Genomic DNA, 70,797 nt, shown 5'->3' on the forward strand with positions numbered 1-70,797 from the left:
CTCCTAGACATTCTATCCTCAAATATATCTCCAAATATTTATTTCCATAACCCGATAACCCCATAATACATCTAATACCCAAAGTACCCCTCGACTCGCCCTGAGTCAAATTCTCAACCCCGTTGTGACTTTCTGGCTAACCGCTCCCCAGGACTGTCTCGAATCGTGCTGTACAAAAATATCACATACATATCGCATTTACCACATTTATACCCCTAATATCCAAACGGGGCCCACATGCACATTTAACTTAACTAAACATGCGTCATTATCATATATTCACATAAATTCACATATTAACATAATAATTCATTTATTGCCCTCCAGTCACGCTAATCAAGGCCCTAAGCCCTATTAGCAAATTCGAGTCGTTACAACATGGCTTACTTGTGTGTGGCACTGACTATTCAGGGTCGGCACTAGTCGCGTATTATTGACCTTAGAGCCAAAAACGACATAAGCGTCATGAACGCAGAACCAATAAAAGATTAGATCTAATCGATATCAACGTTGAATGACTCTAGGAGCATTAATGCTGGACCGACCTGAAGGTTGATGAAAATTATAACCGCTTAAAAAAAATATATATATATCACTATCATTATTTTTTTTTATTGTTAATTTTTAGTTAGTTTTTCATTTTTTTTGTCATTGTTGTGCCAATTTTTTTTTTTTTTTTTGTTATCCTTTCTTTTTCTTAGTTTATTTTGTTGTTATTTTGTTAGTTTTCTTTTTCTCTTTTTATTTATTATTGTTGTAAGAAAAAAAAATAAAAACAAAAAAACATTAAAAAAAAAACTTGTTGTGTGTTTATTTAGTCTTTTTTCTTGTAGCTTATTTTATTTAGTTATTTTTTCTTGTAACTTATTTTATTTTATTATGTTGTTATTTTTCTTTTTTTCTCTCTTTTTTTTTATTATTATTGTTGAAATTTAAAAAAAAAAAAAACTTGTGTGTGTATTTAGTTTCTTTTTTTTTTAATTTATTTTTGGTATCTTATTTTATTCTATTTTTCTCTTTTTCATTGTAGTAAAAAAAAATAATAAAAAAATATATATAAATTGGTTGCTTATATTTTCTTAGTTTAGTTTTCATTTTTTTTTATTTTAACTATTTGTGTTTAGGATTAGTTACATTTTTTTTTAAATTTTCTATCTTACTTTTGTACTATTTTTTTTTTTTTATGTGTTTGTAAGATTACTTTTTTTTTTTTGGTTACTTAGTTAGTCTTTCTTCATCTTTGAAAAAAAAATGTTACTTTCTTAGAATTTATTAGTGTTTTTCTTTTCCAAAAATTTCCTTTTCGGTTTTGTGAGTATTTTATTTCTTTTGTTTAAATATATTTTTTTTTTGTTATTTTCTATTGTTAGATTTGTATATTTATTTATTTATTTTCTATTTTTTTGTTATTAGTTTTTTTTTAGGTTTTAAATCTTAAACAAAAAAAATCATAAAATACAAAAAAAATATAATAATAAAAACAAAGCTTGTTTTGTCAACATAAGCAATTTTTGCTTAAAGGTTAATTTGAGTAAAAGTTCCATCCATGCTTACTTAGTAACCTCGGAGAGTTATAGTAAATATTGGTTGTAAGAGGACCGCTTTTATGAATTGTGACCCCTCCATAATTTTCTAGCAACCTCGGGGAGTTCTAGATAAAGTGTGGATTTTAAGGGGGACCGTTCTAAAAACCTCAAATCGACCTGGAAACAAGTAAAACAAAAAAAAAAAATTAAAAATCAAAATAAAAAAATCATAAAACAAAATTAAAAAAAATGAATGATGAAGAGAAGAAACGTTTCGAGCTGTATTTTCCGATGTATTATCCTTCAGTTAGAAACAACCATAATTCTAGTGCTATTGAGGGTACTAGTCATTTTAGGAGTGCATGCAAACTTAGTGTAGAAGATTACCAAGAACTTGAGGCCTTAGCAACTAAGTTTGAAAGAGAAAGTTACGAGGTTCCCGAGATAGATTCTGATGAACGTTATTATGACTTTGAAATAATCGACTATAGGAATCATAATTCTAGTTGGACCAACCCCGTAGATTTTAGTTGGAAGCCTGAGTACAACTACCATGCACCGCATCCCATGAATTTTGAGCCACATTTTCCTAACTTCCTACATGAACCTCCATATAATGTTTGCACAAATACAAATTCCTTAGAGGACACTTTACGCACATTTATAGAGGAGCAAAGAGAATTCAATAAACAATTTGTGGAAGATTTTAGGGAAACTAGTAATCAACTTTCAGAATTGACCAACGCTATTATTTCACATAATTTAAGTCAATTCCCGTCCCAACTTGAGGCCATAACACCATCCCCTACTCTCAGTTCTAAATCCGATGAGGATGATGCTATTACCATTTGGAGTGAACCTTTTTCCCATACCGAAATTCTTCCAACCACTCCCAAGAAAAATGGAAGCTATCATACTGATGTGACAGACTTAATCGTTGAGAAAATCATAAACATATTTGCAATGAAACATTCACCCAATTTCCTCCACGATTTTGATACCAAACATTTTCTTTATCCTGAAAATGTTACTAACACTTCTATTTTTGAGACGCAGGATAAAAGAAAATTCATTTTTGATACAAGATAGTACGCAAATATTCATTTTAGTTAGTTTTTCAATTTTTTTTGTCCTAGAGAAATATACACAAAAAGAAAAGGATAGAATTACTTACCTCTTTGCAAAATTTATTGAATTTTTTTTTTCACTATTACCTCCCCGGCAACGGCGCCAAAATTTGTTTAACGCCCAAACGTGACTTCCACTTAGCGGTTGTCGTAGTATAGATCTGGCGATCGATTCCACAAGGAGGTAAAGAAATAAAGTTAATCAATAAATAAATGTTAGAGATAAATAATATGAAGAAAATATAACAAGTGATATTTTTGTTGTTTTTGAAATTTAAAGATTATAAATAAAGATAGATTAAAATGTGATGTAACAATAGGTAACAAGTAGGAAGGATCAAGAATCACCAATATGCATACTTATTTATTTGGATCTTTGATTCACAAAATTTACATAAATAGATAGTTCACATCCCAACTATTCATTTAGAAGATTTAACATTGAAGCACAAATATTTTTAACAAAAATGTATTCAAGTGATTATTATTCTTTACCATGAAAAGATGAGATAAATCTTATGAGAAATCTAAAAATGACATTATACCATTGGCAATAATGCAATAAAATATTGGACATAAAACCTAACACAAATATTACTTTTACTATTTATAAAATACATAGAAAGATCATGACTAATTCTATATAGATTTAGCAAAAGTAAATATATATGAATGATATGGAGAAAATGATAAATATGTTATCTATATTGTTTTCACTAATTTGATAATACATAGAAAGTGCTTGACAAAATCTATATACTATTAGTAAACATACATATAGATAACAAAATGAAGGAATAAAGATGAAAGAAAATAAATCACTCAAATATATAAACTTTAGGCACATAGTGAATCAAAAATACCAAATAAAGTCATAGTGCATATAGGATCATCCTAACCTTCCTAAGAAGATTAGCCTATTATGCTAGACATTCTCATGAAATTCTAGAGAGAAAATATGAGAAATGAGACTACAATTTAATAGAGTTTTACTACCTAAAAATTACATGGTAAATGTGAAAGAAGAGTCCATATTTATAGAGGGAGAAAATGACTAAAAAGAAATTAAACAACAATTTGGGGTTTACAAAATAAATCTGAAATATTTATAATAAAATATGATTTTGAAAAAATCAAATCTTATTATAAATATTAACCTAGTTATTTTGGTGTATGGTCAATATACTCTTTTTCTAAATCACCAAAAAAAGTGAGCTTTAAAGCTCAAAATGGGAAGTTCAAGGCCCAAAGTGCTTAAAATATTGGGCTGGGAGCACTGTAGCAGCTGGGGAGAATTTGGGCCGGAGTTGGTTGGGAGAGGGAGCTGCTGACACACACGTCATGCGCGACAGCGTGGCAGGCGGCGCTGTTAGGTGCATCAGGCAGCTTTGACTCGCAGGCAGCTCGGGGCTCGGCTCGGGCTGGGAAGGAACAGGCCAAGAGGGGAATAGGCCTGGGTGGAAACGGGCCTTTGTATAAAGAGAAATGCCATTTTTTTCTTTTCTTTTTCAGATTTAATTGTTTCTTTTTTCTTCATTTCAAAGTGCCAAAATACAACTTTAATTCCTACAAAATAACAATAAATTAAATCATAATCAAATATTTTCATTTATAAAATAAATCATATTAATTCCATGAAAATATTAATTAAAACTTAATTTATTTTGACAATTAAAATAAAAAAAATATGCATTTTTCACCACTAATCACGCTTGTCTAGTCTATGACTAGTTACTCAGAGCCAGGGCCAAAGGCCTAGGTGACTATTTTGTCACATGGCTAGGGAGCGGAATCCCATGGTTGTGACTCGGTAGATTATGATGGTGGCAATTTCATCAAATACCTATCTTGATAAGCTAGTGAAAGGATCACTTATTTGTAAAGCCTAGGTGGCCATATCGTCACATGGCTAATGGGAACGGAACCCACCTTAGTGACTATTACAACTGTCACTCTTCTATGTGGGGCTAATAGCCCTGGATGATTATTATGATAATCAGTTGATGTTTTATATTTATCATTACGTGAACTCATTTACCTGCTTGAATAGGGCTATATTTGCTAGGCATGCGCCTTATGATTTGATGATGTAATGCCCCGAATTCTCCGATATGGTTTAATGGCGGGATTAGTAGGTCTGGAAGGCCATACTTGTTCAATTAGGCCATTAATTGATAAAATGCATGTATATGTGAATTATATTATAATATGATGTTAAATGCATGCATGTGGGTCCACATTTTAATTACAAGGGTGTGATGGTAATTTGGACCGTTGAGGGTATAATTGTATATTTGTATGCATGTCGGTGGTATATTGTTGAGACCACATTATAATGTGGGTTTGTTCGAGCTATTCGGCATGAAACGATCTTCGATTATTGATTAGCGGGGCTCGGAATGAGTCTCGGGGTGATTTTTAATGATTAGAGCGTTACCGGAAAGTAAAGGGTAACGGGATATAAATTATTGGTGTTTGGGATTATCAAGGATAGCGAGAATTGGAGAGCGTTAATTATGATTAACGATATAGGTTGGAAAGGACAATTCGCCCTTGGGAGACTTTAGAAACCCTTAATTGACCTAGGGGTATAATGGTCTTTTTACGCCTAGGATAGATATAAACTCTTTAGGTTGTGAAACAGGGGGAAAACAGAGCAGGTTAGTGAAGTTTACCCGTACCTTCTCCTTCCTCCTCCTTCATCTTCTTTGTGATTTTTGTGATCTTGTTGAGGATTCTAGCTTGGGAAGTAGACCTTGGGAGTTTGGGAGAGTGTTCCACTATTGAAGAGCATCACAACCTGAGTTTGAGGTAAGTTTCTAGCCACTAGTTTTTTGGTATGCTCTATTTTGGCGTTAGTTTTCAGCTTGTGATTTCCTTGTGGATAGTTGGAATTAATGGAAGTTTTGGTTGGGATTTAACTTGGGTTTTGATGAGGGAGTGTTATAGATCAAGTTTAGGGGTTGTATTGGATGTTTGAGTGGTGTTTGAACTTGGTTTGAAAGGTTGGTTCCAAGGAAAATCGCAAGGGAAGAAAAATCAGAGTGTAGGCTGAACTGTAGGTTGGGTCGCGGCATGGACAGGGAGGGCCGCGGCCCTTGAAGGATGCTGAAGGAGGCCGCCTCTATTTGAGGGGCGGGCCACGACATGGCCAAGGAGGGCCGCGACCCTTAGTGACATTTTGGCCAGAAATGGGTTTTTGGCTTGGGGATGCTAGCCTTAGGCCTCGGGATCGATCCTACTACCCGGTTTAGTACTCGATGTCTCGGAGGCTAGGTTTTGGTTTGGGAACCCTTTAATATTCATTTTATTGATGGAATCCCATAATTGGTTATGACCAGGTAACCGCTAAGGGGCAAAAAGACCGGTCGTTCTCAAGGGTCATTCTTATTATTAATTCTCACTCGAACCTAAGGTAAGAAAATTGCACCCTACGTATATATGACATGCGTGATTGTTATTGAGGCATGTTGATTGGTAAATGTGGATATGGATTGCCTATTAAATGCTAGCGAATGTTGTTTACTTGTATATGTACTGACTAGTCATGGACATTGACCTAAAGAGTTAAAAATGGCATAGCGTCATGAACGCAAGTCCAAATGAAGATTAGATCTAATCGATATTAGCGTTGAATGGCTCAAAGGCATTAACGCTGGACCGACCCTAAGGTCGATGAACTTATAAGCCCTTGTCTAGTCTAAGACTAGTTACTAGAGCCAAGGCCAAAGGCCCGGTGACTGCTTGTCACATGGCTAGGGAACGATGTTCCAGGGTTATGACTCTATGGTCATGAGGAAGGTTATGTTGGTGACTAGTCACCATGTACCTATCCTGTTTGAACTAATAAAAGTTCACTTATTTATTAAGCCCCGGTGACCCTATCGTCACAAGGTTAAAGGGAGCTAGACCCAACTTAGTGACTTTTGCGACTGTCACCTATTTGTTTGGACTGATAGTCCTGAATGATTATTATGATCATTGTTGATATTATATCATGCTTTATTGTGTTTTCTTGCTGGGCCTTGGCTCGTGGGTGCTAGGTGGTGCAGGTAAAGGGAAAGAAAAGCTCACCCAACCTTGAGTGGAGAGCTTAGGTGGTGATGTGTACATGTGCGACCGCTTGACCACCACGGCCAAGGAGTTCTCAGAGGAACTAAGGGGTTTACCCTATTTTTGCCGCTTAGGTCAGCGGGTTTGTAATTTTGAAACTGTAATGACCATTTTGAGTTGTAAATAACTTGTAAATGTTTTATGGGCCCATGAACAATTTTATGTTTTCAATAAAATATATCCTTTCCTTTTTATAGATTTCTCACCTTAACCTGTTAATAACACTTAGAACACGTTTTTAACCAAAGGACTCGGGTAGCGGGTCAAATTTCCGGTTCACCGTAACTGTTCTGGGGTAACTAGGGCGTTACAGATGACATGTTATTACTGTTCATGAGCATATTAAGTTTTCTTGCTGGGCTTCGGCTCACGGGTGCTATGTGATGCATGTAAAAGACAAAAGAAAATTGTACCATCCTTGAGTTGGAGAGCTTAGGTGACGATATGTACATATGCGGCTGCTCGACCGCCACGATCGAGGGTTGAAAGAGGAACTAGGGTTAAACCCTGTTTTACCGCTTAGATTGGCTGGTTGTAAATATTTTCTTGTAATAGACCTTTAAATTATTTTTTGGGATCCCAATGTATACAGTAAATGTTTTAGTGAAACATTATATCTTAACCAAAATTTGTAATCCCTAAACTGCTAATCATACTTAGTTACACGATTATGGCCAAAGGACTTGATTAGCGAGTTTAGCACTATTTAAAATGTGCACCGTAATGGTCCCCGGAGTTTAGGGCGTTACAACTTGTCACTTAGAGCCAGGGCTAGAGAGCCCCAGTGACTATTTAGTTACATGGCTATGGGTGTTGAGCCTGAACTGACTTACCCAACAGTCGCTATTTGAAACCAGTGTTTCATATTTCCAAGTTCAAAAACCAGGGATTTGAGAAAGGCATCGGTGTGTGATTCACCAATAGACATTTTGCTAGTAATAAATAAGTACAAATAAATATTATTATTATATTTAGAAAAATAAATATCAAAGTTTCGGAAATTAAACGTGATGCATGAGCACAATTAAAACACATAAAATAAAGATTAATTTCCACGATAAAATTTTCTAACAATTAAAGTGCCGCCTTAGGGTCGGTCAAATTAATTTTAGAGAATTTATAAGACATTCTTATCTTTATTGTTTAATACTTAAAATAACTCTTTAATTTCTCTTTTAAACATTAAAGTATCGCTTAGTTTGGTCAAGTTATGATTATCCACTCTCAAGCTTAATCATAACTTTGTGAGTGTAACCCATTATTTCGGAGTTCATGACTTAACTTAGGACATGCCGCCTTAGGGTCGGTCAAGCCTAAAATACATCATTAGTTCCTATCTATGTAAGAAATATAACCTTGCTATTGATATGTCCAGACACCTTCCTTAGGGGGACGAAAACAAAGCCGTCGCGAGGCGCTATTCATATCTCACGGTGTCATATTAATAATGGAGACCATGAGTTATGTTTGAGATATCAACCCTCTCCCACTCACTATTTTGAAATAAGTGTTTTTAACCTAATTAATTCCAAATTAATTATAGTTTCTTTAAACTTTATGAACATAATTAAAATTGGAAAGAAAGTGAGTTTCTAAGTCCATATCCAATTTTAAATTACCAATCATGTTCATCTAAACTTTACTAAAAAACATTTTTAAAATAAAATTGGTTTAAAGAAATTAAGTCATAAAGACTTAAAAAATTGGTGTGATATTTTACCAAGTTTTCAAAATAAAACTAAATAATTTACATGCAATTGATTTCACAAAATAATTCATATAAACATATAGGACAATCCTAATAATCATGTTTCTACTAATGAGATGCATGATTATAACTGTGTGGGTTTTTATGTATGGCAAACAATGCATGAACATGTTATCAATCACATTAATCACATGAATATAATTATTTAAATAAATAAATAAACAATAAATGTTGAACCGGGTGTTTTTTGGGTATTTCTAATTTTACAACTACTTTATAAAATTAAAATAAATAAAATAAAACTGCCTTGATCTCCATCGGACTTTTTTACTTTACTGTCGGTAGGATTTGTGGCATTGTTGGTCCAGAACAATAATAAGAAAACAATTTTCAAATTATTTTTGATTAATTAAAACAAACTTTTAAATAATCATTCTTTTTATTTTTCTTTTTAATTAAAACAACTTTAATTAAAACTGAAATGAATTTAAATCTGTTATTTTGAAAAAATAAATTTTAAATAAGATATTCAAAAAAGTTTGTTAAGACAACAAAAATATCTCATTGTTTAAATATCAAATTTCAAAAATAGGATATTTAAACATTTTAAAATTTTAAAAAAAATAACAGATTAATTTCAGAAAAAAAAAAAATCTGGACCGTCAGGCGAGGCCACACGGCGTCAAAACGGGGCCGCCGGGGCCAGACCGTACGGACACGTCCGTACGGCCGTCCGTACGACGTCGGGCAGTGGCTCGGAGGTTGGCCTCGGAAGTGTGGTGGCTGATTTCTGAATTCCGCGCTCCGTTCTGACTTTTGTGTGATCGGAATTACAATTTTATGGTGTCGAAAACTAAATAAAATTACATAAATCCTATGCCCTTTAATGGCTTACACAATGATATAATCATAAACAAATCCTAACCCAAAAACACCATACAATTAACGATTCAACATTCCCACGCATTCAATCACATTAAGCCATCCATTCATAAATAAATGCATAAAATTAAACCCACACAGATTCAATACATATATATGTGAAGATGGCTCTGGTACCATTTGTTGGTCTTTATTGATCAAATCAGAGATTATGCGCAGCGGAACAACAATCAAATTGTCAGATTAATCCCATATGATTTCTAGATCTACTTCTTCACACTCATATATATATTGAATCAAGGACAAGAATAGAAAAATTACCTCAGGTCCTTCCTTGCTGCTATCTTTTCGTATGGCTGAAACCTTGAGATCTCACACCAAGATCTTCCAAAATGTTCTCAGTCACACAAAGAACGAGTGTGGGCTCGCTATACAAATAATAGGCAATAACTATTTATCAGATGTTCTCAACACATGCGATCTGATAAAGTTTTGGACCTAGGTTTTGTGAAGAACAATGACATTTGTTTTTGTCACTGTTCTCTTTCTCTGAGAGAATCCTAGATATTTTTCTATCCCTGAAAACTTACGTTCTGTGAAAACTGATATCCCATATTTAATAATATCCAATATATTAAAATATTTGTTATTTTAAACAAATTCAAAATAACTTATCAGTTTTCAGATTTTTGTTTAAATAATAATATTTTAATCATATTAAAATATCTCATTATTTATTTAATATTTAAATAACTAAAATTGTGGAATCAAGAGACTCAGTCCATCTCTTATGCGTGTAGCACAGTGCCTGTGCACTGTGCCACACGTGTACCACATGCATGTGCAGGCATGTGATTTTTCCCAATTTTTATTATTATTTAAATACCAAAAATCCCAAAAATAAATTAATTCAAAATTAATTATATTTCTGATAAATAATTAATCAATAATTATGTTTAATACATAGAAAAATATTTTACTTATCACATAAGTCATTTTTGCCCATTTTTGTATTTGCCTTCGACAGTGATTGTTTGAGCCATTCCGGGGACCATGGACCTATAACATTAAACTCCAATAAATTGAAACTAAATAATTAAACTCTTTAATTATAATAGTTAATTTATTAATTCTGATATTACTCCACTATAAATTCAGAATTGCACTCTTTATGTTATAGATATACTTTTACATAAATCTTTTTCTTAAGTCATCCATTGATATAACCATCTTACAATAGTTCAACCCTCTAATTAATTAGTTCATAAATTAGAATGGGAGAATTACCATTTAACCTTTCTAATTTACTTCTTATTCCTTAAGTACCATTAATTCACTAGTGAATAATTAATTTATAATCTAATTATAGATTTGAGCTCAAAATCATTCAGTTCCAGAATTAACCCTTAAGGGAACTAATATACGATCCGTTAGGAAAGATTAGATTCCGTATTGTTGATACATGTTCCCAGCCATCCATGATATTAAATCTCCAAAACAAAAGTCATTAGCCTCATTCTTTGAAGAGACCTTAACGAATGAATCAAAAGATTTAATAAACATGAACAGGAGTTCATGAACACTCAGGATTTAAGTTGATCAATAAATGATCATCAGTTATGATATGAATTAAAAGTCTTTATTGTTAAATAGTTTTTGGATAAAGACTTTAATTCATATCGGTCCATGTCATATATAATCATATTATATAAAGCACCTTTACCGATATGTCTTACCACATCAATAATCTGAATCTAGATTATTTGTATCATTATGATACTTAGTAAACCGTACTTACAACTCCAATTAAAGAATTCCATAACTTTAATTTGTTGTTGTTGACTATTTTTATTCATTCATGTGATCTTAATTCTCTCGTACTAATATAAGATCACATCCTCAATAATGAATATGAAATTTTTCTGATATTTACAAAATTATTCAAACAATAATTTAACAATCTAAATATAACAATAATAATAAACTATTGTATTTATTTATTCATAGAAAATCAAATGTCTTTACATGCTTTTAGGACACACTCCTAACAGATTAGTGCTAAAAAGATGTCATTTTATCAAGTTTAAGTTCAAATTAAATTAAGTTTTGAATAATATTTTCTTGAATTTATTATGATATATTCTTTAAATGGAAAATATTAGTTTTAATTTAACTTTAAAATATTTTATATGAATTATAATGCATTTGCGCCTAATTAGAAGAAAAAAAAGATAGAAAATAAAAGAAAAGAATTAAACTTGAAAAATGAGAGCTAAAAAATGATATTATTGTAGTTAACTTTTTTTTTTCATTTTAGGCCCAATGCAGGCCCACGGTTCCGGCAGCCCAAAGCCAGCCACATGCATCTCCCTGCCCGCCACGTGTCCGCCTACCAGCCAACCCGAGGCTGCCACGTTGCCAGCCAGCAACCATCCGAAGCTCCAACACCTCCAACGTAGCTTCACTCTAACGCCACATTTTCCTCCTCTCTTCCCTTCAGCGTCATTCCAGCATGAGCCCAGCTCTTTCAAACAAAGGCCCAAAGAGCCCAGCAGGCCCAGCTCCTCCCTTCAGTCTCACGTCCATCAATCCTCCTTCAGCCTCCTTCCCAAATGCATTAACCCAAATGCATTGTTTCAGCAAGCTCCCAACGTGACCCAAAGGCCCAGCAAGCCCAATCTGAAATCTTCCCAGCAGCATGCCTACGTCGCACTCCCTCATTGGCTGAAAATGGGTCAAAACCCTCTTGTGTCACCAGCCATGTTTTGTGGGTATTGGGCTTTGTAAATTGCTATTTTGAGCTTTAAAGCTCATGTTTTTGTGGTATTTTAGAAAAGCGAAAAATGACCATACACCAAAATAGCTAGGTTAATATTAATAATAAAATTTGATTTTTCAAAATCATATTTTATTATTAGTATTTCAGATTTATTTTGTAAACCCCATTTTGTTGTATAATTTCTTTTTAGTCATTTTCTCCCTCTATAAATAGGGACTAATTCTTCACTCTTATAATGTAATTTTTAGAGTAGAGAAACTATAGCAAAATTTCCACTCACTTTCTTCTCATATTTTCTTCTTAGAATTTTGTGAGAATCATGAGCATAATGGCCTAATCTTCCTAGGAAGGTTAAGGATGATTCCATATGCAAGCGATGTTATTTTGCTACTTTGATTTACTATGTTCTTAATGTAATATATTTGAGTTATTTTGATACATAATTTTATGTCTAATCTTCTATTGCATTATTGCCCTTGGGTATTTTGTCATTTTTAGATTTTTCATAAGATTAGCTTTGTGCTTTTAAAATAAATAACTTTATAACTCAAATGGACTTTTGTTAGAAAAGAATATGAACTTTAATGTTAGATTTTCCAAGTAAATGTTGGGATGTGAACTATTTACTTGTGTATTTTTGTAAATCAAGTAACTAAGCAACTAAGCAAGCATATGAATGATTCTTGAAACCTTTCCATTTCTCAAACTCTTGATTACATCTTACATTTATCTCACTTTATCATTTCATCAAAAAAATACAATACCAAAATCTCAAACCTCTTTCCATTTGAAATTTTATTTATTTCTTGTTACTAACTTTTTGTGTTATTTTCTACTAATCTTTTGATTTTAGGTTACCTCCTTGTGGATCGACCACCCGATTATACTACAACCACCGCTTAGTGGTTGTCACATTTTGGGCGTTAAACACATGGTGACTTGCTTGTCAATCACTCATTATGGTTAACGGAACCACCAGTGTAAAATCACTCATCTAATTAAGATTGACTTGATAGTCATCCAATCAGGAGGGCGAGATTTTTTATCTCAGATTCCCAGCATTGTCTGAACTCATTTGCATGCTTGAATAGGATATAAATTGCTAGGCATGCCAGTTATGATTTTGTGACATGATATTACTGTTCGTGAGCATATTGAGTTTTCTTGCTGTGCTTTGGCTCACGGGTGCTATGTGGTGCAGGTAAAGGCAAAAGAAAGCTAGACCATCCTTGAGTTAGAGAGCTTAGGTGACGATGTGTACATATGCAGCTGCTCGTCCGCCACGACCGAGGGTTGAAAGAGGAACTAGGATTAAACCTTGTTTTGCCACTTAGATCGGCTGATTGTAAATATTTTCTTGTAATGAACCTTTAAATTATATTTGTGGGATCCTAATGTATAAAGTAAACGTTTTAGTGAAACGTTATATCTTATCCAAAAAAATTAATCATAAACCGCTAATCATACTTAGTTACACGATTATGACCAAATGACTCGATTAGCAAGTTTAACATTATTCCAAATGCACACCGTAACGGTCCCTGGAGTTTAGGGCATTACAGGTAAGCTCTAAACCTTGTTTTGATTAAGTTATGGTCTGGTTTTTCTTGAGTGTTTTGAGTTTTGAACTCAAGGAATTAAGTTTAACTTGTGATGAGGTTTTGGTTAAGTTTTCGGGTATATGCTCTGAGTGTAGTGATGATGTTTTTAGGACTGAATTATGGGATTGGTACCACTTTGGGGTGAATTTTGGAGGAATTGACTTGGGAAAATATTTGAAAAATTGGGTTCGCATGGTCGCGCCGCGACCCTCATGAACCCAGAGAACAAGGGAATGCCTCAAACCACCTTGGTGCCGCGACTCTAGGAAAGTTGTCTTGCGGCGCGTGTCTAGTATAATTGAGGGCTGGGCTCTCTGACTTATGGAGAGTCGCGACTCTAATTGAGGGGCGCAGCGTCTCTGACTTATGACCAGTGCTCAGCGCTATGGCCGTCCTTGACTAATAAGTCAATGCTTTACGACCATCGCTCAGTTCTATTGTCGTCCTTGATTGATAAGTCAAGCCTTTCTCAATAAGATAATGCAAACAAGCATATATCATATGTCAAATATCCAAATCAACAAACACAAGCATAATTATAATCGTCCACATTTACAGGCATTCATGCCCTATCCATATTCATGTTCAACATTTCGGGCCAAGCCATAATCACATGTATCAAATACCGGGTGTAGTTTTCTTACCTTTTGTCCAAGCATAGGTTACCAATGAACGAACCTCGAGCACAATCCCAATTTCGAGCCCCTAGCGATAATCTAGTCACAACCATAATATAGAATCCCGTAAAAAACGAGTAAATAAAGGCTTCCAGACCGAGTCCTAGCCTCCCAGACGTTGAACTCTACTAAACCGGGTAGTAGGATCGATCCCGAGCCTTTAGGTTTGAGTTCCCGTCATTAAAAACCTAAGATGGCCAAATCTGCCTAGGCAGGCCGCAACATGCCTCCCAGACAGAACTGCCTCTGCGCCATGGGTTCACATGGGCCACGGCATGCCCCGCGAACCCATAAATCCATGTGTTTTCGCCAAAACATTGCCAAAAATCATCCAAACCAATTCCCAAAACCATAAATCAAACCCCCAAACATTAATAGCACACATCCACCATCAAAACCCAAACTTATCACACTCAAAAACCTCCACCAAAAACTCAATCCAAGACCTTGAGCTTCAAAGCTCAAGAACACCCAAAACTAAAAACAAAAAACAATCAAAACAGAATTCACTTAAAACAATAATTGAAGCTTACCTCAGTTGTGATTATGTCCTCCTATCTGCAACTAATCAAGCCCCAAAGTCAAGCCTTCAATCTAAGCTTAAGTTTTCCATTAATTCATCAAAAATCAAACAAAGTTAGGGAGAGAGAGGGAACCGAGTGTGAGATTGAGAAAGGGAGAGGGCTGATGCTCTAATTTTGAGGTTTCCTCTTGCTGATGGGAAGGGTGACTAAGTCACTAATTTAGCACCAAAATGACCATTTTTCCCCTTAGGCTAAGCTTTGCCCTCTTAAGCCCCCAAGGGTAAATTTGTCATTTGCCACTTTTCCTGTTAATCATAATTAATGTCTCACAAATCTCGTCATTTCTAATATCCTCAAATAATTACCAAATAATTCCCCATTACCCGATCAATCCTAGTAATGTACTAAATACTTAAAATACCCCTTGACTCACTCCGAGTCAAGTATTAGTCCCATTGTGACTTTCCAACTAGCTTGGTCCCTGGGATCGTCTCGTGCCGAGTAACCCAAATATATTCACATAATAATGTGGTCTCACACATATATCACACATATGCCAAATATACCCATATCAGGCCAAATTATGAAAATTGTCATTTTAATCAGAAACGGGCCCACATGCATATTTAATACACTTAACACATGCATATCAAGTCATATTATAATATAACTCACATAATCATACAATGATACACATATATATCACATAAACACATAATTTCTATAATTTGCCATCATGGCCTCCTAATTAAGGGCCTAAGCCTTATTAGGTAATTTGGGACGTTACACAAGCCTTTATCAATCAAATAATGCAAACCAACATATATCATATATCAAATATCTAGATACAAAGCATTCAACATGCTTAATCAACAATCACAAGCATAATCATAATCATGCACATTCTTAGGCAACCATGCCCTATTCATATTCTTGTTTAACAATTTGGCCCAAGCCATAATCACATATATTACATACTAGGTGCAATTTTCTTACCTTTGGTCCAAGCACCAGTTAAATATGAACGACCCTCGAGCATGATCCCGTCCCAAGCCCTAGTGCTAACCTCAATGGTGAGGTTCAGGCTTTAAGTTGTCCCTAACTAAGACCCAGCTTCAAGCCTCCAAATCCCAACCAACTCTCCTCAAAATTCCAAGTACTTCAAGGCACACCAAAAATGTGAGAAGAGTAACGAGAGACAGAAAGGGAAATGGCTGAATGATGCTCTATTTTTTATTTTGGGGTTTCATTTTACTGAGGGAAAGAGTGACTAAGTCACTAAATTGGCCCAAAATGACCATATTGCACTTAGCCTAAGCCTTGCCCTCTTAAGCCCTCAAGGGTAAATTTGTTATTTGTCACTTATCCCGTTAATTATAATTAACACCTTATAATTCCTGTTAATTCCAATATTATCAAATAATTACCAAATAATTTTCCCATTACCCGATCCCAGTAATGTACTAAATTACCCATATGTTCACCCGAGTTGGGTATTTGACCCCGTTGTGACTAAACCACTACATTGCTCGCTAGGATTGTCTCGTGTCGAATAACCCAAATATATCCACATAATAATGTGGCTCTACTCATACATCACATACATGCCAAATATACACATAACATGCCAAATTACGAAAATTATCATTTTAATCAGAGACAGACCTACATGCATATTTAATACACATAAACATGCATATCAAGTCATATTATATTATAACTCATATAATCATATAATGATATACATATATATCACATATATACATCATTTCTATAATTTATCATCCTGACTCCCTAATTAAGACTCTAAACCTTATTAGGTAATTTGAAATGTTACATCACTTATAAAAGAATCTCTTAAATTAATTAAATTTAACATGTCACGTGAGGTTTTACCTTATAACAATGCTCTTTCAATTAGGATATTTAAGATATTTTCTAAATTGGCAAAGTATTTTTCTTTGTGATGGTAGAATTTGATAACTTCAGAGTTGAAAAATGTGTATTTTTTTATGCATGGATGATTACCCATTCCAAATGATATTTTAATAAATTAATTTATTTAGAAAATAAATATTTCAAGGGATACAAAACATAAAGCAACAAATACATTTCTCTCACCCTTTTAAACACATTTTTTTTAAACTTAGTTTCCAATATATTTTACAATGGAAACGAAACAATTGAATGAAAGTATTGTGATCAAATAACTGTCTTTTTTTTTTTTTTTATTATTTTACATTATTTAGAATAAATTATGTATAATTACTAAATCATTAAAAAAATAAAAGATATTTGCAGTAAAAATACATAAATTATTACATTTGTAGTACTTAAGTATCTAAGATATTTTTTTGCAGGCAAAAAATACATTCCGTCCATATTTTGTTGCAGCCGTCAATTCAAAACATTTATTGTGTTTGTGAGATCTTGATAAAAGTACCAAATTAAATGAAGTTTTGTGGTGAAAATATATAATTTAATAGATATGTGCGGGAAAAATACCTAAATAATAAGATATTTACAACAAAAGTACCCAGGTTATAAGCAAATTTGACATTACGTGGTGGACTTAGCGGTAAAATAAACAACTACAACAAAATATGAACGGAAGATACTTTCGTCGGCAAAAAAATAACTTGGGTACTTAAGTACTACAAACATAATAATTTAATACTTTCACTGCAAATATCACTAAGAAAATGCCAATAAATAAATCAGTACATTTTTTCTTTATTTCCTCAACATGACCCAATATAATTCCATCGAATAATATAGATGGTGATCGAATTGAATTGATCTATCACATATTGATATAATACTCATTTGGAATAAGAACCAAAAAAAACAAAAAACAAAAAAAAATAAAGGGACCACATAACATAACATAATCTTACTTTATCATTTATTTTTTCTAAACAAACAAAAGGAATTACTTGGTTGCCAAGGTAGGACCAATTTCAACTTTATTATAATTGTCAAGCCATTGACCATGGCTTCATATAATTATGACTACAACCCTTACAACTTCTTAAACAAGGTTAAATAACACCTAAACCTAAAGTAACTAAATCTATACTTTAACATTACTCAGAAAAAAAAAAAAAAATCTATACTTACATTAAATTTTAGTTTGAACAAGAAAGTAATATACCAAATTTTTTGACCAAGAAAAAACTTATCACATAAAGTGTGTATTTTTTTTTATTGCAAATTTTGTGCAAACAATAACATGTCATTTGTTCTTTGATTATTATTCTTATCAATGTTATTATATAAAGACAAGAATTATGAGGCTTCATTTAAAAATTAATTGGTGATTAGTGGAGTTACACATGTTTTTATTAATGGTTCAATATTCTTATACTTATTTTATGTGGAACACAATAGTCTAATATCCCCTCTTAAGATGGTAGTGATTTTTTGCTCACCAATCTTGAATCACCTGATAACAAGTGGCGTATTTTTTTTTTCAGCTCCTTTATTTTTTTGAATCTCTTTTTGCACTATGTGGCTTGGCTCACTCTTTTGGATCGGTGTAAATTGAATACCCGCTAAGAAATTGACTCTTGATACCATAACAAGAATCGTAAGGATACATCTAAAAACTAATTAGTAATTAATTAAATATTCTTACACTTAATATATATATATATATATAGACAGAATAGTCTAATATATAATTGATCAAAAGAAAAGAAAAGAAAATTGTAAATATTATTCAATGCTTTATTTTCCTTGTTACGAAAGGTGTTGGCGTGGGAATGAATCAGAACCAAAGCCAACCATGTGAATTAAAAAATGAATCTTTTTTGGAACGTATCTAACGCAATACGCACTGTACAGCCACTCTACGATTACAGTCCCATCAGTCTCTTCCAAATTTTCTCTCTGATAAGAGACGAAGATGGCTGTGACTTTCCGAGTCCCCTTCTACAGTACAGAGTTTTTTTCACTATTCTCTAACTTTATACATACTTACTACTTCCACTACAAGTTTTGAATTCTATTAATTAAAATAGCCGCTTCCATTTTCTCTCTTCCTTCAAAGCTCTTGTTTGCTATTATTGACTGCTGAGGATCCTGACCCTTCATTGCCATCTGGGCTTTCATCGGAATCTGCTTTCGTATTCTGGGTTTTTTTTAGTCTCTTCATTCAAGAACCAATGTGGGTTTTTGTTTTGTTTAGAAAGTTGTCTTTTTTGTTTTTGTTTTGAAAACCCATTTTTGATTTGGTTGTGGTGATTGTTAGTGTTGCAGAGCAAAACGTTATGGAGCCAGTTAACATGGCCATTGAACGATCCCAAGAGATATCCGCTGATGCTCTACCATTTGCTAGAAGGTGAGATTTTTATGTTTAGTGTTTGTTTGGTTGATCAGAGAATGAAATCGTAGAATGTTAATAAGGAGATTGAAATGTAACTAATTTTTATTGTGGACAAGTTGGATTTTTCTTTGCCAATAACTATTGAAATCTCTCTTGTGAATGATGGGTAATTGCTTGCAGTTACCAACTTGAAGCGTTGGAGAGTGGGATTAAGCAGAACACAATAGTGTACTTGGAGACTGGCTCTGGCAAGACTTTGATTGCCATCATGCTTCTTCGGAGCTATGCTCATTTACTTCGCAAGCCTTCACCTTACATTGCTGTGTTTTTGGTGCCCAAAGTTGTCCTAGTTAGTCAAGTATGCTCAATAGACTCTCTTCTCCATCCATTATTCTATTTATTAAGATGATTGATTTCAATGAGGCATTGGAATTAAGATTTAACGTTACATAAGTAAGTCGTTTGTGTTCTGTATTCTTTATCAGCAAGCTGAGGCTCTGAAGATGCACACTGACTTGAAAGTCGGAACATATTGGGGAGACATGGGAGTGGATTTTTGGAAGGATGACAAGTGGAATGAAGAAGTTGAAAAGTTTGAGGTGTGGTATTGCATTTGAAAATATGTAGATTCTGATATGAATTCCATATTTATTTTTCGATGTTGATGTATTTGTGAATTCAGTCATTTGTGTGTTACTGTCTTTGTAACACTTAATTGAAGGTTTGTATCCTTGTATAATCTGCACTAACTTACATTGCCATAAAACAGGTGCTTGTCATGACACATCAAATATTGCTGAATAATTTGAGGCACAGCTTTTTCAAACTGAACATGATACAAGTCTTAGTATTTGACGAATGCCATCACGCCAGGGGTCTTCACCCATATGCTTGCATAATGAAGGTGAGTTGTTGATTCGTTATCTTATGGGGCTTATGTTCATAGGAATATTTCTATTTCGATTGTGCAGCTTGCCCATCTGAAGGGCTTTTTTAAATGCTATATATATTAATGAAATTACTTGTTACTATAACGATTTGCAGGAATTTTATCATCCTCTGTTAAGTTCTGGTGAAACCAATCTGCCAAGAATATTTGGAATGACCGCTTCTCCAATCAACTCAAAAGGTGAAATCTTGTGCTGTGTTTTCTGTCACATTTCCAGTGATTGTTAAATCTCTATACATTGCTTTTTGCCTCCAAATTTTTTAATCATTTTGGTCTTGGTTTGCCACTCCAAATCCAGGGGGGAACTCAGAAATTGAATACTGGAATCATATTCATGAGCTGGAGACAGTTATGAATTCAAAGGTTTGGTGTTGTGCTTTGTTATGAGTTCTAAAAAATGTAGTTTCTGTTGGTTTGTTTTCACATTGGATTTGCATTTTATCTTATGCTTTTGAATATTATACGTTTCTCTTTGGTTAGATCTTATTTATCTGATAACACTCACTCACAATTCAGTAGTACTCAGTTGGCTCTCTGATTACTTTGTAGATTCTGTTATTTTTTATTTCTTTTGTTAATTATAATTTCTAACCTTGGTTTCCTCCTATGGGGAGTTTCATTTTAGGTGTACACTTGTGCTAGTGACTCTGTTCTTTCGGAGTTTATCCCTTTCTCGACTCCAAAATTCAAATTCTACCAGCACAAGGAAAATCACTTTCCCAATATCGAAGATATCTTAAAGATCTTAATTGAAAAGGTATGTTTTAATTTAGTGCAGAAGTAGGTTGTTACTTCTTATAATGATTGTTTGCTATGCCTTTTAAGACTTGGAATGGGTTTTATGTTGTTGTTTGGTTCAAATTCTGAATATATGTTGAATCTTAAATTTGGTAAGACATAAAATGGAAACAAGTTTTACAATATCTATTTAGGCATTAGCATAAGAAATGGATGTGATGTTTGAAACCTGTGGAGCTCACAAAGCCTAAGTTGACAATTCCTTTTTCTTAAACATTATTTTGCTTTCTTATGAGCTGATAACTCAAGCTTTGTTCCTCTGTTTTCTATGTGATAGTCAAAGTATTACCATTCTTCTTTTAAAATTCATGTCTTAATTGAAAAGGTAACTGTGTTTTTCTTTACGGGTTCTAATTATTGGTTTATAACTCTGCAGCATGAATTGGTTTTGAAAAATTTAGATCTTGATGAATCTTCAACAGATTCTATAAGCAGAAAGCTATCAAAGGTTTATTCTGCATTGCTATTTTGTCTTAATGAACTCGGTGTTTGGCTCGCTATGAAGGTATGCATCAAATAATGCCCTGGGTTTATTCTTTTTTGTCATAATAGAAGACATGACTGAAGTATGCATGTGTATTACAGGCTGCATGGTCCTTTTCATCAAATGAAATTGAATGTTTCTCATCAGCGAGAGCGAATCTGTTCGGCGAGAAAGTCGTCAAGAATTTTTGTGTGGATGCCTTCAAGGAATTTTCAAGTTTCCTTCCAGCTAGTATGTCTACTAATTCTTGTGTGAGGATTGATATATATTTATATATATATATATATATATATATATTTGGCATTGATTTTTTGATTCTCCTTGTTTCTTCTTTGTGTTATAGGACCAAATTGGTCATTAGCAGATGATATTAAGAGAAATATGGATGAAGGAATGTTAACTTCAAAAGCTGTTGGTCTTGTTGAATTGCTTCTGGAGTACAGGTTTGTAATGTCACCACCTTATTATTACTTGTTTTAATAGAAAGGTTGGTATGTAAAATAATGGGTACAATGTAGAATTAAAGGTCTTGATGTGCTTGTGAAATCCGGACAATAATTATAAACCTAGTGTGGAAAAAATTCTACTTGCATAACAATCAATTGTGTGTGAATGCAGGGACTTGGAGGATATAAGATGTATAGTTTTTGTAGAAAGGGTCATCACAGCTGTTGTCATTCAATGTTTGTTAAATGAATTGCTTCCAAAATTGACTAACTGGAAAACAAAATATATTGCTGGTAGCAGCAATAATGTACAATCACAGACCAGAAACAAGCAAAACAATATTGTTGGAGAATTTCGTGAAGGCATGGTATGTTTATCTTTAAAGTCTCAAACATTTGATTTCATACAAAGTGCCTTTTTTCTATTGGTGAAGATATCTACATGTTTTAGGTAAACATAATTGTTGCAACGTCAATTCTGGAAGAAGGTTTAGACGTTCAAAGCTGCAATTTAGTTGTTCGGTTTGACCCTTGTTCCACTGTTTGTAGTTTTATACAGTCTAGAGGTCGCGCTAGAAAGCAGAATTCTGATTATGTGTTAATGCTACAGAGGTAATCAATTTTTTTTTAAAATTTTTAAAAGATGAATTTTTATTTTCACACATACATGCTGACTTTGTTATTATTTTTTGGAGCATTGTTGGGTTAGACATCAATATAAATATGTTATTTGATTAATTATTTTTGTGTTTATTTTCAGTGGAGATCAAGGCACAAAGTATCGTTTTGAAAAATATCTTGCTAGTGGAGAAATAATGAGAAAGGAGTCTTTACTTCATGCTTCTGATCCTTGTGTACCTCTTGAAAGTGATTTTCCAGAAGGGGGGTTTTATCGTGTTGAAAGCACCGGTGCCATTGTGACTCTTAGTTCTAGCGTCGGTTTGATATACTTTTATTGTTCAAGGCTCCCTTCTGATGGGTTAGTTTCAATTTGCGCTGTCTATATTATCAATGCTTGTATTACCATTATATTTACCTTGTTATTGGATTTGTTTTTAATAGGTATTTTAAACCTAACCCAAGGTGGGATATGAATTCTCGCACCCTCTACCTTCCCAAGAGCTGTCCACTACGATCTGTCACTGTAGAAGGAAATCCTAAACTACTTAAACAGATTGCATGCCTTGAAGCATGCAAACAACTTCATCAGATTGGTGCTTTAACCGATACACTTGTCCCTGATGTTGTTGTGGAAGAAGATGACGCACAAGTGCTTGGTAATCTTTCAATGGAATCACGACTCTCCTTTAATTTGTTTCATTACCTCTTACGTCTTCAATATATTTATTTTTGCTGTTTAGACTTCTTATCAACTATGTTGCATTTGCATATCTATTATTTTATGCTGTTTATATTTTCTATTAATTATGATGCATTTCCTTACAACTATTTAATTTGCAGCGAATCAACCATATGAAGAAATGCAACCACATGCTGTTTATATTTTCTATTAATTATGTTGCATTTCCTGATAACTATTTAATTTGCAGCGAATCAACCATACGAAGAAATGCAACCTAGTTATGTGCCTCCTGAAATGATTGCCTCGAATTGTTCCATTGCCAATTATCATTGCTATATTATTGAGCTTCATCAAAGTTTTGACTATGAAGTGTCTGTTGGTGATGTTGTGCTATGTACAAGAAGCAAGCTTGAAAATGATATTGAAAACATGCATTTTGACTTGCAAGTGGGGAAAAAGGGTATTGTGACAGTTGACTTGAAGTATGCTGGACTAATTGAGCTTAACTCAGAACAGGTAAGGCATTTGTTTTTGCTTATGCATCGTCTTATCTTATTTGATGCATTGATTAGAGGGTTCTGATATTTGGAAACCTTTTATTATAGGTTATGTTATGCAAAAGGTTTCAAGTTACTCTTCTTAGACTTCTTCTGGATCATAAGCTCAATAACTTGAGTGAAATTCTTGATCTACTTCATTTGTCAGACACTCCTATGATTGATTATCTTCTTCTTCCGGCCACCAATCCAAGTCTAAGACCTTCAATCATTGATTGGGACTCTGTCACATCGGTGTTATTTTCCAATGAAAAGTTTCGTAAGAATCACATCAAGTGTAATTCATCGAAGGTTTCCTCTTGCTTCATGCGTACCAAAAATGGTTTGGTCTGCACTTGTATGATCATGAATTCACTTGTATATACGCCTCACAATGGTCATGTGTACTACATTACTGACATTCTAAATGGGATGAATGGAAATTCAATTTTAAAGCTCAGGGATAATAAAAGTACTACGTACAAGAATTACTATGAAGTTAGGTATGTACCTCTATATTTCTTTGTTTATGTGGGAATAATTTCTAGGTTCTAGCTTTAGGATAAAATGGTAATTTTCTTTATTGGTTAATAATATTTTTTCGCATCTACTTGACATTATTGTAGAGATTTTTAGTATGAACTTCGAATTTTTAATCCCATTGTTTAAAATGCAGGCATGAAATTAATTTGCAGTTTGTCAACCAACCATTGCTCAATGGAAGAAAACTTTTTCAAGTGAAAAACTTTCTCCTGTGCAGAGAAGAAAAGGAAAAAGGTTTGATATCTGTTATATTAGATTCTCTTTCTTTATATGTTCAATTATGATAAGCAGAAAATACTTTTTTGATATTTTTTTAGTCATTCATTTTGACTGTGGCTTCAGTTGTTTAGCCTTGTTAGCCTTCCTTTGTGCTGTTCCTGTGTATTATAATTTAGTGGAATTATTAATGAGATTACATATTCAAATTTCAAAGTTAAACATAATCTTAAGTTTATAATCACACTTCATTATATTTACCAGTATAATAGGGCTAAAAGGTTGAAAGAACTAAGGTATTTGTGCTTCCTCTGTGGATTTCTATGTAGATATTCAAGTAATGATTGTTTTATTTATGTATGTGCAGAAACAAGTAATACAACTAGTAATTCGACTGTTGAGCTGCCGCCGGAGCTTTGCATTCTTATCATGTCACCCATATCTCTCTCGATACTATATTCCTTTTCATTTACACCTTCAATTATGCATAGGCTTGAGTCTTTAATAATTGCTGCCAACCTGAAAAGGATGCATTTGGATCATTGCACGCAAAATGTCGCCATTCCGACATTTAAGGTAACACATCATGTTTTTAATACACTTTTTGCTGTTATTTAAATATCTTCAAATTGGTATTCTAAAATTGCTGAATATATATTTAATGTTCAAAAGTAAAATTTCTTTTCCTACATTTTTGTGTAATATTGGAGTTTTGTTGCACTAGTTTTTTTTCAACTTTAATGTGTATAAAAGTTGTGTATATCCAGGAAAGGACTTTCATTTCATTTCAATTTTCTATTTTGTGTTTGTTATCATACTAAAAATGCTAATAATAACTAAATAATCAATTTGAGAATCAAGCTAGAGTTATGCACAATAATGGGAGGATATTAGACCTTTTTTTTTTCCCATACATCTCAGCTCGTGAATTCTTCACTAAACTTTTTTACCTCAACTTCTGATGACTTTTATATGCATTGCAGGTGTTGGAAGCAATTACATCGAAGAAATGCCTAGAGAAGTTTCATTTAGAATCTCTAGAAATTCTTGGAGATTCATTTCTCAAATATGCTGTTGGTCAACAGCTTTTTAGCTCGTATCAAAATAACCACGAGGGCCTTCTAAGTATTAAGAAAGATAAAATAGTTTCTAATGCTGCCCTTTGCAGGCTTGGTTGTGAGCGCAAACTTCCGGTATATTTAAACACATTTTTTCTTCAAGATGTTCTTCATGTTGTTATCCTCTTTTAGTTAGTGCTAATCTCTGAGACATTGTTAATCCATATATGAAATTTCGTGGCTAACAATTGATACTATGCATCTTATTATAGCCAGAGTTTTTTTTTTCATATGCAATTATATGTGCGAGGTGATTATTGACAAGAACAATTTCATCCTGGTCTGCCATATCTGAATATTTAGACTACTATTATCATGTAATATTAATTCATTTAGCGAAATTTGTGAAGTCGTTGAGAGGAGTTTGATGGTACAAAATTACTTAGGCACATCTTAAATGTAATGCACAGTGACTTGGAACTTTTCTTCCTAATTTCTGCATGTGCATAGATCTTGTTTATGCTAATAGGTTTTGCTGATCTTAAAATGTAACTGATTGTATTTTTTACTTGCTATCGATGTTTTTCTTAATGCAGGGCTTTATTCGTGACGAGTGTTTTGTTGTTAAAAGCTGGATTATACCAGGAACTAATAGTGCTAATGAAGCACTACAAGAGGATACACTAATTAATGGCAGAAAAATTTACATTGGTGGAAGAAGAAAGATGAAAAGTAAAAGAGTTGCAGATGTTGTTGAGGCACTTATTGGTGCGTTTCTTAGTACAGGTGGGGAAATCTCTGCGTTGCAATTTATGAATTGGCTCGGTATAAAGGTCGACATAGTCTTCAAGCCATTTGAGAGAGATTTATTCATGCAACCGGAGAAGCTTATTAATGTCAAACATTTAGAGTCGTTATTAAAATACACATTTCGTGATCCTTCCCTATTGGTTGAAGCTCTAACTCATGGTTCTTACATGGTTCCTGAGATTCCACGATGTTATCAGGTAAAACTAATGTTCTTCAATGCAATGCAGTATTACCACTCACAATCTATTAGAACTTTTTTGATGATTTGTTGTATTTTAACGAGTTGAGAATGATTTTCCTTTCATGAAGAGGCTGGAGTTTCTCGGGGACGCTGTTTTAGATTACCTCATTACAGTGCATTTGTACAACAAATATCCTGGGATGTCTCCAGGATTCTTGACTGACATGAGATCTGCCTCTGTGAACAACGATTGCTATGCACGGTGTGCAATTAAGGCCGAATTACACAAGCACATTCTTTATACCTCGCATAAACTGCACAAGGACATAAGTGCAACTATAATTAATTTTGACAAGTTGTCTTCAGAGTCAACATTTGGATGGGATTCAGAGACATCTTTCCCCAAGGTCAGTCTCAGTCAAGTCATTATTTTCGTAACATGTTCTCTCATTTGTTTCAGCTCTCACAAAGCCTTCTGGTTTTGATTTTGTGTCAGGTACTTGGAGATGTTATAGAATCTCTTGCTGGGGCAATATATGTTGATTCTGCATTCAACAAGGAAGTTGTTTTTCAGAGCATAAGGCCTCTATTGGAGCCTTTGATCACGCCTGAAACAGTAAAGATCCATCCGGCGAAAGAACTTAACGAACTTTGCCAAAAATTGCATTTTGAGATGAAAAAGCCATTGAAGCTGCGTGAAAAAGGTGTAACTTCAATCACAATCGAGGTTGTAGCTAATGGAGTCACATACAAGAACACTTCATCTGTTTCAGACAAGAGGATTGGCAAGAAAGTTGCTTGCAAAGAGGTTCTCAAGTCCATTAAAGAAGACCTCAATTTGGCATGACAAGTTTGAAGATAAGCTAGCAAGTTAGCCAGTCTGTTCTTATGATCTTTGTCAAGTGTTTTACAGTGTTGATTCAAGTCCTTTTGTTTGTGTAACAAGTGCCGTTTGGTTGGCTTAAATTAATTTAGAGAAATTCTTAGTTATAAAAAGATTGGCCATTTTGTTTTATGAGTTCCATTAATATAGAGAAATTCTTAGTTATATGTGTTTACATATAATTCTCTATGAAAATAATGTACTATAAACAAGTCAAAATTTCAAGACAATTCTTCGTATACTATGTTGAAAACTTGTGTAGGATTAGTTAACATGTTAATCTCGGATTTTTTAAATTATTTCAAGTATGTTTGACACAATAATTTGATTTGTTTTGGGGGGGTAAAACACATTTATGATGGAGAATTTCAAAGGAAAAAAATCATGCACCACGATGTCGTTTACACAAAACTATCGAAACGACATGTCATTGGCGACCAGAGTATTGTTGTTTAAGCTTAGTCGTTGGATAAATATAACAACGTAGTCAGACTTGAATTGGACGGCACGGATTCCCTTGGGATTTTGCTGACGTGGCGGCATCTGAGTGCTTAAGATAGGGATATGATTCATGTCCCTAGCGTGGCGGGTAATGAACTGAGCAAGAGAGCGAGCTTCGTTAGCCATGGATTGTCTTCTTCAACCTCTCTGCAGCTCAACCTCGGTTATTATCCCAAAACCCATCAATAATTCACTGCCATTAATGCCAAAGCCAATACATTTGCTTTCGCTCAACCCCATATCCTTCTCCTTCTTATCCTCAAAGAACCTCCCACTTCCTTCTCGCTCTCCTCCTTATGGTGCGTCAACTCGAAATTTTTCTTTTGTTTTTTTGAATATTTACAAGAAAAACTGTACGGGGATTAGGTAACTGGGGTGGAATTTTGTTGGGTTTGTTTCTATTATTTCAAAATCGTTTGTTTACCCTTTGTCTGCTACTGCTGGAGTTTAATGGGTTTCATAAAAGATTTACTTTTTCTTTGGGTACTTTGAGCAATTCTATTGAATTTGTGTGTTCTTCGGATGAAGTTTGCTTATATTTACATTTTGGGTGCCTCAGTTTTGTATGCAACACAACAAAGCCAAGTAAGTGAGGGTGTCAACAATGAGACTAGAGAATGGGCTATGCAAGGTATGTTGTTAATTTGCTCTTATAATTAAAGCATTCTGTTTGGTCTATGAATCATTAACATTTGTAAAACTTAGTAAAGTGTTTCTGATTTTATGAGCATTGTTGCGGTTAGAATTTAAAAATAGAAAACAAAAGTTGATGTTTTAATGTTCTTTTGGTTCTTAGTGTTATCCTCCTGTGGCATTTTCAATTGCCTTAGCTTAAAGGACTTAGCTTTTTAGTTACAAGTCAATTGAATATGTCAATTTAGTGTATTAACAACTGTTTTTTTGGTTAGTCATTTATAATCTTATGGTTTTGATTTGGCGGCAGATTTCTATTCCCTTAGAAAAGATGTAGAAGCAGCTTCCGAACGTGTTGAAGAGATTAGAGCCTCTGCTGGTCTGCAACAACTAGAAAAAGAAGTTGCAGCTTTGGAGTCCAAAGCATCCGATAGTGCTTTCTGGGATGATCGAGCCAGCGCTCAGGAAACCCTTTCAGCTCTCAATGATGTCAAAGACAAGATAAAACTGCTTACCGAGTTCAAAACAAAGGTCCATACAGGTCTTTTTCGTTATGTCTTGGCATTTTCAATTTTGTTTGTGATTAAGATTGCAGGGAATGATTTTCGCCTGATATGGTGGATAGTTGCTTGTAAAGCAATGCATAGTGATAATTCTTTTTAAAACATGATACACTTTTAAAGAATTTACAACCTTCCTTGTTAGGTTTGTCTAGTTACGATTCTTACCGATGAAAATGTCCTTTTCCACTTACATTTTAGTCTCTTATTATCAAATGTAGGTTGAGGATGCAGAAACAATAGTCACTCTAACTGAAGAAATGGACTCCACAGACACTGCATTGCTTGAAGAGGCTAACAGTATCATCAAGGAATTGAACAAGGCGTTAGACCGGTTTGAGTTGACTGAACTTCTTTCTGGTCCATATGACAAAGAAGGAGCTGTTATCTCTATAACAGCTGGTGCTGGAGGCACTGATGCTCAGGTAAATAGTAGTAGCATGTCGGCACTCACTACTCAGCAATATTGTCAATTTTTTTTCATAAACTAGGCAGTGGTAAAAGTTTGCCAAACTTTTCACCTTTCGGTGTGGATCAATTACTGTTGACAAATTATTTGTTGCCAAAATTAAACTTCACTCTCTCATTTTCTTGTGTAAATACCTTTTGATAATTTCCAGTGCAGGATTGGGCTGACATGCTTCTCAGGATGTATGTGAGATGGGGAGAAAAGCAGAGATACAAGACAAGAGTGGTTGAGAAATCCCCAGGAGAGGAAGCAGGGATCAAGTCAGCAACACTTGAAGTTGAAGGTCGATATGCTTATGGGTACTTGTCCGGCGAGAAAGGAACTCATCGGATTGTAAGACAGTCCCCTTTTAACGCCAAAGGTCTTCGCCAGGTATCTATTGAAGTAGCATTTTCATAGTTGATAATTCAAAATTCTAATCAATTTTTTAACTTGAAATTACATGGCAGACAAGCTTTTCTGGTGTTGAAGTCATGCCTCTTCTTCCTGAAGAGTCCTTAGCTGTTGAAATCCCTGAGGAGGATTTGGATATAAGTTTTTCAAGGGCAGGAGGGAAAGGTGGCCAGAATGTGAACAAAGTCGAAACTGCAGTCAGAATCACTCACATCCCAACTGGTGTCACTCTTCGGTGTACAGGTTCTCTTCACAATTTCCCATTTCTCCATTGGTTTATAACTCAATAAAATTGTAGTCTTGGTTTCTTTTTTACTTATTCAAAAACACAATGCAGAGGAGAGGTCTCAGCTGGCGAACAAGATCAAGGCGCTTAGCCGGTTGAAAGCTAAGTTGTTGGTCATAGCCGAGGAGCAAAGGGCAACCGAGATCAAGCAAATACGAGGTGATGCGGTGAAGGCCGAGTGGGGGCAGCAAATTAGGAACTATGTTTTCCACCCCTACAAGCTGGTGAAGGATGTAAGGACCAGTTTGGAAACATCAGATGTTAGCTCTGTAATGGATGGTGAATTGGATCCCTTCATCAAGGCTTACCTCAAACTCAAATACACCACTGCCATGTCTTCAAATGAGGTTTAGCCATTAGCATAGATAGTGTTACTTGGTAAAACTTCTTTTTGGTGATTCTTCCTTTTTGTTATGAATGTAAATTGAGTAAAGTCTGACTCTTATCAGTGTTCATCACGGTGAGTAGATATAATATATAGAATAAATATAATTTTTGCCCCGTCACACATCCTCAACTAACCATTGTCACACATCGTGACTCTGAATATTTCGCGTTGTTAAAAAATTGTTAAAAAATTACCCTGAACTTGCACGTTACCAAGTTGTGGTACTTCTATTAGATTTTATCGTATATGGCTAACGGTTTTATCGGTATATGACTAACGAAGAACAAATTTAGCATTTTGGGTATATATAATTCAAATAAATACTAAAAATTTATAATTTTAAAATCAAACAAAATATCAAATATATAAAAAAAATTAATTAATAAATAATTATAGTTATAAAGTTATTAAATTTTCAAAAAAAAAATGTTAGCGAATTAGTTATAGTTAAATAAAAGTTTAATTAAATTATTAAAATAACAACAATTAAAAGAACCCTTTTTTTTTAATCCCTAGCCCACACGATTCTTCTTTGTCGTCTTGATACCCAGATAATTATTATCTCAATCTAAATCAAACCCCTTAGACACTCCATTGCTATATCTTCTTCACTTTCCCAAATCAATTCCAAACATTTTATCTCAAATAAATTTGACATTAAAAACCCCAACGACTTCACCTTCTACCTCTACAAGCCCCGACCCCAACCCCAACCCCGCAGCCCACGACCGCAACCCCGTCGCCCGCCGTCCACAACCCCAACCACGTCAATGTCGACCCCAAACCTCGTAGATCTAGCCCGCAAGTCCCCAACCCCATAATCCACGACCATAACCTCACCCCAAACCTCGCACATCATGAATACGGAGAAATTTTAAGAAAAAAAGAAAAAAATATATTAAAAATAAGAAAATAGATTATATAATTTTTGAGTTAATATTTTATTTTTTTAATTGATAAAATGAATTTTTTATATATTTTTTAAATTAATTTTTAAATTTGAATCATCCGAGACACTAACACGTCAAAATGCCAAATCTGCTCTCCCTAAATGACAGTGTTAATTGTTCGGCACAAAAAACCTACTTATTCTAATATATATGCTTTACATCTAGAACAGTAGCACATCAAGGCTATAAAATTATTCATAATCTGATGCTTCTATATCCAATAGAGAATTTAATAATACTTTTTGGTATGAATCTTACACTAAAACAAACACTTTTCAGCCATTTGGAAATTGTTCATCACCATTGACTTGTCTCTCAAGTTATTCTGTGTAAACTCTCCATGTTCACTCTTGATTCTTGAGAAGCTGAATGGGTAATGTTCGATATTTGTATTGTATTTTATTTATTTGTTGGTAACATTTTTTAGTGGTTTCTAAGTTATTTGTTCTGATCTGAGGTATTATTGTCATTAGGTATCTAACCAATGAAGGTCTGTTATATGAGCTTATACTTAAAACAACTAAACATAAAATTGGGATTGAGTTTTAAAAATACAATTTTTGAAATTAATATGTAACGTTACCAAACAAATACCAACATTTTTACCCAAATTTATCAACAATTGACAGAAAGGTGAACAAAATACCGTAAAAATACCTTTTTTCAAATTCGATTTCTTTTGCAAATTATTGGGAACAAGAAAAAAGTGTAGTTAATGAGAAAAGATGGATCAGACAAATTGGCTTGATCTCTCGAAAGAGATAAATAGTGCGCTCAGTATAATCAGCTTCGATCATCTGGGGAAATAGTCATCACCTCCATCTCAATTTTTTTCAGAAAAAGAATTAAAATCTCAGCTTGAAAAAATGTTTCAGATTAAAATTTAAAAATTCACAATAAAACCAATAAATATGGATCAGAAACTTGGCTTGATTCTCTGAAAGAGAATAATAGTGCGCTCAGTATAATCAGCTTCGATCATCTGGGGAAAAAGTCATCACTTCCAACAAAAAACATATAAAATTAAATGAAGAGAAGCAGAGAAATTTGCCCGAAACGGCGAAAAAGCGAGAGGCCATGAGTTCCTTGCGGCCACGAAAGGCCTCTACGATTCGCAGAAACGGAACAGCTATGGCGTCTGCTCATACTCAACGCTCACTGCTTACGCGAACAGCGCTGGCAATCAGTTTAATAGACGCTAACACTACAAAAACTAAACCTAGATAAGAAGAAGATGATTTCGATTATGGAATTGCAGTGGTGATGATGCTCTCTGTGGCGAGAGAGCTATTTATAGGGCTTCCTTCGTTCTTCGAAACCCTAATTTCTATGGGCCTTCTTGTAGGGAGATGTTTTCTGCGCCGCATTTGCTCACAGGCATCGGCCCAGCTCCATGGGCGGCTTCTAGGCCTTTTAGATGACAATAGTCCAATGAACTTAAATGGGACTCTTAATTATGAAAATAATCTTCAAATTAAAAAATAATTGGTTTTCATTTTTTTTTGTTGGGAATTCATGGGTTTTGTCCTCATCCATTTGAGCAGTTTTTAGAATGTTGATGCCAAAGTTGGGAAAGGATTCGAGTTGTTGTTGGATATAAGGATTGAAGATTGTGTAGTGTAATGTACCCAATTATTCATTTGCTTTAAATTATTAGAAACATTTGTTTAACAAAGGAAAATTAATTAAATTGGTCTACTTGCATTCTCGAATAATCTTTATTGGTGATTTTTCGAGTTTTTAACATTTTGAATTATTAGAGCAACTCTAATGAGAGTTGTTTGGAGAGTGGCTTGTCAGGTGGTGGAGTATGTGGATGAGGTGGAGAAAATTTTATTAGAAGATAGACGATGTTACTTTCACATTTTTTTTATTGGTTAGATTTATTAAAAAAATTATAGTTTGATCACTAAAGCCACTACTAGAGTTGCTCCCATTATGGATGCTCTTAGAGTCTATAGTTAGTGTTATCTTGTAATCACTAAATTGTATTTGTGATTGCTAGGTGGACACGCTTACTTGTAAGTCATGTTATGCTCCTCGTATCATTTTCGTCTTTATTCTTCTAGTTGTGACTTTTTCAACCAGTTTCATTAGTGCTTGAACAACTAGTCTCTTCGAGCAATTCGAGGTCATGAGTTTTGCCTCCATCCTTAAAAGAGTTGGTGACACTTACTTACTTTATTTTGAAAAAGAACATTTTAACATTCATCTAGGCGTGTTTGGAAGTCGGTAGTAATTACACTCTATTTTAAAGTACAATGTATGTTTAGATGTCAAGTGGTAATTATATATGAATTCCTAGTGTTATGTTTGTCAAGATAGTTAGTAATTATACATTAAAATATAATATTATATAATAATTAATATTTAAAACTAAAAGAATCTAGTAATTGCAAGTGTTACACCCAATTCTTTCGGGGGCATGAGAATTAAAGAGTATAATTAAGATATTTCAATTATCTCAAATTACATAGTTAATTACTTAATTAAACAAACATATTAAATCAAGTAATAACCTCAATATAAACTCAATTCCAAGATACCTTTTCTAAATGTATTTGTTGTCTGTGTTTTCATTCAGTGACACGTGACATGCATTAAGAGTAATTAAGTTCTCACGGAAGCTGACTAAACATGTTAGGGCTCGCCTAGAGATCCCCGGAATGAAAATCTTGCCTTTTATCCCTTGATCACCACCTCTAGAGAAGTATGTCCTCGACGAAGGCTACTTCCCGAGAGCCACATGCAGAATGTCCTCTCCAAATCACATCTTCTCTAGTAGGGTTGTGCAAAAAATTTTACAACTCGCCCAACCCGAATAAACCGACCAAAATTTAAACCGCCCAATTGTTATATTGGGCGGGTTGAAATTAATTATCAACCCGCCCAATTAAGAATTTACTATTTTTAATATATTCAAATAAATATATAAATTAATTAAGTTTTGTTTTAATTTTTTTACTATAAATTTAAAATATTGTTTTAAGCTTAAAAATATAAACTTCATACTATTAGTACTAGTATTTAAAATAAAAAAATTACAAAAATGTTAAAAAAAAAATACCACTTTTGTTTGGGCAGGTTGACCCAACCAACCCGCCCAACCCGACCAACCCGCAAAAAAAAAATACCATTTCGGTTTGGGCGGGTTAACCCGACCAACCCGCCCAAATTATTGGACGGGTTAAATTTTTTTTTTTTTTTACTTGGGCAAGTTACGGGTCACTTTTGCTAACCCGATTATGACATTGGACAAGTAAAAATACATTGTAACCCCACCAAGCCGCCCAATGCTCAGCCCTATTCTCTAGTAAAGTCTTTCAGGCCTCTGAGATTCCTCCTCCGGGCCTGGACTAGAGGGCCATGTTTCATGCACAACGACCTTGGACCACAAGCAACCGTCTGACATCTACTGTTGCACAAATCGTGGTGTCAAGTCTGTACAAGCAACAAGCAGGATGTCTCATGACGCCACCATGGGAAAATGTGAAACTACCCTTTGACATTGTCACGGACATGCTACCTCAGAAAGTAGTGGGCTGAAAACCTCGTAATTGGGCCCACTATAACACGCCTTGGCCCACCAACGTATTAACTTATGGAATGTATTACTTATTGTTAATTTAATTCTCCAAGGGAGAATAATTATAATTATTCCTCATTAAATAATTAACTACCCCTAGCCATCTATAAATAGCGCTAGGCACACATTGTAAATAACCCCAGACTGCTGAAACTCTATAGAAGCTCGAAACCTCCAAGCTTCTTTCATCCTAGAACAAATGACTTATGGACTAAGGTTAATTAATAACTTAAACCACATAAATCCCTGTGTTTTTTTCATTATTTCTTTGAACTTTATTTTAATTAGTTGTTAGCGAAAAAACTAGTCAACAATCGTAACAAATTAAAAAAAAAGTTTTGAAAGCATATTTGAAAAGTAAATTTTAGGTTTTAAGAGAGCTTGAAAAAGATTATTTCTTTGAAAATATAATAAAATTGGGTAGATAGTTTGTTAAATCAAAGGGAATTATTTGTTTAGTGAACATTACTCAATTTGAAAACAAGAAAGGCAAACAATTAGCAAAAGAAAAAGATTCTCCATCTTTCTGATTTAATCCCAAAGTTATGAATTATGTTGTCAATTACATCTGTGAGAATATTTATTGATTTTCTAATTTTGACCCCAAAAGAAAAGAAAAAAAACAGTATACTAGTTTATTTTCTCAGTGTGAAATTGGTTTGGACTTAATAGTTCCATTTGATCCAATCAAGATGACTTCTTTTTCCCAAACAGTAAGCCAAGTGAATAAGTGTTGCCCTTCTGTGCAGCAGCCTCAACCCGCCGTCCCCCTACCTGAGAAAGTCATAATAATGGAATTGAACAGTATGATTAAGATCTCTGTTTGAGCTAAATACATTAAGCTTGAGACTAATGAAAATAACATATACCTTGTCCATGAGCCAAAAACCAATGGTTGGCATGTATTGCACCAAATACATAACAGCTAGTACAGGCTGCAAACAAATCCACAATCATAAATATAAACAGAACCAGGCAAAAACTAATGCAGGAGAATATCTATCTGCAAAGGCATCACCTGGTTTGATATCCAAGCTTCCTTCAGTCCATGGCTGGCAGCAATTATTGTAAGCTCAGCACACCTTTCTGATGACACGCGCTTCTGTTTTAAAATAAAAAATGGAATAAGAGAAGGATTAATTGTTCGAAATGTGTGGAATTCACCGAATTATTGTTCTATACCTGAAAAACACTTTTCATGAGTAAATTATGCAGCACAAAAGGCAATGAAACTAATGAATATAGGCATGATGAAGAGGTGCATAAGGGTGGAGGATAATAACCTCTGTAACACCTTTACTTTCTGAAGTTGATGCTGCTAAGCTAGTTGATGTTTCTATTGGCCCGGGGCAAACAACCGTCACCCTTATTTCTTTCTGGAAAAGCTGAACGGTAAAATATGGTATAAGAGGTGCAACATTTTATAACATTTTTGAACGTACAGTTAACTTTAAAGCGATAAGTTGGTCAAGAAGTACACAGGAGGGTAAGAATTTATCTTTCTTTCTATACATGGGAACATATTATTCAACTCTTTAAAGCGATAAGTTGATCAAGAAGTACACAGGAGGGTAAGAATTTATCTTTCTTTCTATACATGGGAACATATTATTCAACTCTTTTATGTAACTAATGGTTTCATCATTAAGCCAATGGTAGTCGAGAAAGTCCGGCACTTGGTTTCAACTATGCAATTTGCATATATATATATATATATATATTTTCTAATGGAATTGATTGACATGTAAGAGCTCCAAGAAAATGAAGGCACTGTTGTCCATCCTTTGTTATTTCTGTTCAATTATTTCAGTGGCACAGTGAGAACAGCCATGCCCCATATTTAAATTAAACCGTCAAATACAAGGAAAATCTGCAATATGTTCTTTTCTCAGGAGAGATATACCTCAGAACGCAAAGTATGGAAGTAGCCATTCAGAGCATGTTTAGAAGCGGAGTACATGGCTTGACCTGGTGCAGGTGTCTTTCCAGCCGCACTGCTCATCTGCATGCAATATTGGAGCTTACAATGGGGGACAATTTAGAAAGAAACTGAAATTTGCCCAATTCAGATAAAATATGTCAACATTAGAATCAGTAAATGATCAAGATGAACATCCACATACAACAACAAAGTGACCCTTTCCCCGCTCCAGCATGTAAGGTGCCAGCATTGTTGTGAGAGATATTGTCCCAAAAACATTGACATCAAATGTTGCCTAACCATCACAAAGATACCTTAATAAAGTCATATAAAACAAACAAATAGAACAATTTAATGAAAAAAAATGTAATATTTAGAACCCTTGAATATAAATTCACCGAGGGCTTAAACTCATTCTTTGAGTTTTGACTATGTAGGCAAGCCATCGGCCAAACACACAAGGACACAGACTCAGACATAAGGTCTAACATAAGTTATTCCAAAAGACTCCTTTTAGGTGATACCTTAAGACCTTCCTCCGACCCTTCCAAAGCTGAAGCTTTCTGCCAAAGAACCAAAAAGTAAATGCATTAACAGAGATCGATAAGTTTTCAATACAAAATTATCACTACCTGACTATAAAATATAATAACTTGTATTATGATACACTTTTTGCCTCAGTACAATTATGTAGCTACAATAACTCAGGTTCTCACTATCACAAACTTATTATTCCTCACTTACAGGACGCTCAGAAGCTGCATTATGGAACATCATATGAACACCAGTATCAGGAAAAAATGATTCTGCTTTCTGCACAGCCTCCTTGAGAGAATCTTCACCAGATGCCAAATCCAATGGCAAAATCTTAACGCCATGAGGAGCATGCTTACCTACAATACAAATCTTAATGAAAATTAGGACATTGACCTTTAAACAACTCAGAGAAGGTCACAAATTTGAATACCAGTTAGCTGTTTTTGGACTCGCTCCAATTCAGCTTCATTTCGTGCAGAAAGAATAAGCTTAGCCCCCAAGTTTGCTAGTTGCTTTGCAAGAACCTCCCCTTTCAATTCACCATGGAAAAGGGAAAAGGTTTTAATTTACTTATGCATACATACATAACATTTGAAGAACAAAAATTCCAAAAGTTTATGCTTTCAGGCTTGTTTTGCTTCACAGTATAAGGCAGTTCTTCATGCTAGTGTACCTTTCCACTCAGTGAATCCAATAAAGGTTAAATTGTGCTTTATTTTTCAGCTTACAAGGATTCTATCAACACGAACCAATTCGATTGAGTATATCATAATCTTGACAAATTTGTGGTGACAACTACCAGCATAAAGGAACACATGAAGATTTTGAAACAACAATACGTTTTTGTTTTTGTTTTTTTTTTTAAAAGTTACAACTTGAAGAGAAACCCAACTGAGAATATTTAAAATATGTGTTTTAATCATTTAAGAAAAGAATAGCCCAAAATTTTATCAACCTTGTCCAATGAAGTTGCATTAACATAAAGTATTCAACTAATTTAAACATCCTAGGAGAAAATAATTAAGAAATAACAAAAATATAGTTCAATTAACCAGTACACATACAGAAAATGAAAGTTTGAAACAAAAATGTAAATATGTATATATGTACCAATTCCACGACTGGCACCAGTAATCCAGATAACCTGAAACAAAAGTAATAAACAAGAATCAGTATAATTCATTCACAGAAAAGAACAAAAAAAAAAAAAAACCAATTTTCCAGAAAAAGAAGAGAACTTTGAATTCAGCTGACCTTATCTTCAATTTCTTCACGCTTCACGTGCCTTTTGGAAATCAAAGTGAAATCCCCTAAACAAGTTTGAAGATTAAATTTTCAGTTTCAGAGCTAATTAGAAAGCCATTTCTATTCTATAAAACAATTTATCTATCAAAATCTTCAAGTTACCTTCAGCTGTGGCGAATTTGAATAATAGTGAGACCAAAAAAAGAACAAATATTGAAATGAAGATGAGAACAACCGCCATTGTTGTTTGCTTTCACTTTTCACTCTCTCAAGTAAATGCTGTATCCGTTAAGTTCAATGTTCAAGTGGTGGAGATGTTGAAGATGAACATTGGTTTGGGCCAAGCTTAAATGGGCTCAAAAGCCCATTCAAAGCCCAGTCCTTTATGCTAGCGACACACGAAACGATGTCGTTTCAACCGATCAGGTGTTACTAAAACTACTGTTCTTCCCAGTGCACTCATTCCTCCGAGGTCCATTTCTCACTCTTCACTTTCACCGTTAGAGAGAGAGAGAGAGGCTGTAGAAGTTTCTTCAGAAGGTCTTCCAATGGCGGCGAGAAGCGCACTGTTAAAGTACCTGAGAGTTCAAGTCCAGGCCGCACCTCAAAACCCTAGCTCCGCTTTGTTCTCTTCCTTCAATTCGATACGCCGCCGTTTCTTCTCGGAGGAGGTCAGGGGCTCCTTCCTGGATAAGTCTGAGGTCACAGATCGTGTTATCAACGTCGTGAAGAACTTCCAGAAAGTTGATCCCTCAAAGGTATTATCACACTGTAATTTTGATCTCGTTTCGAAGGTTTTGAATGCTAATAGCATAAACCCTAATTTGATGCCACTTTGACGAATGAATAAGTAATGGGTTCCAAATTTCTGGTCTTGACGTTCTAGTGACTGAGCTTCTCGTTTATTAGCTAGCAAATGAGTATACATACACATATATATAAATATATTTATAGTTTTTAGGAATGGTTGGGTTTAAGGAGCTTTTCTTTCTCTAGTGATTGTATTTTGATTGAATCTGTGTACTTGATGAAGTTACAAGAAAGTGAATTCAGTGCTCATTTCAAATCTACATTTTGAACTATTAAGAGGAAAAAGGAGAGTTTTTCATTTTTAATTAAATTTTTTGCATTGCTATAAATTTATGAAAGTATTTAGAATGATGAATATGAGAGCAAAGAAGTGAAAAATAAAGTGAATTGCAATTAAATTTTCAAAGCACCCCTCTTTACAACCTTTGTTTGTACTGGTAAGATATAGATATTTCACTTCTTTGATGGTATATATTGATGTTGTTTTGCTTTTTAGAGTTGGCAACCTCATTTATTTGGTTTGTTTTTCTTATTTCTTAGATTAACCTCAATTCATTGTTATGCTTGTGTTGGATATAATAACTATAGACTTGTAGAGTCAAAATTTCGTCTTGGGCATCTTCTGGAATATTTCATGTTGGTTTTGATTTAGCATATGATGAATTAGGAACTGTCTTTGTTTCAGACAGAACTTTCATTAGTTTTATCCTGAATTCTATGGTCCTTTTGGAATATTCATCTGTAGGATCTTCCCAAAATTAGCTTTCTACATTTGTTCTTCATTTTGACTTACCTTGGGATTTGCATGTTTCATCCTCTTAGGTTTCAAGAATTTTGTACTGTGAATTCCGTAATGCACTTACCGAAATTTCTTTAATTGTATTGTATGGCGAAAGTATGAGTAATGTAATTAATGTTGTCGATGGAGTTGGATGCAAGTTGTCACACTACTAGGTTTCTAGCATTGTTAACTCTAGCTTACATTAACCAGCTGTTGCATTCTTCCTCTTATCTTATCTGAGTGCTTGAAAAAAAATGTAACTATGCCGCTTACCAATTGATTACGACTAGAAAACCTTTTACTTGTGTTTGTGGTCTTTTTACTCTTGTTTTTCGCTTTTGGCTCTTCTGACTTGCCTTTTATTTCTCTTGTCCGTGAGTATTTTGAATGAGAATTTTCCTCAGTTTCTATTTCCACCATGTTTAACTATGAACAATCAAGAGCTCTTATTTCTCATTTCTTAAGAGCATACATTTTTAATTTGGCAGGTTACTCCCAATGCGCATTTTCAGAATGATCTTGGGTTGGACAGTTTAGATACTGTTGAAGTTGTGATGGCTCTTGAGGAAGAATTTGGATTTGAGATTCCCGATAGTGAAGCAGACAAGATTAACAACATTAGTCTCGCTGTCGATTTTATCGCTTCTCACCCTCAGGCGAAGTGAAGAGAATCATGAAACCTCATTCTTGAAACTGAAAGATGTTTCTTTTCTTTTCTTTTTTCAGAGTTGGCTGTGAATCAAACCATTCAAATCTTCCTCTTACTGGTTCTCTTCCCTTTCTGATAAATGCCGGTTGGATTTTGGATTATTTTGTGACAACTTCGTAAGAGTGGGATTTTCCACATCGATTTTTCCTTTTCATTTGATGATAGCTTGATGATGAGATGAGTAAAAACTGTCGTAATAAGAATCATATGTTCAAAATGCTGTTTTGTTTTGGCAAAAGTTGGCCCAATACATGGTCTAACCAGAAGTGTACAACATAGTACTTGGGGTTACTTGGTTTTTTTTAACATAGTTGCTCTAGATCATTCTTAAGCTTTTTCATTCATTTCAAAGGTTGTCACTTTGGCCAATTTATGCAACAACTTTAGTTGCTTTTTCAAGTGGAAGATGCTCTCTCTCTCTCTCTCTCTCTCTCTCTCTCTCTCATTGACACATATATGATCCTAAAGAAGATTCTTTAAGCTAGTTGGCAATAAAATTTTCCTAAAGACAGCTCCTATCTTCATATCATAAATGACCTTGGTACATTTTATATGCATAAAAGAGATTATATCCAACTCATATATTCAACATATCCATTCCCATTTCAAGTTAATCAAATAAACAAATGCATAAATCATTACATTATAATTTAAACGAGGACACGTGATAATTTGGAAAACATATACTAGAATTTGTACTTTTTCCTATCACTTTTCAAAAAGCTATTCCTTAAGAATCTTTTATTTTTCTTCACAAATAAAACTTACAAGATGAAGTTAGTAACTCAAATATATTACTTTGAGAACTTATCTTTTCGTTGATATGATAAGAAAAATTGAACATAGTCATTTGGGACATGAATAACTATGTCATAATGAGAAAGGAGCCACACAATTAATGTCAGAGTGATCTTCTTAGTTTTTTCCTCTAATAATTTTCAAGCTCCGAAAGGGGAATGACTGAAAATTTCCAACAAAGAGTTGGAGTCAACAGTCAACCATCGGTAGAAGACCCAAGTCTTCTTTCAAAAATGCCCTTTCTTTTCAACAAATTTACATGTCTACTTCCTTTTTTTTTTGCGTATTGCAAGGGGCAAAGACTATGAAATACACACCATTTTAAAGACTGGTCTTTGAATGAAATGAAAAAAAGGGTCCCTTTTTTGTTGTTGTAAGAAGCAATGTGATTGGACAATGAAACGTTTCAGTGGTTCCTGATTGGATCAAACATTAATGGAGGCAAAAATTTATATCTTTCATTGGCCAAAACACTTTTAACGGCACTAAGAATAGATAAACACTAATCAGTCTTCATTATTAGTGAGTACAAACCCATGTTGACTTGGATAATCCACAGTGAGCTATATTCCATGAAGGGCAATGCTGCAATTAAACCAAAAAAGTATGGCCTTTCTTTTGATTCCATTCCTATAACTAGGAACATTTTCTCTCTTTAGGAACCATTCCATATCTCTCTGCCAATGGCGGACCATTCTTGTAATATATTGTATCTGGTGTTAACGGTCTCACTTCTCTTCTCTCAGTCATCACTTGCCGAAATCTTTTTTGAAGAGCGATTTGATGGTACCCTCTTCTCCTTTCTTTCCTTTATTGAAATGGTTACTCTGCTGTTTTTCTTCTTTTATCTTGTTTGGGTTGTCAGAAAACTACCCAAGAAAGAAAAAACAAAAATTCAGATACTTAAGAAGCTATTTTTAATTTCTAAACTAGCTCTTTGTAAAAGGGTTATTCAGTTAGTTCAGTAATAATGGGGCTTCATTTTTTTTTTCCTACTTTCCTTTCAGATGATAAAGACCTTTTTTTTTTAAGATGTTTCTTTGTTTGATTTGAGTTATTTACTGTTCTTACTCCTTTAAAATAAACTTTCTGTTTTTGGCTCTTTCTCTACAATTTATTTGGTTTGTTTGGCAGTTGCTTGAATTTTTGACTTGAAAGTACTTTAAACTTAACTGGGCAAGTGTTGTTGTGTTCCTTTGTTTATCACTAAAATGTAAGAAAATGTATGAAAGAGCTGAGATTTTATCACTAAGATCTATCATTTTGTTGTTTTGTTTTGGGTAACAAAAGATGACTGGCGTTCTCGCTGGGTTAAATCTGACTGGAAAGCTACAGAAGGAAAAGCTGGTACCTTTGTACACACACCAGGAAAGTGGCATGGAGACCCAGATGACAAAGGTCTTGTTTTCTCTTACTTTCTATATAGAATACAAAATAGGGTTTGGTATTTTACTATGTATATCAGTTCAAGCTCAGTAATCTGTGACCTTAAAAATAGATTGAGGGCAGAACATATGAAGTGGTTATTATAGAAGCTTAGAATGAGGTCTTTCTAGTCTTAGAACACCACAGTAATAAGAATGATGAGCTTAATATAATTTGTTAAAGCCTCAAATATGTCAATGTAGTTAAATTCCTTGTTCTCAAGAAAATAAGGATTTCTGGCAGGTATTAAAACATCCAGTGATGCCAAACATTTTGCCATCTCTGCCAAGATACCAGAGTTCTCCAATAAAAACAGAACGTTGGTCCTACAGTATTCTATAAGGTTTGAGCAAGAGATCGAATGCGGTGGCGGTTACATAAAGCTTCTATCTGGATTTGTCAATCAGAAGAAATTTGGAGGGGACACCCCTTATAGGTTTGTTTGATATTATATGGTCTTTTGAGTTTGTTTAAAAGAATGTTACTTGCATACATTCTCTAATCTGTTATTACTGTGTTAATGATCATTCATGTTGACTGTCAAATTTTGTTTGTGTAGTTTAATGTTCGGACCGGATCTATGTGGCACAGACACAAAGAAGCTTCATGTTATACTATCCTACCAGGGCCAAAATTACCCCGTCAAGAAAGATTTGCAGTGTGAAACTGATAAGTTGACTCATTTTTACACATTCATTCTTAGGCCTGATGCAACTTACAGTGTCCTTGTGGACAATCGAGAAAGAGACTCAGGAAGCATGTACACAGATTGGGATATTCTTCCTCCAAGAAAGATTAAAGATAAGACAGCGAAAAAGGTGAAGTGAAGAGCTATAATACTCAGATTAGTTCAGATTAAACTAGTTTATGATTAGTTATCCTATGACTTTAGTTGAAACTTTAAAGTATTTTTTTTTCTGGTTCTTGCAGCCTGCAGACTGGGAGGATAAAGAGTACATTGATGATCCTAACGACTTCAAACCCGAGGTCTGCAATTTTCACAGTTTCTTTAGTTTTTTTCACTTATGTCAACTCATTTAGGTGTTCATAATAATACATACATTGATTTGCAGGGATATGATTCTATTCCAAGAGAAATTCCTGACCCAACAGCTAAAGAGGTTAGTTTTCTTTTATTAATCACATTAGTTTCAATGTGCCAATTGAACTCTGACAAGGCTGGTTTGATTATTAATACTTTTTTTCTGTGTTTTCTTTTACATTTTCTTTAAATAATTTAGTACAGTCATCATGTGATTTGATATGTAAAAGGATAAAAGAAACTTGTGAGTTTGAACCTAAATTTACCTTTCTCTATTTGATTAGCCTGACCACTGGGATGAAGACGAGGATGGTGTATGGAAACCACCAAAGGTACCAAATCCAGCTTACAAAGGACCGTGGAAGCGCAAGGTAGATATATTGGACACTTAACAGCTTACTTATCATGCTTAAAGCTTTAATCTCTGATCTTTTTTAGCTGCATTTTCTCATTTGTTTGAATGGTTTTGACATGACAGAAAATCAAGAACCCCAACTACAAGGGGAAGTGGAAGACTCCATATATTGATAACCCAGGTACATATCAGTAAAACCAATATGACAGACAGAAAAAAACTTGTGCAGAAATATTCAAAGGTTTTATTTTTTATATGCAGAGTTTGAAGATGACCCTGATCTCTATGTGCTTAAGCCAATCAAATATGTGGGCATTGAAGTTTGGCAGGTATGGCATAATAAACCCTCAGTATATTGTATTATTGTTAGCTTTCTGATCACTATATATTTATGGGGTTTTGACCTTTGGATGCAGGTGAAGGCTGGTTCGGTTTTTGACAACATTTTAATCTGTGATGATCCTGAGTACGCAAAACAAGTTGTTGAGGATGTATTTGCCCATAGGGAGGTAAGTATTTGAGAAAGTAATACATATTCCACACGTCACCCAGTCATATGCAGTTCATCACTTTGGCCTTTTTTCTGAATAAACTTTTAGGCTGAAAAGGACTCCTTTGAGGAAGCAGAGAAAGTGAGAAAAGCGCAAGAAGAAGAGGTAAATTTCTTTACTGCTGACTAAGTTTTTCTCTAATTTTTTAATTGGGTGAACGTGTATCATTGTTGGCTTGGACCTTTCTATGTGCAGGAAGCTCGGCGAGCCAGAGAAGAAGGTGAAAGGAGGAGGCGGGAGAGGGGTCATGACCACCGGCGAGACAGACACAGAGACAGATATAGAAAGGTTTGTAACTCCATGGGATTGAATGTTTCCTTAATAGCCGTAAGTTTAGTTGATTGCCATGATTGGTTTCCTAATTATGGTCCTTATGTTCTGTTGTGCAGCGCTACGATCGCCATTGGGATGATTATCATGTAAGTTTTGATACAAATTCCACTTTTTTTTCCTAATAGGTTCACTGAGCATCAACTTAATGATTTAGCATTCTGATTTGCAGGATGAGCTTTGATCGGTTTGGTGGCGCCTGTAGCTCGGTTTTGCAGCGTTTGTTTTTCACGTTGTTTCAGTGTCAAAAGAATTCCTCGAGTCTTTCATCCATTGTAGTTCTCGTTCAAAACCTGTTTTTCTTATGCATTGCTAGCTAGCTCACCTTGTGGTAGCAGTATATTTTTACATAAATCAATGCAGAAATGATAGCTACTCTTCTGTAGTAAATGTATGGAACAAAATGTTTTTTGCTTGCGGCTTTCGATAAGAATGTATTTTAGTAAAAACTGACAATTAGACTGATAGAACCAAAATGGATATGTTTTAAATATTTAAATTTCACGAATCGTTTCAGAATATAATGTTCATGTAAGTACGAGGTTGAACTCATGGGAGTTGATTAACATCAAAAGAAACTATTTCAAACAAAACAATTTGTTTTAGAAAAATAAAAGACAAGTAATAAAAATATTTAAGATTAAATAGAAAAATAGTTTTCAAATGAGATATGTAAAATAAGATTATTAAGATATTAGAATTCACAAAATGCAAGTTCAATAGTATTTATAAGTATATTGATTCCCAAGTTTAGATATAGTTGAAATAAATCACACTATATTTTTTTTCAAAATACATTTTCTATTCAAGCACAAGTTACTTTAAAAAATGTAGGATTTTTCTTCATTTATATAAGATATAATTTCTAAGCATTAGTTGTGTTACAACTTAATGAAACTACAAAAAATCAAAGAGATTATATTTAGGCAAAATATGATACTTATGCTCTAAGAATTAGATGTGAACAATTTAATGAAAAACATTTAATCAAAGAATATCATATATTTGCATGATGAAGAACTAAGTGTAATATGCTTTAACAATCAACACTAGATGAAAAATGCATATCTTTGATAGAAAAATCCATAAACAATGTTGTACAAATGGGAAATCAACATACAACAAAAGATACTATCTAGTTACATTTTGCTTCATCATCATTTTAATAATCTTTGAAAAAGATTAGAAACTCATAACTAGATAAAAATAAGTATTACAAAATAACATACTCTTCAAAAGATGAAAATGGTAGAGAGAAAATAGTGAAAAGAAGAGAGAAAAATATGTGTAGAAGATGTTGAAAAGATAAAGAAGAGCCCCCCAAATGGTCTTACAAAACACTATTTATAGGCAAAATATAGATATTAAATTAATCAAATTAAAATAAATAAATTGATTAATTTAATTGTGTTAGGAAGTGGTAGGATAAATATAGTAAATGTAAGAGTATTGGAAATATGAAATGTTTGGTTGGGTAAAAGATTAGTGAAAAGCTAAGGTAAAAAAAATGAATTAAGAATGTTTATTTAGGTAAGAAAAATAGGGAAGAGTGAATTGATATTTGAATGAAAAACATTGGGAATAAAAACATGATTTTTTATTTTGGTCTTTTTGTGGCTGTGGCAGAGGGGGTTCGGTTTGGGCCATGGGAAAGGTGGCAGCTGGTGGGCTGTTTGGTATTTCAATAACGCCACTTTCCTTGCTTTTCCTTTACAGAAATGCCATTTTTTTCACCATTCTTCTTGCTTTTCAAGAGCAAATAACATACAAAAAATTCCCTATAAAACAAACATAAATTAAATTAAAACTAAATATTTTCAATAATGAAATATACAACAAAAGTTCAATGAAAATATTAATTAAAATTTAATTTACTTAAACATTTAAGTTCAAAATTGCATCTTTTTACTCCTAACTTAACAATATTAATTTTAAACTAGAAAACATAACAGCGCTCCGCGTAGTCTTTTGTAATTATTAAAACATATATATTTTTAAATATTTTTTTGGAGATTGTGGGGTGGTGATTCATTTTCACCATACTTGTACAACATGATCTTTATATGGACACGTCAAGACATCTTGATTATAATTTTTTATTTCATGATGGTTGTACGCCCTGGTTTTCCCACAGCCTGATTAGCAGGTCGAGCCTCGGACTAATCATGGTTAGTCCGTAAATTTCCCCAGGCGGGAGCTCCTGTTTTCGAGGTCGTATCTTCTTAGCTCGAGGGATCCTCAAGGACTCGCCAAGGTTGCCCAAGACTGGGGCAAGGAGTCTGAAGGCCGAAGGTCGGGTCAGGGGAGGAGCTCGTGGTACGAGCTAGGCATGGAGCTCTGACCCTTTGTAAAGTCAACACAAGCGAGATAAACGTGCATATATCTAACATCACGTGTCCGATATCTCCCTGATTTCTCGGACACGCAGCAGGAACGTGCGTATTCAGACACCCACGGCTGGGTTGGGCCGTGCGGCCCATTATCTCCTTACCTATCGATTTGACCATACTTATGTGTCAGGTTTAGGAATTAATCATGAATGTCACAGAGTTGATATGACAAATAAGAAGGTCACGGGATGACCTCCTTACCAACTTCCAGGTGCCTTCTCCTATAAATATGGAGACCCTGGGAGTTGATAAGGGTTGGAAAAAATAGTCTCTGAATAGAGATATACTTTGTAACCAAATACCCATAATATATCAATAATATTAACTAGTGAAGTAGAAGGATTTTAACCTTTGAACCACTTAAAAACGTGTCTTGAGTCACCTAGTTCATTCTTTAAGATTTTATATATGTGACGGTTCTATATTCAGCACTAATCCCCTTCTCTTTTTCTCTTAATTACCTGTTGGCGAAGAACCGCGTCAACAGTTTGGTGCTTTCATTGAGAGCAAGTTCGGTTAGTGCTACTACAAACATCCAACTATGGTGACCACTCGATCCAGACATGGCAACGAAACAGAACAGCACGATGGGCAGGAGGCTCACCATATTGCCATCCCTGATGAACAAGTTCCTGAAGTCCAGCAGAGGCCAGGAAAGCAGCCGGCGGGCCAAGACGATACTGGTAGTTCGGCGCCCCGGCCACCTAATCCGAACCCGTATTATTATACTGCGGTGGAGATGGAGAATGCTCAACTGAGGAGCCAGTTAGCAGCAGCCGGTCGGTAAATCCAGGATATTCTGGCCCGACTACCCCCTCTCACAACCAACATTAACGTTGGAGAGAGGCAAGGTGAGGCTCCAAAGTCTCGCCGGGGTAATCGATCCAGGCATAGCAGTTCAGATAGACTTCCGGCAGCCAACTCCACCCCTTCATCACACCATCGAGACGCAAACTTCAGGGAAATGCCTGGGACCGGACAACAGCAATACAGCCGTTCGGTCAGGACGTCAACTCCTAGCTCTCATCCTTCCTCGGGAACGCCCAGGAGAGCTCGAGCAAATTCCCAAAGGAGGTCCGGGGAGGGCCCGCGACGTCAGCCCGTCCCCGAAGACCGTCCTGCGCCCCGTCCAGATCGCCCGGCGCGGGACCAGCAAGTTGGCAGGGCCGAAAGGCCCCCACCAAATTTGATCCGTCCAGACGGAACCAGGATCGCTTCTCCAGTCAGGCATCCTCCATCTCCGATCAGATATCCGTCTCCTCCTCGGCCCGTCCGAGATATCCCAGCTTACGGGAGTAGTAGGAGAAACCCACCATCAGTGGGACCTTCTCGGCGTAGCAGGGTGCCTGAAGAAAGCTCAGGTCCTCACCACCAAAGGCGGACTCCAAGCCTGTCCGACAGGAGTCATTGGACCGGCAGTCGCCGGAGTGATCTCTCTGGAAGAGACCTGCGTCAGCGACTGAGTTCGGCACAAAGTCACCAGACCACCCAGGGAGGCGACCTCCGAGATCGCCTCAACTCTCACAGAGAGGATCGAGCTAGAGACGGTAGCCAGGCTCGCTCGGGGGAGGCCCGATCCGAAGTACGTAACGGAGGGAATGTCTCAAATAACCTATCTCAAGATAGGAGGGGCAACAACCCACCTAATATGTACAATGGGTCCGAAGCTGTTGAACAGCCCCGGAATAACCCAGGATCTCAGGACCAAACCCTCGAGCGCCTAACTCAGATGGAGGAACTGATGAGGAAGCTCCTATCAGAAAAAGAAAAAGACGAATATGATTCGGGTGACGAGATGGAACTCTTCGCCCCCAACATAGCAGTGACGGCATACCCATCTGGCTTCCATATGCCTCACTTGTCAAAGTTCAACGGGGACGGAGACCCGTCGGACCATTTAGGGATGTTCAACACCCTAATGATGGCCCATAACATTGGCCCGGAGCTACGTTGCTTGATCTTCCCTTCCACACTGACCGGACCTTCCAGGAAGTGGTTCAAGCAGAGTAAAAGGCAGTCAATCAGCTCCTGGAAGACTTTCTCAGCTGACTTCAAAAGGGCGTTCCGCGCCTCCCAGGCCGCCCGAGTCCAAGCCGATTCCCTAGCTAACGTGAGACAGCAGCCCGGTGAGACGCTGAAAGCCTACTTGAGCAGATTCGCGAATGTCGCTGCTCGAGCGAGGGACGCAGATGATAGCTCCAAGCTCATGGGCATGAGAACTGGAATCTGGTCGGGGGAGACCTGTGGAAAGATATTCAGAGGAAGGGAGTCAACTCGATTAACGAATTCCTTAACAGAGCCCAAGAGTGGATAAACTTGGAAGAAGCTGAAGCTTCAGCCGCGGGGACCAGCCAGGTTCCCGAGAAGCCCGCCGGAACGCGGACGGAGATCGTGATGGCGACCCCCGACGTCGCGCAGAACAACCAGCCCGGTGGTGGCAAAAGAAAGGGGAATGGTGAAAACAGTCAGCACGGTCAAAAGAAGAATAAGTCCGTGGATAAGTTCAAGCCCGTGTTCACAACATATACCGAGCTCACCCAGTTCAGGGAAAGTATCTTCCTGGCCAACTCTACTCGGGTCCCCTGGAAGAGGCTGGAACCATTGAAACACCACAAGGGAAAGAGAGACACTTCTAAATTCTGTCGTTTTCACAACGACGTCGGCCACAATACCGACGATTGCAGGCATCTAAAAGATGAGATAGAGACTCTCATCCGAGCAGGCCCCTTGGCGCAATACTCACGAAACAGGGTCCCAGCGAGTTGACCCGCTCCAGAAGTCCCAGCCAATCAGCCCGGGCCTCGGGTAGATCAGGACGTCCCTCCTCCCGTGGTCGAAGGAGAGATATCCACCATCTCTGGAGGACCGCACATGGCTGGAACGAGCAGAGGCGCCCAGAAGAGATATGTGAATGAATTAAAGGCCCACAACGGAGCGGAGTTTGTCCCGGAGCAACGTCAGTCAAAACAGCAACGATTAGAGAAACAACCGATCACTTTCACGGAGGAAGACGCAGGCCATGTCCAATTCCCCCATAATGATCCCTTGGTCGTAGCAGTCCAGCTCGCCAACCGAAAAGTAAGGAGAGTGTTGGTGGACAACGGAAGCTCGATGAACCTCCTATTCCGATCCACCTTGGAAAAGATGGGATTGACTGTCGCCGAGCTAAAGGCGACCTCCATGATGCTATATGGCTTTTCGAGAGAAGGATCAACAGCGATAGGGACGATCGAGCTGGTGATCACCCTAGGAGAAGAGTCTCGGACAGTCTCCATGTAACGTCCCTAAGGTAGGGTACGTCTGCCACATACTCGTAATTCTAGGGTTTACGAGTATGTAAGGCACTTGACCAAAAGGATTAAATAAAATGATACGAAGAAATGCAGAAAAATTTAAACTTTTATATAAACTTATTAGAAGAAATTATTACACGTATGAATACTTTAAATTTAAGGCAGCCATATGAAAACTCTAAACCATTATTGCATTGCTACTGAGTCCGTGCTCCACAAGTTGCTCAACAGCTAAAGCCACACCTGGAAAAATGTTGGAAAATAACATAATGAGCTAACGCTCAGTAAGCAAATCTCATGCATACACATACACATGAATGTCGTGAGTTTGTAGTGCACATATACTAATATGCTGACTTATATACTTATGCATTTCATTTATTGCTCATGCACTTTCAAACTTTACTTTTATGCTCTTTCTTTTAGTTTCACATTTTTATGGGCCCAATATCACTTGTGCACACTGTTTGATTCAGCCAATGCCTGCAGGGCTTGTTACACATATCATATAGAATCCCATGGGTTCTCCTCCGGCTAGCCATCATCTCAGCTAGGCTCATCATAACACTCATTTCATCGTTGCCATAGCTGCCATACTTATTACACATATGGAGGAGAAAGACGGTAACATGGCAAACATATCTGAATGGTCAACTCTGACCTAGCCCACACTAGTGGGCAGCCACTATAAGTCTTATAGACTTCCGTCTTCTTTACTGAACTTACTTGATTGCTTCATCAAAACAGTGGCACCCTTTTTAAACATCTTATTATCACTTTGCTTAAGCCTTGTGTCATTAAAATGTTTAACTTTACATAAGACTTTTCAAGACATTTCATAACTTTTCTCATATCCATATGCATGGTCTTATATCACATAAATGTACATGCCATGCATACATGCTGATGCTGAAATGCCAATGTTCGTGTTCATGACTGATGTTGATGGTATTCAATCAAGGCATTGTATCACATCTCATATAACTCAAAACATCTTTAGTCATAATACATGAAGCTTTGGGTTGGTGGCGTTGTTATACCTTAACGTAGAGCTATGGCTCAGGTCTAAGGTTTCCAGCCTAAAAACTTAAACGCTTCATATATCATAACATATAACAAATCATGAACATAGAGTAATCCACATATCCATCAACATAAGAACACATACTTGCACATAATTCATATCATTCTTAACCAAGTAAGACATCTTTCACATATCACAGAATTCATCAATTACATATCACACAACACCCTTATGGTGTTCATATAACCATTCTTCACATACTTATCATATGCATCATCATCATACCATACTTAACTCATCAGATGTACACAATCAATGTAGTCATGCATCTTACACTTAAGCACAAAAGGTGAGATTTACTTACCTTAGGTCCTTAGCTTATTTTAAAATTCCTCACCAAGAGTCAATCAATCAAATCCATACAAATCCTATTCAATGCACATCATTTATTAAATTCTATCAAAATCATAAATATACACTATTGATAGTGTATATTAATAATACCAGAAACTATATAAATGATAATAATAAATTATTATCAACGTAATGCAAATAACTCTTCATATAAAACAATGCTTTAAACCTTGCTCATAAGATAATGTACTCTTATGATAATAATAATAATAATCCCAACAAAATAATAATTATCGTCTATAATTAAACTTATTTCGATATTAATAACAAAATACTTTAATAGCAATACGTATATGAATGTATATATTCAAATAATCATTTTATAAAAGAAATCATATTTTTAACATAAAGTTGTAATAATCAATATAATGATAATAATATAAATATAAATATTTCTATTATTATTAAATAGTCATAATATCAATTCCAGTGATATAATAAATATACTTTCTCCAAAATTCACTGGTCTTACAAATATCAATAACTGTAAGAAACTAATATTTGATATTATTTTAATATTCAAATATTAACAAAATATTAACATATAAGAATAATTGTTAAATAATACGTTTACTATAAATCACACTTTTCATAGATATATATATACATAAAACTGTATTCTTGATTTACTTAACAAAACAATAACAATAATAATTAAAATTAATTAATCATAATAATTTCCATATTAATGGAAAAATCAATTAAATATGTATTTTTATACTTTATTTAATATCTAATATTTTCTAGAAAATTGGACAGCACAACGGCTATAAAGTGGACAATTCCAAAATCAAAACCTGTATCAAAAATATATATAATCCCAGACAGCCAGTAATTTACAGAAAATATTCCATATATCAATAATATATAATTATATACTATAAATACACATAATAACAATTACTCTAATCAATCACAATTAAATCACAATATATAGGTTAAAGAAATTATACCAAAATGATCGGGTTCCACAACAAGTCAAACGATGATTTTCTGAGACTCAAAACGTACTTCGGAACCTCGAACACTAAGTTTCGACCGTCGGTCTACGGTGGATCGCGGTGGCTCGTGGTGGGCCCACCACCCAACTATGGTAGATGTAGGAACAAGTTATTGGGTTTTGAAGCCCACAACACGAGGAGCACGATGGTGGTGACGGATCGACAAACGGATGCCCGAGGTGGCCGAATCGCAACTTTGAAGTCGCGGGGTGGCCGAACTTAAATCGAGTGGTTGAGGCGTTTAATCGGCGAGTGAGCTCTAGATTCCCGCGTGGGTCGATAGTTCGGAGGCCTCTGAATCCAACGGTCCGGCGCGTGGCTAAAAATGGTGGCCGGAAAGTACTCCTGCGTCGTCGGCAACAGTAATACGCAGAGGAGAGAGAGAGAGAGAGAGAGAGAGAGAGAGAGAGAGAGAGAGAGAGAGAGAGAGAGGTTTTCTGAGGAGAGAGAGAGAGGGTTCGGGTAAAAAGAAAGGCTGAAGCCTTTTCTTTTCTTTTTTTTTTTTATTTTTTTATTTTTTATTATTTTTAAAAATTACACTTGGACCCAAAATACTAAAATTCTTTTCAAATAAGCCCTTTAGCAAAACTTTCTTAATTTTATAAAAATCCCCAATTAAAATTATATGACATTCGGGTCCAATACTTGACTATTCAAGTTTCTCTCTCTTTAATCTCATTAAAAACATAAAATGATATTTTAAATACTATTTTTCCATTACTATTTCTTAAATTTGTAAACTTGTATATTTTATGTATTAAAACTCTGATTTATAATAAAAAAAATGTATAATGAAAATGTTGGATATTACACTCCAAACTACTTGAGTTCGTGGTCATTGACTGCTCCGCCGCCTACAACGCCATTTTGGGCCGACCTACGCTCATAGCTTTCGAGGCTATCACTTCCATTCGACACCTCGCCATGAAGTTCCCTACTTCAACAGGAATCTGTACTATCAAGGGCGATCAGCTCGCTGCCAGGGAATGCTACAGCATTTCCATGAAGGGAAAGTCTAAACCCGGGCAGCTGGCAATGGCCATTCAGGGCGAGGAGGAATCTCAGAGGTCCTTGGCGGCTCCTGAGATTGAAAAACCTCAGAATGCCGAAGAGGAAAAGCTTGCCTTAAGTGAGGACATTGACCCCCGTGTAGGCGAGGACAAATTCGACTCCAGGCTATTGAGGAGCTCGAGGAGGTGAACATTGATAAACAAAATCCATCACGGACGGTTAAGCTTGGAAAGAACCTCTGTGACAAGAGAAATGCAGAGCTGACTATGTTTCTGCAGAAAAACCTGGACGTATTCGCATGGTCGCACGAGGACATGATAGGGATCAGCCTGAGTGTCATCATGCACACACTCCATCTGGATAAAAGCGTTCCTGCCAAGTCTCAAAAGCAAAGGCGTTTAGGAACAACCCGAGCCGAAGCCCTTGAAGAAGAAGTGGCCCGGCTCAAAAAGTGTGGCTTTATCCGCGAAGCCAAATTTCCAATTTGGGTCGCCAACCCCGTACTAGTTCCAAAGCCCAACGGGAAATGGCGAACCTGCATTGACTTCTCCGACCTGAATAAAGCATGCCCCAAGGATTATTTTCCATTGCCAAGGATCGATCAGCTGGTGGATGCCACGGCGGGGCACGAGCTCATGTCCTTCATGGACGCGTACTCAGGCTACAATCAGATCGCGATGAACCCGGCGGACCAGGAACACACCAGCTTCATGACCCCGACTAATGTCTATTGCTACAAGGTCATGCCGTTTGGTCTGAAGAATGCCGGAGCTACCTACCAGAGGCTAGTAAACAGAATGTTCGCGCACCAGATCGGAAAGAACATGGAAGTGTATGTTGATGACATGCTCGTCAAGTCAAAGACTGCCGACAACCATGTTTCCGACTTGGAAGAATGTTTTAAAATACTACGAGAATACGGCATGAGGCTCAATCCTTAGAAATGCACTTTCGGTGTCGCATCGGGGAAATTCCTGGGGTTCATAGTCAATACCCGAGGAATCGAGGCAAACCCCGACAAAATCAGGTCACTGCTCGAGCTTCCTTCCCCCAGGTCGCGGAAAGATGTTCAATGCCTCACAGGAAGAGTGGCGGCACTCAATCGGTTCATTTCCAAGTCAACCGACAAGTGTTTGCCCTTCTACAACCTGCTCCGAGGAAACAAGAAGTTTGAATGGATAGTAGAGTGCGAAAGCGCATTCCTCGACCTGAAGGCACATCTGGCTGAACCGCCTGTGCTATCCAAGCCCAAGGCAGGAGAACCTCTTTTCCTCCACATGGTCGTCACTGAGGACGCGGCCAGTGATGTGCTAGTACGAGAAGATGACCAGTTTCAGAAGCCAGTCTACTACATCAGCAAGAGACTCCTCGGAGCAGAATCAAGATACCCAATGATGGAAAAACTGGCGTTCTGCCTAATCACAGCCTCGCGAAAGCTCAGGCCGTACTTCCAGTCCCACTCTGTACACGTCATGACCGATCAGCCTTTAAGGTAGGTTTTGCAAAAGCCTGAAGCATCGGGACGTTTGTTAAAGTGGGCGGTTGAACTCGGCCAGTTCGAGATTTTCTACACCCCCGAACTGACATAAAAAGTCAGGCCCTCGCCGATTTCGTGGCAGAATGCACAGGATTCCAAGAAAATCCAGTAGAGAACTCATCTCAACTCACCTTGCCCCAATCTTTGTGGATGGTTCATCCAACGAGAACGGCTCCGGGGGCGGAATCATTCTAATCTCCCCCGAGGGATATAGGTTCCACTCGGCGCTAAGGTTCGGGTTCAAGGCCTCCAACAACGAGGCAGAATACGAAGCTTTGTTAGCCGGGTTGAGGATAGCCAATGAGTTAAGGGCGAGCTCCGTCCAGTGCTTTAGTGACTCTCAGCTCGTGGTAAACCAGGTTCTGGGCGAATATCAGGCGCAGGGACCCAAGATGGCCGCTTATTTGGCGAAGGTAAAAACTGAGCTGTCCGCATTTGAGCGAGGATTAATCGAGCAGATACCTCGAGAACAAAACGCCAATGCGGATGCTCTTGCCAAACTCACCACCTCGGGAGAGACGGAGACCTTGGGGTTGGTGCCGATAGAGTTACTGGAAAAACCAAGTATAGAAGGAGATCGGGCAGAGGTCGAAATGATCAACGTCATGCCGACCTGGATGACCCCCATTCTTAAATATCTCGTCGAGGGCAAGCTGCCTGAAGAGCGTAACGATGCACGGCGAATCTTGTATCAAGCTCCAAGATATACGTTGGTCGACGGTGTGTTGTACCGACGTGGACATTCCCTACCTCTCCTCCGGTGCGTTCATCCAGGTGAGGCACAGGCCATCCTGCAGGAAATTCACGAAGGATTCTGCGGAGACCACGCTGGGGGGCAGAGCCTGGCCTTAAAGGTTCTCAGGCAAGGTTATTACTGGCCGACTCTGTCCAAAGACTCGATTTCATATGTGAAAAAGTGCGACAAGTGCCAGCGATTCGCTGTGGTTGCCCGAGCTCCTCCAATCGAGCTAAAAATGATCTCGGCCCCTTGGCCATTCGCCGTTTGGGGGATAGATTTAGTAGGCGCCCTGCCTACCGGAAAGGGCGGGGTCCGTTACGCCGTGGTAACCATCGACTACTTCACTAAATGGGCTGAGACTGAGTCATTGGCAACAATAACATCGAAAAAGGTACTCGACTTCGTGGTTAAAAGCATCATCTGTCGATTCGGCCTGCCGAAGAAAATCGTCTCTGACAACAGCACTCAGTTCGATAGCGACCTGTTCACTGAGTTTTGCGAAAGACACGGAATTGTGAAAAGCTTCTCCTCCGTGGTGTATCCTCAGGCGAACGGCCAGGCCGAGGCTGTCAACAAGACTCTAAAGGCGAGCCTCAAGAAAAGATTAGATGAAGCAAAGGGGATCTGGCCGGAACAGCTCCCTCAAGTCCTATGGGCATACCGAACCTCACATCGGACTCCTACGGGTCATACTCCTTTCTCCCTAACCTTCGGGAGTGAAGCAGTCCTCCCCGTGGAGATTAAGGTTCTATCACATAGAGTCCAGTCTTACGACCAGGAACGGAACAATGAGTTCCTGTGCCATTCCCTCGATCTAATCGATGAAAGGCGAGAGGATTCGCAACTCCAGCTCGCCCATTATCAGCAGAAGATCACTCGCTACTTCAACTCTAAAGTCAAAAGGCGCACCTTTAGCGTTGGCGACTTGGTCCTAAGGAGAGTTTTCCTGGCTGGGAAAGATCCCAAAGATGGAGTCTTGGGACCGAACTGGGAAGGACCATACCAGGTCATCGAAGTCATCAAGGAAGGAACTTATAAACTAGCTCGACTTGATGGAGGGGCGGTCCCGCGAACTTGGAACGCCGTCCACTTAAAGAGATATTATCAGTAATCCACTTGTAAGGCCTGAAAGGCCACTTTTTATGTATTAATGAAAATTCGCTTTTACGCATTTTTGCAAGTATAATCTTAAAAGTAACCACGAAAGACCCTTTCCCAGTTACTGGGGGGGCATATGGTGTAATATCCAACATTTTCATAATACATTTATTTATTATAAATCAAAGTTTTAATACATAAAATGTACAACTTTACAAATTTAAGAAATAGTAATGGAAAAATAGTGTTTAAAATATGATTTTATGTTTTTAATGAGATTAAAGAAAGAGAAACTTGAGTAGTCAAGTATTGGACCCAAATGTCATATAATTTTAATTGGGGATTTTTATAAAATTAAGAAAGTTTGGCTAAAGGGCTTATTTGAAAAGAATTTTAGTATTTTGGGTCCAAGTATAATTTTTAAAAATAAATAAATAAATAAATAAAATAAAAATAAAATAAAAGGCTTCAGCCTTTCATTTTACCCGAGCCCCTCTCTCTCTCTCCTCAGAAACTCTCTCCCTCTCTCTCTCTCTCTCTCTCTCTCTCTCTCTCTCTCTCTCCTCTGCGTATTACTGTTGCCGACGACGCAGGAGTACTTTCCGGCCACCATTTTTAGCCACGCGCCGGACCGTTGGATTCAGAGGCCTCCGAACTATCGACCCACGCGGGAATCTAGAGCTCACTCGCCGATTAAACGCCTCAACCACTCGATTTAAGTTCGGCCACCCCGCGACTTCAAAGTTGCGATTCGGCCACCTCGGGCATCCGTTTGCCGATCCGTCACCACCATCGTGTTCCTCGTGTTGTGGGCTTCAAAACCCAATAACTTGTTCCTACATCTACCATAGTTGGGTGGTGGGCCCACCACGAGCCACCGCGATCCACCGTAGACCGACGGTCGAAACTTAGTGTTCGAGGTTCCGAAGTACGTTTTGAGTCTCAGAAAATCATCGTTTGACTTATTGTGGAACCCGATCATTTTGGTATAATTTCTTTAACCTATATATTGTGATTTAATTGTGATTGATTAGAGTAATTGTTATTATGTGTATTTATGGTATATAATTATATATTATTGATATATGGAATATTTTCTGTAATTTACTGGCTGTCTGGGATTATATATATTTTTTATACAGGTTTTGATTTTGGAATTGTCCACTTTATAGCCGTTGTGCTGTCTAATTTTCTAGAAAATATTAGATATTAAATCAAGTATAAAAATACATATTTAATTGATTTTATATTAATATGGAAATTATTATGATTAAGTAATTTTAATTATTATTGTTATTATTTTGTTAAGTAAATCAAGAATACAGATTCATATATATATATGAAAATTATGATTTATAGTAAACCTATTATCTAACCATTATTATTGTATATTAATATTTGAATATTAAAATAATATCAAATATTAGTTTCCTACAGTTATTGATATTTGTAAGACCGGTGAAGTTTGGAGAAAGTATATTTATTATATCACTGGAATTGATATTATGACTAACTAATAATAATATAAATATTTATATTTATATTATTATCATTATATTGATTATTACAACTTTATGTTACAAATATGATTTCTTTTATAAAATGACTATTTGAATATATACATCCATATACGTATTGCTATTGAAGTATTTTGTTATTAATATCGAAATAAGTTTAATTATAGACGATAATTATTATTGTTGTTAGGATTATAATTATTATTATCATTTATATAGTTTCTGGTATGATTAATATACACTATCAATAGTGTATATTTACGGATTAGATAGAATTTAATAAATTATGTGCCTTGAATAGGATTTGTATGGATTTGATTGATTGACTCTTGGTGAGCCGTTTTAAAATAAGCTAAGGACCTAAGGTAAGTAAATCTCACCTTTTGTGCTTAAGTGTAAGATGCATGACTACATTGATTGTGTACATCTGATGATTTAAGTATGGTATGATGATGATGCATATGATAAGTATGTGAAGAATGGTTATATGAACACCATAAGGGTGTTGTGTGATATGTAATTGATGAATTCTGTGATATGTGAAAGATGTCTTACTTGGTTAAGAATGATATGAATTATGTGCAAGTATGTGTTCTTATGTTGATGGATATGTGGATTACTCTATGTTCATGATTTGTTATATGTTATGATATATGAAGCGTTTAAGTTTTTAGGCTGGAAACCTTAGACCTGAGCCATAGCTCTACGTTAAGGTATAACAACGCCACCAACCCAAAGCTTCATGTATTATGACTAAAGATGTTTTGAGTTATATGAGATGTGATACAATGCCTTGATTGAATACCATCAACATCAGTCATGAACACGAACATTGGCATTTCAGCATCAGCATGTATGCATGGCATGTACATTTATGTGATACATTATTATGTGATATAAGACCATGCATATGGATATGAGAAAAGTTATGAAATGTCTTGAAAAGTCTTATGTAAAGTTAAACATTTTAATGACACAAGGCTTAAGCAATGTGATAATAAGATGTTTAAAAAGGGTGCCACTGTTTTGATGAAGCAATCAAGTAAGTTCAGTAAAGAAGACGGAAGTCTATAAGACTTATAGTGGCTGCCCACTAGTGTGGGCTAGGTCAGAGTTGACCATTCAGATATGTTTGCCATGTTTCCGTCTTTCTCCTCCATATGTGTAATAAGTATGGCAGCTATGGCAACGATGAAATGAGTGTTATGATGAGCCTAGCTGAGATGATGGCTAGCCGAAGGAGAACCCATGGGATTCTATATGATATGTGTAACAAGCCCTGCAGGCATTGGCTGAATCAAACAGTGTGCACAAGTGATATTGGGCCCATAAAAATGTGAAACTAAAAGAAAGAGCATAAAAGTAAAGTTTGAAAGTGCATGAGCAATAAATGGAATGCATAAGTATATAAGTCAGCATATTAATATATGTGCACTACAAACTCACGACATTCATGTGTATGTGTATGCATGAGATTTGCTTACTGAGCGTTAGCTCATTATGTTATTTTCCAACATTTTTCCAGGTGTGGCTTTAGCTGTTGAGCAACTTGTGGAGCACGGACTCAGTAGCAATGCAATAATGGTTTAGAGTTTTCATATGGCTGCCTTAAATTTAAAGTATTCATACGTGTAATAATTTCTTCTAATAAGTTTATATAAAAGTTTTAAATTTTTCTGTATTTCTTCGTATCATTTTATTTAATTCTTTTGGTCAAGTGCCTTACATACTCGTAAACCCTAGAATTACGAGTATGTGGCAGACGTACCCTACCTTAGGGACGTTACAAATGGTATCAGAGCTTTGAGTTTGTAGATGTCGTATACTCGTTATGTTATTAGATTTTGGGATCTGAAATGCTACTGAGTTCCGCCACAAGACAAGCCACACGTTAATGGTTAGTATAATTTATCCATATTTTAGTTAATGTATGTTAATGATGTTGTATAATTGTATTAGAAACTCATTGTGTGTTTGAGTTTCCATGATATAAGTATGAGTTTGGATTAAATGAATATTCTCATGCACGGTAGAGAAATTGAAGTTTGTTATTTATCTGAATGCATGCCTTTATTATTGATGTGATAAATAATTGATGATTTATCGATGTCGATGTTTGGATTGTTAATTGATATTCTCAAGCTTTGAAAGTGATCTATCAGTTCAGTTAGTGTGTTAAGGGTTAATATGTCAGGTTAGTGTTTTGGAGAGCAGAGTTTTAGGTTGTTGCTGAGAGCACACACAATAAGAGACTTTAGTGAAACAGTAGTAATATATAGAAAAAAAAAAAAAAAAAAAAAATACATAATACATTAAGGATTGGGGTTTTGGACACGTTCTACCTCGTCAATCAACTTTTGTTGTTCAACTCTAAGGGTCTCCCCAGTAGTTTGCAGTGTCTGAAATTTTTCCTTCATATCGACTGAGTAGTTAGCAAGAAGTGTAGTTAAAGTCCCATTCTCCTTAGCCAACTTCTCCTTCTCTCGAGTCAATGCCTTGTTGGCATTTCTAATGGTTATCATCTCTTGTTTTTGTGTTTCTATATACCTTTTCAAGTGGTCAACCTCTTGTTCTCTTGCAAGAACCCGTTGGCCTAGGTTTGAGACCGATGCTGCCGCCTGAGTGGTAAGAACTAAGGAATCTTTTACAGCTTGTAGGTCTGACCTATGGGATAAAATTATTTGGTCTTTAGGGGTGAGTATGCTTTGACCTATACTAATGGCCACCTTTTTATCGAGCATAGCTGAATCCTCCACCGTGACAAGGCCAGTATCAGAATAAAATTTGGGAAGCCAAACTCTGGGAAATTGAGTATTTCGTTCTGGGATGTGTACCGTAGGATACACCATTAGCTGTGGTAGGGGTACAGAAATTTGTGGTGAAGATTCGATAGTGGGAAGATTTGGCTCAGGTAAAGCTAAAGTTAGGTCTAAGTTCAGCTGAGATGATGAGGATGCCATGGATTGCTTAGCTTGAGTAATGGACGGAAGTAATAATGATTTGGTTTTCAAAAGCTTGAGATTGATTGTGTTTTAGTGTGTATGTGATGAATTTTATTTATAGAAAAATGTGTTGAACTGTTGGGTCATTGGATCCTTGAATTTGTTTGTTTTCAAGATAGATATCACAGATTTTATCTTGTTCAATGTGTTACGCTATCCTCTCTGATGATGAAAGTCAAACTTATTAGATGTTGTCGACATGGAAATCACTTCTATTGATTTTGCGATCCTGATTTGAACATGGAAACAATTTGTAAATTGTTGAATGAATCGAGGTGATAAATGTTATTTACTGAATTACTCTGTAGTGTGAATTACTTTCGGCGATTAAATTATAGTATATTAGCTGTTTTATCCCGAAAGTAAGATAATGTATTACTTGTGTGAAGTGATGACTGAGTATTATTGGTATAGGTGTTGAAATGAGACATGTCTAACTTATTAGACATGTGAGAATTATTCGTTTTCGTAGATGAAGTGGTGGATTGGTCAGTCAAGACTTATCCCATGTTTTATTCAATGAAGGGATACTAAGCTAAGTGTGTGAATTTCCGAGTGGCCACGGTTATTTGCATTCTAGCATAGTATCAATATGCCCTTTATTATTTTATACATTTGGAAACAATTTTGATTTTTAAATGTTTTCTTAGAGAAAGAATGAGAGTCAGGCTTTTCTGAACTGGTACCTAATGAATGGCCTATCTCACTATTTCTCATTCAGGGCAAGAAGTCGGTTTTGACAACGAAAGGGTTTCACAGAGACTTGGTTTTAAAGAATAATCTTCATCGGCTATATAATTGTTTTCTAGTTATCCAATTTTTTTTATGCCGAAAAACTTTCTATTGAACAAACTTGTTGCTCAATTTAGCATCTATTATCAAGGTATAACCAGTCATTTGCATCTGCTTAAAAAAAAAAAAAAAAAAAAAAAAAAAAATTGACTGTAAAACATGAAGATCAAGGATGTTTTCATGATGATGGTCATTTTCTCTTCTTACGTTATGTGGTTTGTGTTCAAAAGTATGGATGATGAGGATTCGTTTGTATTTTCGTATACATTCATTGTAATTTATACTATTGTTATAGCTTATTTCCTTTCTATCTATATTGTAGTCCTCATGTGAGGTGTTTACACATCCTCGCCTTTTTATATATGATAAGGATTACAAGAAGTCAGGAATAAGTTTTGTTTTCGGGGTGAAAGTAAGTGTTGTGTATAAAATCTTATGCTGTGAAATGTTGTTCTGTTTATTTGTAATGGTAGTTCTTGTCTCCGATTATCAAATTTTAGTTTGAAATTTCGAGGACGAAATTATTTTAACGGGGGAAGGATTGTAATATCCAACATTTTCATAATACATTTATTTATTATAAATCAAAGTTTTAATACATAAAATGTACAACTTTACAAATTTAAGAAATAGTAATGGAAAAATAGTGTTTAAAATATGATTTTATGTTTTTAATGAGATTAAAGAAAGAGAAACTTGAGTAGTCAAGTATTGGACCCAAATGTCATATAATTTTAATTGGGGATTTTTATAAAATTAAGAAAGTTTGGCTAAAGGGCTTATTTGAAAAGAATTTTAGTATTTTGGGTCCAAGTATAATTTTTAAAAATAAATAAATAAATAAATAAATAAATAAAATAAAAATAAAATAAAAGGCTTCAGCCTTTCATTTTACCCGAGCCCCTCTCTCTCTCTCCTCAGAAACTCTCTCCCTCTCTCTCTCTCTCTCTCTCTCTCTCTCTCTCTCTCCTCTGCGTATTACTGTTGCCGACGACGCAGGAGTACTTTCCGGCCACCATTTTTAGCCACGCGCCGGACCGTTGGATTCAGAGGCCTCCGAACTATCGACCCACGCGGGAATCTAGAGCTCACTCGCCGATTAAACGCCTCAACCACTCGATTTAAGTTCGGCCACCCCGCGACTTCAAAGTTGCGATTCGGCCACCTCGGGCATCCGTTTGCCGATCCGTCACCACCATCGTGTTCCTCGTGTTGTGGGCTTCAAAACCCAATAACTTGTTCCTACATCTACCATAGTTGGGTGGTGGGCCCACCACGAGCCACCGCGATCCACCGTAGACCGACGGTCGAAACTTAGTGTTCGAGGTTCCGAAGTACGTTTTGAGTCTCAGAAAATCATCGTTTGACTTATTGTGGAACCCGATCATTTTGGTATAATTTCTTTAACCTATATATTGTGATTTAATTGTGATTGATTAGAGTAATTGTTATTATGTGTATTTATGGTATATAATTATATATTATTGATATATGGAATATTTTCTGTAATTTACTGGCTGTCTGGGATTATATATATTTTTTATACAGGTTTTGATTTTGGAATTGTCCACTTTATAGCCGTTGTGCTGTCTAATTTTCTAGAAAATATTAGATATTAAATCAAGTATAAAAATACATATTTAATTGATTTTATATTAATATGGAAATTATTATGATTAAGTAATTTTAATTATTATTGTTATTATTTTGTTAAGTAAATCAAGAATACAGATTCATATATATATATGAAAATTATGATTTATAGTAAACCTATTATCTAACCATTATTATTGTATATTAATATTTGAATATTAAAATAATATCAAATATTAGTTTCCTACAGTTATTGATATTTGTAAGACCGGTGAAGTTTGGAGAAAGTATATTTATTATATCACTGGAATTGATATTATGACTAACTAATAATAATATAAATATTTATATTTATATTATTATCATTATATTGATTATTACAACTTTATGTTACAAATATGATTTCTTTTATAAAATGACTATTTGAATATATACATCCATATACGTATTGCTATTGAAGTATTTTGTTATTAATATCGAAATAAGTTTAATTATAGACGATAATTATTATTGTTGTTAGGATTATAATTATTATTATCATTTATATAGTTTCTGGTATGATTAATATACACTATCAATAGTGTATATTTACGGATTAGATAGAATTTAATAAATTATGTGCCTTGAATAGGATTTGTATGGATTTGATTGATTGACTCTTGGTGAGCCGTTTTAAAATAAGCTAAGGACCTAAGGTAAGTAAATCTCACCTTTTGTGCTTAAGTGTAAGATGCATGACTACATTGATTGTGTACATCTGATGAGTTAAGTATGGTATGATGATGATGCATATGATAAGTATGTGAAGAATGGTTATATGAACACCATAAGGGTGTTGTGTGATATGTAATTGATGAATTCTGTGATATGTGAAAGATGTCTTACTTGGTTAAGAATGATATGAATTATGTGCAAGTATGTGTTCTTATGTTGATGGATATGTGGATTACTCTATGTTCATGATTTGTTATATGTTATGATATATGAAGCGTTTAAGTTTTTAGGCTGGAAACCTTAGACCTGAGCCATAGCTCTACGTTAAGGTATAACAACGCCACCAACCCAAAGCTTCATGTATTATGACTAAAGATGTTTTGAGTTATATGAGATGTGATACAATGCCTTGATTGAATACCATCAACATCAGTCATGAACACGAACATTGGCATTTCAGCATCAGCATGTATGCATGGCATGTACATTTATGTGATACATTATTATGTGATATAAGACCATGCATATGGATATGAGAAAAGTTATGAAATGTCTTGAAAAGTCTTATGTAAAGTTAAACATTTTAATGACACAAGGCTTAAGCAATGTGATAATAAGATGTTTAAAAAGGGTGCCACTGTTTTGATGAAGCAATCAAGTAAGTTCAGTAAAGAAGACGGAAGTCTATAAGACTTATAGTGGCTGCCCACTAGTGTGGGCTAGGTCAGAGTTGACCATTCAGATATGTTTGCCATGTTTCCGTCTTTCTCCTCCATATGTGTAATAAGTATGGCAGCTATGGCAACGATGAAATGAGTGTTATGATGAGCCTAGCTGAGATGATGGCTAGCCGGAGGAGAACCCATGGGATTCTATATGATATGTGTAACAAGCCCTGCAGGCATTGGCTGAATCAAACAGTGTGCACAAGTGATATTGGGCCCATAAAAATGTGAAACTAAAAGAAAGAGCATAAAAGTAAAGTTTGAAAGTGCATGAGCAATAAATGGAATGCATAAGTATATAAGTCAGCATATTAATATATGTGCACTACAAACTCACGACATTCATGTGTATGTGTATGCATGAGATTTGCTTACTGAGCGTTAGCTCATTATGTTATTTTCCAACATTTTTCCAGGTGTGGCTTTAGCTGTTGAGCAACTTGTGGAGCACGGACTCAGTAGCAATGCAATAATGGTTTAGAGTTTTCATATGGCTGCCTTAAATTTAAAGTATTCATACGTGTAATAATTTCTTCTAATAAGTTTATATAAAAGTTTTAAATTTTTCTGTATTTCTTCGTATCATTTTATTTAATTCTTTTGGTCAAGTGCCTTACATACTCGTAAACCCTAGAATTACGAGTATGTGGCAGACGTACCCTACCTTAGGGACGTTACATATGGTACCTGGATATAACCAGGTCTGCTTAACGACTTAGATGTTGATTCTGATCTATGGATCGTTGCTCTTCTTAAAGAGCTCGAGATATGGATAAGGGTTAACGCCAACTAAGTCCTATCCTGGTTTTAACTGGGTCATAAAACTTGGAAGTTAACTTAAATTTGTTGATCGTAGTTCTTCTTAATGAACTCGAGATATGAATAAAAGTTAACATGAACTAAGTTTTCAAAACAAGTTCCTGGTTTTAACTGGGTCATAAAACTTGGAAGTTAACTTAAATTTATTGATCGTGGGTCTTCTTAAAGAACTCGAGATATGAATAAGAGTTAACATGAACTAAGTTTTCAAAACAAGTTCCTGGTTTTAACTGGGTCATAAAACTTGGAAGTTAACTTAAATTTATTGATCGTGGGTCTTCTTAAAGAACTCGAGATATGAATAAGAGTTAACATGAACTAAGTTTTCAAAACAAGTTCCTGGTTTTAACTGGGTCATAAAACTTAGAAGTTAATTCAAATCTATTTTTCGTTGTTCTTCTTAAAGAGCTCGAGATATAGATGACGGTTAACACGAACTAAGTTTGTCAAAAAAAGAATATAAATATAATGTAGCCAAAAGCATGAAAAAATATATAAGTTAAAATTGCAAGGCAAATTGTCTCGAGGTAAAAATACCTCGTGCTAAGGTTACATAAAATACTTCAAAACAAAAGAGAGAAGAAAAAGCGCCCTAAGCCCCGTCAGTCGGCCCCTTGGAGGTCGCGGTCTCACCCTGCTCCGCCGCGCCAGAAGCTTCCCCAGTCTCCGAGGGCGGCACCTCTTTGTCAAGGCGGGCTTGGAACTTCATCAACAAGCGCGCCCAGAGACTCGGCGGCATGAAGGAGAAGTCAGCCTCCGGGTTGTGGGCCCAGCAGTGATAGAACAGATCCTGCATGGACTGCTCCGAGGTGGTCCGTTCAGCTTCAAGGGCGGCCTGGGCCTCAGTCTTTGCTGCCTCGAGGTCTGTTCGCGAGGTGGCAAGAGAGGTCTCAAGCTCTTGGACCTTCGAGCGGGTCCTCTCTAACTCGGCCTTCGAGGTCGCCAGCGCATCTTTCGCCGCCTGGGCCTCCTAAAGAGCGACCTGGTGCTCAGCCCTCATCTCCTCAAGCTGAGCTCTGGTCCTGGAGATGCCTCGGTGTATGGCAGCGATGCCCTGCGAGAAATGAAAGATAAATTGGCTAAGTGGAAAAATAAGGTAGTATGTAAGGGTTAAAGCTTTAAAAGAAGGGGGCAGCTTACCATTAGGGTCATGTCCATTGAAGACTCTATTACGTGGACCGGGCTCATTGTCTCAATAGCCCGGAGCTCTTTCTCTTAGAACTTATAGAAATGGCTGACGGCGTAGCTCGCCGATTCATACACCGTTCCCCGGAAGGCTTCTGGGATCTTCTCCAGGTCCTGGGGGTCGACCGGGATGCGTACGCCGGGGGCTGCCACAGCCGGAGTCCCGACCTCCATTCCCACGTCCTGAGTGGCTGACGGAGATCGCTGAGGCGGGGGGGGCATGTGTCCTGCTCCGGCAGCAGGAAGAATTGCCCCCGTGACCTGGGATGACGGGGTTTTTTCCTTCTCCTTTGCCGGAGATTTGGTTGAGACCCCAGCCGTGCTCTTGGACCCTCGGAGCCTTTTCAATCTTGGCCCTGCTGGGGGATTCCCTCGAAGACTATGCCCTGCAGGCTATCCTCGGGCTGAGACATCTCTTCTGCCAAAAACAAAAAACATGGTTATTACAAGTTAGCAATCATGCAGAAATAAAAGCAAAAGGTTAAAGGCAAAAAGTATATGAATACTAAGGGAGCCCTACCCCCCGAGCTGGAAGAACCTAAGACGATTATTTCCCGAACAGGCGCAAGTTCTGGGTCCGGTTCTGACTCAGGGCTAGACTCTTCTACATACTGCCTAAGCCCTGGAGCATAGATACCCCTCTGGAGTGATGGCCATGTGCGTAGGTTGGTCCCATACTCCTCGAATATGATCGACCTAAAAGCTAGGGTGTTATCTACTACTACGGTACCCCTAGGCCGACTCTTTTGGTGATCCAGCACGAGCCGGTCAACACAATGGAGCAGGAGTGTGTTCAGGTCTGTGTCCCTCCGGTGACGATGGACGAGCTGCCTAGAATTGAACCTAACCAGCAGGGGGTCTGCAGTGGCCCTATCTAGATTCTTAAACAAGTAAGGGTTACCTTGGCCGGAAGGACCCGCGGCTGCTCCGGATTGGATCCTCTCCTCGCCCATCCTCTGGGCGACCTCCAAGGTCCTCTTCCTATTCCTCACGAGCGGAACTTCAGCCGCCTCGTCCTCCTCATCTTCCTTTGCCGCAACCTCCTCCACGATGATAGGTCTGTTTTCGCGGGCTGGGGGCGGCCTCCCGGGGCCTCTTCAGGTTCAGGGTCTGATTTGGGAAAATCAGTTTGCAGAACACCATCGTCTCGTCCGTCACGAGCACGCGATAGTCCTTCTCACTGGGGGGCAAGCCCACCAGTGTTTCATATTGGCCCCCGAGGGTCACAGACTTTTCGGTCCTCGCGTAGATGGCTGCAAGATTGGCTGGAATCATAGTGGAATACAGGAGGAGCTAAAGTAAAATAACACTTAAAAGGCAAGCTAAGATCAGGGGTTACTTACGAGGACGATTGAAGTAGTGGTGGTCGCAGTTCCGGAACCCAGTTGACATGAAAAACTGGTCCTTGAAATCATTAGGATGGCTGGGCAGCTCGATGACCGCCGCCGTATTAGGAAAACGGGTTAGATAGTAGAACCCATCGCCTCGCCCCAGATGGTCCGGGCTGGCTTTGAGGCAAAAGAAGTATAAAATATCCGCAGGAGTGGGGACCTCCCACTCATGCTTCTGGAATAAATACCTCAACCCTGCCAGCAGACGGTAAGAGTTGGGGGGGAGCTGAAATGGGGTCAACCCCACGTAGTTCAGGTGCCAGGTGCCTTCTCCTATAAATATGGAGACCCTGGGAGTTGATAAGGGTTGAAAAAAATAGTCTCTGAATAGAGATATACTTTGTAACCAAATACCCATAATATATCAATAATATTAACTAGTGGAGTAGAAGAATTTTAACCTTTGAACCACTTAAAAACGTGTCTTGAGTCACCTAATTCATTCTTTAAGATTTTATATCTGTGACGGTTCTATATTCAGCACTAATCCCCTTCTCTTCTTCTCTTAATTACCTGTTGGCGAAGAACCGCGTCAACAATGGTGTTCACTGTTCATTGTTTAGCGAACTTCCAGTGTGTTTTTGAAAAATTCTAACAAATTAAAGTACCGAAAACAAAGTTCAAAAAGTTTGTTGTACATGTACTTTTATTTATTTATTTATTATTATTATTATACGCTTTGTGTAGGTTTTTTTTATAAAAAGTCCAAATTATGTATAAGAAAATTTATATTTTGTGTAAGACTTATTTTGGCCAATTACCTATTTGAAGCATTTATTTTTAAAAATTAACTTTTAGATCTCGTGTTTTG

The 70,797-nt window shown here is 36.1% G+C and overlaps 5 protein-coding genes, 1 long non-coding RNA gene and 2 other non-coding genes across 9 annotated transcripts; 4 read left to right on the plus strand and 4 right to left on the minus strand.

Annotated features, from left to right (window-relative positions):
- The first annotated feature begins 18,779 nt into the window (after positions 1-18,779).
- On the plus strand, positions 18,780-27,715 carry LOC133790473 (endoribonuclease Dicer homolog 2). Of its 2 annotated transcripts, none has more exons than XM_062228125.1 (23): positions 18,780-19,105; positions 19,190-19,279; positions 19,445-19,622; positions 19,750-19,863; positions 20,034-20,168; positions 20,309-20,393; positions 20,512-20,576; positions 20,839-20,970; positions 21,388-21,516; positions 21,597-21,726; positions 21,839-21,938; positions 22,114-22,309; positions 22,393-22,553; positions 22,702-22,920; positions 23,004-23,218; positions 23,492-23,760; positions 23,850-24,283; positions 24,457-24,557; positions 24,907-25,115; positions 25,523-25,732; positions 26,194-26,604; positions 26,717-26,995; positions 27,085-27,715. In XM_062228125.1, the coding sequence occupies exons 2-23, from the start codon at positions 19,209-19,211 to the stop codon at positions 27,433-27,435; spliced, it is 4,194 nt and encodes a 1,397-aa protein (XP_062084109.1). In that variant the 5' UTR covers positions 18,780-19,105; positions 19,190-19,208; the 3' UTR covers positions 27,436-27,715. The 2 variants fall into 2 exon arrangements, with proteins under 2 accessions (XP_062084109.1, XP_062084110.1); XM_062228126.1 differs by having other exon boundaries at positions 19,198-19,279.
- A 331-nt stretch (positions 27,716-28,046) lies between these two features.
- On the plus strand, positions 28,047-30,816 carry LOC133790474 (peptide chain release factor PrfB1, chloroplastic). The gene is made up of 7 exons (XM_062228127.1): positions 28,047-28,271; positions 28,532-28,603; positions 28,916-29,136; positions 29,387-29,590; positions 29,791-30,006; positions 30,084-30,270; positions 30,365-30,816. Exons 1-7 carry the CDS (start codon positions 28,097-28,099, stop codon positions 30,664-30,666), a joined length of 1,377 nt encoding a protein of 458 aa, XP_062084111.1. The 5' UTR covers positions 28,047-28,096; the 3' UTR covers positions 30,667-30,816.
- Positions 30,817-32,376: 1,560 nt separating this feature from the next.
- LOC133792897 (small nucleolar RNA Z103) lies at positions 32,377-32,473 on the minus strand. Its single transcript, XR_009874367.1, has one exon. It is a non-coding gene; the product is annotated as a small nucleolar RNA Z103 (small nucleolar RNA).
- An 89-nt stretch (positions 32,474-32,562) lies between these two features.
- Positions 32,563-32,658, minus strand: LOC133792898 (small nucleolar RNA Z103). Its single transcript, XR_009874368.1, has one exon. It is a non-coding gene; the product is annotated as a small nucleolar RNA Z103 (small nucleolar RNA).
- Positions 32,659-35,734: 3,076 nt separating this feature from the next.
- On the minus strand, positions 35,735-39,257 carry LOC133790475 (uncharacterized). The gene is made up of 12 exons (XM_062228129.1): positions 39,103-39,257; positions 38,950-39,005; positions 38,806-38,839; positions 38,126-38,224; positions 37,903-38,051; positions 37,683-37,721; positions 37,361-37,453; positions 37,141-37,239; positions 36,521-36,622; positions 36,256-36,339; positions 36,107-36,172; positions 35,735-36,011 (listed from the first exon to the last, which is right to left on the minus strand). The coding sequence occupies exons 1-12, from the start codon at positions 39,179-39,181 to the stop codon at positions 35,925-35,927; spliced, it is 987 nt and encodes a 328-aa protein (XP_062084113.1). The 5' UTR covers positions 39,182-39,257; the 3' UTR covers positions 35,735-35,924.
- A 129-nt stretch (positions 39,258-39,386) lies between these two features.
- On the plus strand, positions 39,387-41,531 carry LOC133790476 (acyl carrier protein 2, mitochondrial). The gene is made up of 2 exons (XM_062228130.1): positions 39,387-39,698; positions 41,020-41,531. Exons 1-2 carry the CDS (start codon positions 39,489-39,491, stop codon positions 41,194-41,196), a joined length of 387 nt encoding a protein of 128 aa, XP_062084114.1. The 5' UTR covers positions 39,387-39,488; the 3' UTR covers positions 41,197-41,531.
- A 1,137-nt stretch (positions 41,532-42,668) lies between these two features.
- On the plus strand, positions 42,669-46,190 carry LOC133790477 (calreticulin-3). Its single transcript, XM_062228131.1, has 14 exons — positions 42,669-42,824; positions 43,329-43,436; positions 43,707-43,899; positions 44,023-44,281; positions 44,394-44,450; positions 44,537-44,584; positions 44,790-44,876; positions 44,984-45,041; positions 45,122-45,189; positions 45,277-45,369; positions 45,460-45,516; positions 45,607-45,699; positions 45,801-45,830; positions 45,914-46,190. The coding sequence occupies exons 1-14, from the start codon at positions 42,722-42,724 to the stop codon at positions 45,923-45,925; spliced, it is 1,266 nt and encodes a 421-aa protein (XP_062084115.1). The 5' UTR covers positions 42,669-42,721; the 3' UTR covers positions 45,926-46,190.
- A 5,322-nt stretch (positions 46,191-51,512) lies between these two features.
- On the minus strand, positions 51,513-54,669 carry LOC133790478 (uncharacterized). The gene is made up of 2 exons (XR_009874015.1): positions 52,813-54,669; positions 51,513-51,667 (listed from the first exon to the last, which is right to left on the minus strand). It is a non-coding gene; the product is annotated as an uncharacterized LOC133790478 (long non-coding RNA).
- Between the last annotated feature and the right edge of the window lie 16,128 nt (positions 54,670-70,797).

Source organism: Humulus lupulus, chromosome 7, assembly GCF_963169125.1.
Source record: "Humulus lupulus chromosome 7, drHumLupu1.1, whole genome shotgun sequence".
Taxonomy (NCBI): Eukaryota; Viridiplantae; Streptophyta; class Magnoliopsida; order Rosales; family Cannabaceae; genus Humulus; species Humulus lupulus.

Excerpts from the sequence above, each read along its gene's own strand:
- LOC133790473 (XM_062228125.1), top strand. The coding sequence starts at position 19,209 with ATGGAGCCAGTTAACATGGCCATTGAACGATCCCAAGAGATATCCGCT. Across the intron at positions 20,971-21,387 it reads TAAAGATCTTAATTGAAAAG|CATGAATTGGTTTTGAAAAA; the intron begins GTATGTTTTAAT and ends ATAACTCTGCAG. Across the intron at positions 24,284-24,456 it reads AAGAATTACTATGAAGTTAG|GCATGAAATTAATTTGCAGT; the intron begins GTATGTACCTCT and ends TTTAAAATGCAG.
- LOC133790474 (XM_062228127.1), top strand. The coding sequence starts at position 28,097 with ATGGATTGTCTTCTTCAACCTCTCTGCAGCTCAACCTCGGTTATTATC. Across the intron at positions 28,604-28,915 it reads TAGAGAATGGGCTATGCAAG|ATTTCTATTCCCTTAGAAAA; the intron begins GTATGTTGTTAA and ends ATTTGGCGGCAG. Across the intron at positions 29,591-29,790 it reads CTGGAGGCACTGATGCTCAG|GATTGGGCTGACATGCTTCT; the intron begins GTAAATAGTAGT and ends TTTCCAGTGCAG.
- LOC133790475 (XM_062228129.1), bottom strand. The coding sequence starts at position 39,181 with ATGGCGGTTGTTCTCATCTTCATTTCAATATTTGTTCTTTTTTTGGTC. Across the intron at positions 38,225-38,805 it reads TGGTGCCAGTCGTGGAATTG|GGGAGGTTCTTGCAAAGCAA; the intron begins GTACATATATAC and ends GTGAATTGAAAG. Across the intron at positions 36,012-36,106 it reads GTTTTTGGCTCATGGACAAG|GTAGGGGGACGGCGGGTTGA; the intron begins GTATATGTTATT and ends TGACTTTCTCAG.
- LOC133790476 (XM_062228130.1), top strand. The coding sequence starts at position 39,489 with ATGGCGGCGAGAAGCGCACTGTTAAAGTACCTGAGAGTTCAAGTCCAG. Across the intron at positions 39,699-41,019 it reads AGAAAGTTGATCCCTCAAAG|GTTACTCCCAATGCGCATTT; the intron begins GTATTATCACAC and ends TTAATTTGGCAG.
- LOC133790477 (XM_062228131.1), top strand. The coding sequence starts at position 42,722 with ATGGCGGACCATTCTTGTAATATATTGTATCTGGTGTTAACGGTCTCA. Across the intron at positions 43,900-44,022 it reads GGAGGGGACACCCCTTATAG|TTTAATGTTCGGACCGGATC; the intron begins GTTTGTTTGATA and ends TTGTTTGTGTAG. Across the intron at positions 45,370-45,459 it reads ATGTATTTGCCCATAGGGAG|GCTGAAAAGGACTCCTTTGA; the intron begins GTAAGTATTTGA and ends ATAAACTTTTAG.